At 43.7% G+C, this 71909-nt stretch overlaps 4 protein-coding genes across 4 annotated transcripts; 1 reads left to right on the forward strand and 3 right to left on the reverse strand.

The window, feature by feature from the left end:
• Positions 1–29997: 29997 nt before the first annotated feature.
• On the forward strand, positions 29998–31953 carry LOC133926545 (transcription factor TCP15-like). Its single transcript, XM_062372533.1, has one exon. The coding sequence runs from the start codon at positions 30476–30478 to the stop codon at positions 31637–31639; it is 1164 nt and encodes a 387-aa protein (XP_062228517.1). The 5' UTR covers positions 29998–30475; the 3' UTR covers positions 31640–31953.
• A 5738-nt stretch (positions 31954–37691) lies between these two features.
• LOC133926546 (sphinganine C4-monooxygenase 1-like) lies at positions 37692–39985 on the reverse strand. The gene is made up of 3 exons (XM_062372534.1): positions 39673–39985; positions 39130–39418; positions 37692–38430 (listed from the first exon to the last, which is right to left on the reverse strand). The coding sequence occupies exons 2-3, from the start codon at positions 39352–39354 to the stop codon at positions 37882–37884; spliced, it is 774 nt and encodes a 257-aa protein (XP_062228518.1). The 5' UTR covers positions 39355–39418; positions 39673–39985; the 3' UTR covers positions 37692–37881.
• A 7307-nt stretch (positions 39986–47292) lies between these two features.
• On the reverse strand, positions 47293–51700 carry LOC133926547 (uncharacterized). The gene is made up of 5 exons (XM_062372535.1): positions 51563–51700; positions 50642–51412; positions 48766–48882; positions 48159–48655; positions 47293–47918 (listed from the first exon to the last, which is right to left on the reverse strand). The coding sequence occupies exons 2-5, from the start codon at positions 51392–51394 to the stop codon at positions 47498–47500; spliced, it is 1788 nt and encodes a 595-aa protein (XP_062228519.1). The 5' UTR covers positions 51395–51412; positions 51563–51700; the 3' UTR covers positions 47293–47497.
• Positions 51701–66598: 14898 nt separating this feature from the next.
• Positions 66599–71469, reverse strand: LOC133926548 (uncharacterized). Its single transcript, XM_062372536.1, has 5 exons — positions 71389–71469; positions 70256–71017; positions 68054–68170; positions 67456–67943; positions 66599–67215 (listed from the first exon to the last, which is right to left on the reverse strand). The coding sequence occupies exons 2-5, from the start codon at positions 70997–70999 to the stop codon at positions 66789–66791; spliced, it is 1776 nt and encodes a 591-aa protein (XP_062228520.1). The 5' UTR covers positions 71000–71017; positions 71389–71469; the 3' UTR covers positions 66599–66788.
• Between the last annotated feature and the right edge of the window lie 440 nt (positions 71470–71909).

Here is a 71909-nt window from a genome sequence, read left to right on the forward strand (position 1 = left end):
GTTGCGGAGTATGCTCGCTGGCTTGGGCAATCCTTCATGACGTGGCCAATACCTTGGCAGCGACGGCACACAATGCCCGTTGTACGACCCGTGGTAGCTGCACCTGAAGAAGAGCTTGGCATTGGATCCTGCGAAACAGTAGATTTACTCACCTCACGTGATGGTTGTGGTGCTCCTGCTGAACGCGCCCGAGTGTTGGAGGAGGGGGCAGCAGATCGTGTAGATGTAGAAGGGAATGTTGTTGCTTGTCCCGGTGGTACTCGTGAAGTAGATGTACTCCCAAAATTGTTCCGCAATTTCTGCACCTGTTGTCGACCCTGCAGTTCTTTTTCTGCCAAGATAGCAAAATGGAACAACCTATTGGTAGTATTGTAATCTTTATAATCAACAAGGTCCTGAATTTCACGTCTCAACCCAGAGTAAAAATGAATCATGGTATCCTCATCATCCTCTTGTATACTACAACGAAGCATAGCAATTTGAAGCTCTTGATAGTAATCATGCACAGATTTAGAACCTTAATTTAAGCGCTGCAATATCTTTTTCAATTCACGTGTATAATCAGGAGGAATAAATCTATTACGCATGGCACCCTTTAGTCTAGGCCATGATTCAGGTTCTAAGCCACTAGAAACTAAACCATTCCACCAAATAATAGCATAATTCATGAACTCACAAGTGGCTAGTCTAACTCTATGCATTTCAGGAACCATATGAGAACTATACTTTTGATCAACCGTCATTTCCCAATTCAAATAAGCATCAGCATCATATGCACCATCAAAAGGAGGCATTGAAAACTTAATCTTAGAATAAGGATCATCGCGACCGTTGATTCAGGTTCTAAGCCACTAGAAACTAAACCATTCCACCAAATAATAGCATAATTCGTGAACTCACAAGTGGCTAGTCTAACTCTATGCATTTCAGGAACCATATGAGAACTATACTTTTGATCAACCGTCATTTCCCAATTCAAATAAGCATCAGCATCATATGCACCATCAAAAGGAGGCATTGAAAACTTAATCTTAGAATAAGGATCATCGCGACCGTTGCAATTAACATTATTATCTCCATTACCTTGACGACGTTGTTGTTGGTCACGACGTAATTGTTCAGCACGAGGACGTTGCTCAGCACGCGCATCTTGCCCAACAAAAACCTCACCATCTTCTTGGTCACCATTATTAGTATCATCATCATCATGTGAATGGTCATCATCCTGTGGTGGCTGTCGCAACTCAAGGTCGTTGACTCGCGTGACGAGGTTAGCAATGCTTGTTCTAATGTCTGTCAATAGCCTAGTATGATCCTGCAAGGCTTTGTTGAGTTCTTCCTTGGACACACAATCCTTAAAATCCGACGGAGAGCCATCACCTGACATGGTTAGTAGAAAACAAAGGACAACACAATATTATCCCTATCAACTACTAGGTTGTGGAAAGTGGAATCACATACACTCAAGCGTCTTACCACGCTCTTACAAATGTTCTTACCAACGCAGCAAGGAGGAACAACCGGTGACGAGTCTGGAAGCGTGGGATGATTGCAAGAGTGAACCTGTTCGGATCAAAGGAGGTGGAGCTTGGAAGGCACAATATGGTAGCAAGGATTAGCAATAAATGTAATCAGAAGAGCAAAGCTAAATAAGTGTCCAAAGTATGAATCACAGTTGCTGGTCTATCACGTGTCCCTAGTCCTAGCACAACAGCTGAAACAAAGCTAAAAAGGATGATCAGAGAAAGACACAGCAAATAGCACAATGATCTGGGTGTTCTCTATGTGCTCCTCTTTTTTGTCTTATAGCACTAGTAGGAATCACGAATTTTTTTTTGTATTTTTCTGATATTTTTTTTTCTGAACTAGGAGCACACAAGAAACAACCATAGGAATTTTCAGCTCAAACGGATGCAAGATGTGGCCTATAGAAAATCAAGCACATTCTCTGAAAAGCGTGCGGAAACTTCGCGGCTCGAATACTCAATCTTCCGAGCCGAATTTGGGAAAAAAATTTCGGTGGAACCCAGCAAGGCAGGGAGCAACGGATGTAACTTTTTCTGTAGATGTCCGTGAAAATTTTTTTTGCCTGATTCCGAGTCCGTATGAGAAAGTTATGGCCGTTTTACTGAACCCCTGTCGAGTTAGGGTTTTTTTCAAAGCACCTCTTGCAGAAATTGACCTCTTTAAGGTATTGCAAGCAATAGGATCGCGAGATGAACAAGGAGGGCAGCGGTGGCAGGGCAATTGATACAAGACGGCTTGCGACCTATCTAGGGTTGGCGTGGCGGAAAGAAACACAAGGCGGCTCGCGGTGGCAAATCGAGTAATGTGGTGGCTCGACTTGTTGGTGGGGATGGTGGCGATGGGATAGCGGCGTGATCAAAACAGCACGGAGCGTTGACTAAAAACCAAGAACACGACTCTAAAACCAGCAACAAGACTCGACCACGGACACAAACTCAACAACGCGCAACTGAAAACAAAAATTGCAAAGGCACAAAGGGTTCTAAGGCAGCGGAAATTGACAAAAAAAAATTGGCTTTTTCTGGACTCTAGGTAATGAAAAACAGACTAATCTAAAGGGGAAAACGAAATTACCTAACGGGCAACCTGAAAATCTGATACCAGTTGATGAGTAATGTTGGCCTGATCTTCCGATAGGTAGCGATAAGTCGGTGGGTGGAGAACTCGACGTTGATGATCCAAAGGCTTTGACCCGAATAGATCGTCTCCCTTGCAATCACTACACCACAGCTCCGTTGGTTATCAACCGTGTCGCGCGGTTGATCTCGCCAAGAAGGCTCAATCCCTGCAAGTGTATCGAGAAAACAAGCAAGAACGTAGAAGATGCAATCTGAAATATTGCGAATAGAATTGAAGCACTCGAAGTTGGGGTTCCACAAACACTTGCAGCGGCCTAGTCGGTCCGGAACAAGAGCGAAAATCTCACAATCTGTGTGTAGATCAATATCTAAGAAAAACCCAACCCTAATTAGGGCGGCGGCTACTGTATATAAAAGACTAGGGTCGGCCAAGGACCCCTGGATGCGTCCCTAATGGACTCCAACACGTTACACGGCCCAACGGCCCAAAAGATGGTGGCGCAGCACCCTGACAAATTCTGGACGTCCACTTGTTTCGATGATTCCTGTTGACTCAGAAAGAATTTGGACATGGGACCAGTCCCGTTGGAAAGCTTATCTCCTTAGATTTCCAACCATGTGTAGAACGTCGAAAATGGAGTCCGTATGCGTCCCGGGTGACGATTTTAGTGCAGACTGGACTCCAAAACGGACTCGAACTTGATTGGACCTCCACCTTGGCTTGGACGCCCTTGCTGTTCTTCTCCCGTGTTCCTAAGTAACAATACATCATAATTATTCAGTAGCATCCCATCCTCATCAAAATATAAAGGAACACTAAGGAACGAGCTCACCTCATGATTTAGTTGACGTGCACGAGCTCGTGTCAATGGACCTATTGTTGGAGGAATACTCGGTGTGTGTGTATCCGAAAGAGTGATGTCCTCATCACATGCCATTGTAGCCTCCTCCTCCTCTCCCTGGCCACTTACCTCTTCATCGTCGCCGCTCAAGTTGTCCTTGCTCACGCTGTCCTGTGACCGCAATGAAGAGGCTGACAACTTAGTAGAGGCTCTTTTCACCGAGCTCGGCTATATGGTAAGGAAGAGCCATCGTCGGCCAATGATGAGGAGACTAACTGAAAGGATTGAATGGAACAAAAGGGGGGGGGGTGAATTGGGCACTAATTAAAAATACTTCTACCAAAAATTAAAATAAGTAGCAACCTTATCCTAGATGAAATTTAATGCAACTACGTGAACAAGCAAGCAAAGACACTAAGCAAATTGCAGAATTAAAGCTTGCAAGAATGTAAATGCTCAAAGGAAATGCAGGAAAGTAGAAACATGGATAAGAGGACACCGATTTTTTTCTGAGGTGTATCTACCTTGGCACTCCCCTCTAGTCCTCGTTGGTGTATCCACCAAGGATATCACTCCCCTTTGAGTCACCAAGACTCAAGTGCTCCATCAAGATTACTAATTCTCCATCTCCGGATTGGCGAGCATCAAACCAGTACGTCACATTTCCCGGGGCTCCCACAAGAACTCCAAAATCTCACCGAAACAACTTCAATCACCTAAGGCCAGCTAGGTGTTTCCAACCACCAAGAGTAACATGTGTCTATGTATAGAATAGGGGGGGTCCCCTATTCTGAGGGCCCACACCAGCCAATACCAGTTGGTAGAATATTTTTTCCCAGACCAGGGTCCCACCATGCGACTAGTCTGCACCTTCGCGACCAGGATCCTTACCACATAAAGGAATCCTGTGACCATCCTTCACTGGTCATGGGACAGGCACTCCTCCCCAGCGAACAGGTCGTGGCTAGCGCAGGGGTGCCATGCCCCATCTCGTAGTTTTTTTAATATTACAGGACGGGCTCACTGGCGTGTCAGGTCACTTCACAGGTGCACATGAGAGACCGGTGATGGGACATGGCAAATCGGCTTACTGATGTGACGTAGGCGTGGAGGTGTCTAATGGACGGGATGGGCTCGGTAGCTTCATCAGAGCAAAAAGGGGCACGTGCGCCGCTCATTTTCATAACCTAAAGGTGAAAGGTTTAGCTAAGGTACGGGTCAGAGGAAAAGGGCCCACTTGTAAGATCTCCTTCTCTTGTATATAAAGAAGAGAATGGCTCTAGCATTAGGTGGACCGATGGATAACCAGTTCACAAATTCTAATAACAAAATACACAAGATATTTTGTTGTTATCCTTAGGGAGGTCTGAACCTAGATAACCCCTATGTTCTTGAGTTCATCACAAACACACGCACTCTGCAAGTGTTGTTCATGCGCCTATCGACTAATACACCCTGGAAGCATTGTCAGGAACTAACCATCGACAGTTGGTGCGCCAGGTAGGGAGCATGTTTCTGCGTTTCGGTAAGTGTTGGAGATTAGATTGGGCTACCCATGGCCGGATCCATGGCAACCATTGAGTCCCATTCCGAGGACCGATCATCACAAGGTGTTCATCATAGGATATGACCCAGATGAGCCCGGTGTGCTCCAGGTATGGAACATCGAATTGGAGTCCGAAGGCTCCAAGACTCAACGGGAAGTTTGCAGACAGTTCATGCAATGGGGGGCAGTAGAGGGTCCTGTGTTCCAGGTGCCAGCGTTGATCCCCAAGCCCTGCACCTAGAGGGGAACCATACCTGTGCTGGACACGGGGACGCTCTGACACAGCCCAAACCACCACTACATCGCCCAGAGGAGCTACCACAGATGATGCGGACTTTGGTGGCATCGTCACCAAAGCCGTCACGCCGCACGAATGTCGATGGCTCCCCATTCGTGACATGCCGCCACTCTGCGCTCGGTAGCCCGACTATAAGGCCATGATGCCTGCATAGAATCCGCGGACCATGCGAATATTTCCTAGCCATCCACCGGTAGAAGTACCAGAGGGTTTGCAGTTAGTGCCATGGTTGCGTGACCTCGCCCTCTTGGTTGAGGCCATCCGACGCCAAACTACGGTGGCAAGCACCACGTCCGTTGGTAGGACTGGTGATGGTCGCGATCACCAAGAATTGTGATAGGCCCCATGCCAGGAAAGATCTTGTCCTCCCTCGATAGCAGGGAGCACTTGGAGACCCCTGCTGTGTCGAGATAGCCAACCCTCTGACCCGCATGACTCTTTGTACCAACGCGATCTCTATAGCGTGATCCAGAGGCATCAGCTAGGCAAAATCCCCAAACAGGTAATAGGGTACGCTAAAACTTATATGGGTGGCCTTTTGGGCAGGGTCATCTTGAGGACAGGAAAAAGGATCTTCTGCTCTTCAAGTTTTTAATAGAAAGAACGACCACTTCGGTGGATACCAGGAACAGGGCAACCTTCCAGGATCTCAACAGGTAACTCTTTTTATCCTCTTGTTTTGACCACTCCTCGACCAAACGAGGAGTCGCCGCCCTATTTTGTAGCTACCCCCACAGGTCGCGGGAGCGGTACTAGTCATCGAGTGGTGAGGATTTTCTATGACCAGAGACGAACATGCACAAGACCACACATGTCGATAGGCCATCCACGTTGAATGCACTGGGGGCTGGAGTGATCTCAACCCCACAAGCCAGTGACACAGTTAGGTACACATTTCAGTTAAATTTTTAGGCAAACAAACAATGTTGCAGAGTATGAGGACCTCTTACTAGAATACGAGCAGCATCCGCACGAGGGAAAAATGCCTACTAGCGATGAGGGACTCACTACTGACCGTAACTTGGGTGCGAAGGGTTTCATGTGCTTGGACTAGACGATGGCAACATACCTCTGTGAAGTGAGAAAGCTAGAGCGATGCTCCTTCAGTTTTGAAGTCTAGCACGTCCCTCGCAAGGACAAATTCCTAGACGATGAGCTGGTCCATCTAGCCTCTTCTTGCGTACCTGTCTTGGTCAATGTCTTTAAAAAAATATTCACACGATCACCCACTGTGGTCTCAGGCCAACGTGGAAGGGACGCTCCACTTGGAAATGGATCACCAGTTGGAGGCAACGCCTCCTTCGGTGTCGTTAACCTCAAGTGGCCATCATACGGTCGCCCTACTTGATTCAGGTACGACCTGCATGGATCAGATCTTGGACTACCATCATAATCAAGAGCCCTGATGATGATGGGTCAGCAGAAAGGGTCACGTGACAGGACAACAAATACTCCTTGGTAGAGGGATGCCTCTACTGCCAAAGGAGCAACTACCTTTTACTAAAATACATCACTCAGGAAGGGAGAGCATAGTGTTCCCTAACATCCTGGGAGGCATATGTCATAGCCGTGCTTCATACCACTCTCTGATCGGGAAAGTATTCCGGTAAGGATTCTATTAGCCCACGACCCTCTAGGATGATTGCGAGCGGGTGAAACGGTGCGGGTCATGTCAGAACCATAGCCTACATGCTAAACTGTCAGCCCAAGCATAGTAAATCGTACCACTCTCTTGTCCTTTCACTATCTGGGGCTCATTATCATGGGACCGTTCCTTAAAAGCACTAGGTGGTATTGAATTCTTGTGCGTGGTACTCAAAAAATTCACTAAGAGGATCGAGGCCAAGCTTCTCAGGAAATTCTCCACCACAACAGCGATTAAGTTCACACTTGCAGTGATAGTGCAATTTGGTCATCCAAACTGCATAGTTACGAACAAACGGGACTCAATTTGCCAGTCGAAAAACACAGGTCGCCTCGTACGACCAACTACTCGTGCGATGACTAGAAGGCACACTGAGAGGACAATACAAACCTGAGCAAAGAGTGCCGCGAACGTGCTCAAAATTTGGGCAGCCCTATACCAACAGAGCCTCAGGAGCGATCGCAACAATAGGGTGCAGAAGCAAACACTAGTCTTAAGTGACCTTGACCTTAGATGAGTCCATGAATTGGGCAGGTCATAACAAGCTCTTCCCCAAGGGGGAGGGGTCCTACGAAGTGGTATGCTTTTCTAGACCAGGCCGTCCACAAATTACACAAACTCGTGGAACACAGTTTCTATGTGTAAGGCTGCTAAAAAATGAGCCTGTTTTTCTATTTTTCAAGATCTTCCAGACGTGCGTGGAACATGGCTTGTAAGTTTTTTCAAATTAAAAAACCGACTTTATTTTGTAGGATAACTTAGATATGATTGGTCTCACCAAATGGTAAGTTTTTTCTGATTCATAGGTAAAAGGATCGAATGGCCCAAGAGGGGGGTGAATTGGGCAATTAAAAAACTTATACCAAAAACTAGAAAAAAAAAGCAACCTAAGCAAGCAAAGACACTAGGAAAATGCTCAAATTAAATTCAGAATAGAGAAGAGATGGACAAGTGAACACCGGATTTTTTCCCGAGGTATCGAGAAGTTGGCACTCCCCTAATCCTCGTTGGAGCATCCAGCAAGGATATTGCTCCCCCTGAGTCATCAAGACTCAAGTGCTCCCTCATGATTGCCATTTCTCCATCTCCGGGTTGACGGGCATCAAACCAAGTACAAAGCTCTCCTTGGGGCTCCCACAAGAACTCGAAGAGCTCACCGAGAACACCACAAATCACCAAAACTGGTTAGGTGTTGTCAACCACCAAGAGTAACAAGACAATAGCTTCACTTGACCAAGATCAAGCCTAGACTATAGCTAGATGTACACTTACTACTCTCCAAGCACTAATAAAATCCTTAATCTTCAATTAGGGACTTGGAAATCAACTCTAGTGCTCTCTTTTTCTTCTTGATGACACACACAGTGTATGAGCTTCTCTGGGTCGCATACATGCGAAATGAAACCAAGTGGAGGGGTATTAATAGGCTAGAGATCCAAATTATAGCCGTTGCCTCACCACTAACTTTTTCTATTAACACCGAATGATCCGGTGATTACTATCTCACAAACACCGGATAATCCGGTGAGTACAGACTCTAAGCCACACTGTGCCAGCTGTCATTAGCCGTTGATCCTCCGGTGAACACTGAAGCCACGCCGGACAATCCAGTCGGAAGAACCAGGCCAAAACACCAGTTGCAAACCTCTCTACAAGAATTAGTCCGGTGATCCCTCTATGTATGCACCGAACTATCCGGTGAGTGAAGCCTCTTCTGAACATTGCTCCGGTGTATCTATCCGGTGAGAGCAACGTAAACATCAGACTATCTAGTGAGTAGAGCTTCATTTTTTGCACTTTGAATTTGCCTTTGCAAGAAATAGTCTGGTGATCCCCTCTTTCCATCACTAGATAATCTGGTGAGTTCAACTTGAATTTTCCTGGGAAATTTCTCTTTGGTTGAAAAAGCTCTAGTTCTCTCACCGATGTAACACCAGACTATCCGGTGAAGCACTTCTTAAAATTTAGGACACGTGTCACCAAGAAAATGCTCCGGTGCGAAGACCTTCTTTATCACCAGACCATTTCGTTAACTCATTGCCTTCCTGAGTTGAGAAATGAAATTTATCCGATGAGTTCACCTTTCACATGACCGAACTATCTGGTGAAGTAAACATTTTAGAGCTCATCCAATTCAAACTTCTTTAAGCTCTAACTTCTAGACATCTCTACCATGGGCTTCTCTGAGCTACCTAGTGCTAGAATTTCACAAGTGTGCATCAAACCAAGTCTACACTCAACTAGGTCAAGCTACTACTCTTAACCCCTCTTTATAATACGGTCAAAATACTAAGAAAGAAGACCTATACTACTCTAAGTATCCTTCATCTCCTTTGTGACACTTAGAACTGGAAGATCCTTAATCTTGATGCAGATCACCTTTGATCGTCCATATAATCAATCTTAGGGACTAAGAATACCCAATCATCATGTGAACTAAAATTTTTTATACCCTTCAAAACAAATTTGTTAGTCATAATGAAACGGTTGTCATTAATCACTGAAACACTTACCACTTACCTAGGGGCCTAGATGCTACAATAGGCTTAACCGCTGGGTGGGCAGTTTTTCGACCATGAGGCTACAAGTCATAGATCGGGTCGAGTGTTGGTCACTCCTGAAGGGCTAATCGTGCTAGAGGCCACCCTAAGTGCTAGGAACCTTGCTAGCAAGTACCCCGAACTTACTTGCAACTCGAACACAAGAAAAATTTACATGAACACAGTTTGATATTTACACCTCAGTGGCATCCTTATAGAAGATGGATCCCATGTAGTCCACTGCCCCTTGGCACTCCTCCTACAATCTCTCCCCGGCTATGGGCCTAGCTACCGCAACCCCCTCTCGAATGAGGTCGAGGTTGAAGTTGGGATCACGGCTATGGTAGCACCGGAGGACATACCTTGCCGCATCCCTCACCACCTGCGCGATATCCTTAGCACCCTTCACCGCCAAAATACCTGAGAGATCAGAAAACTTTTTTGAGAGAACCTTAGTGGCATAGGCCCAGGCTTGGACTATGTGCGGGTCCTTCAGCTCAATGATCTCCATCTTGAGGCTCCTCAGGGGCTCCTTGAATGCCTTAAAAAACATCTTGGAGAATGCTACGAGTGGTGCTCTCGTCCTCCCTAAGCTGGGTGTGTTCATCTGTGAGTGCAGCTTTTTCTCGTTGGAGCTCACCACACTTCTGTTGGAGCACGAGTCGCTCCTTCTTTTCTTTGGCTAGCTCCATGGTGAAGGTCAAGTAAATAGCTTGGCGCCGAAGGACCAAGGTTGACCCAGATACTTCGGGCCAGTACGAAAAGCTGTGTAACGGCTAGTTTTTGGGGGAAGGGTATAAATAACCCCTCACCCCCACCCTTGTTTGCTGCTGCTTGGGCACAAAAAAAATCTTCTAGAGCCAAAAGAACTCCCTCCCACTCCAATCTAGTGTGTGATTTGAAAAGAAAACTTGAGTTGGGTTGAGAGATTGGAAGTTTGAGTGCAAGTGAGTGTATCTCCCATCTTGAGCACTAGGGTTCATAGGCAAGAAGTTCATCATCATGTTTGTTACTCTTAGAGCTTTGAGCTCCTAGGTGGCTAGACATCGCCGGCGAGCACTCAAGGTTGTGGTGTGCCGCGGGAAGTTTGTGAAGGCTTCAATTTTGCCTTGGAAGGGAAGAAATCAAGAGTGGAAACCCAAGCTCAAGTGTGACCAAGATTGAAGAGGAAAAAGGGTTGAGAGAGATCTAGCTCAAGTGTGACCGAGCCCCTCAATAGAGACATAGGAACCTCTAGAGGAGATGTTCAAACTTCAGGAAACAAATCTTGTATCTCCTCTCTTGTATCCTTGTTCTTGAGTTCTTGCTCAACATTTATGCATATTGCTCGATCTACTTGCTCGTGTGAAATTGATTGTAGGTTCTCCGTGGATCTACTTAGAATTATCACTTAGAACACACGACTTCATATGGTTTGAGCTAGAACTCTTTATGCGTACTTTAATTTCAGTTTCAAGTTCATTCTCTGCTGAACCCAGAAGTTTCGGATTTAACCCGGATACTCCGGATACTGTATAGTGAGCTCTGAACCCGGAGGTTCCGAATTTAACCTGGAGTATCCGGTGAACAATGTTTTTAGGATTTTCAACTAGAGTTTTCTTGCACATCTTTTGCTGGTTTTGAATAATCTTTGCCACCCTAGGATTATAATTTTTACACTTATTTAGGGTGATTGTGCACTAGTTGAGCCTAGCATATTTAGGATTTTTACTTGTGAAAAATCCGTTAGTTTATTTTTCGCTGCAAGTTTAGACTAACAGTAAAAGGGGATGAATTTCTGTAAAAATGCCTATTCACCCTCCCTCTATGCGACATCATTGTCCTTTCAATTGGTATCTGAGCCAAGTATCTCTTTTTTGCTTTACCGTCTAGAGAGTAAAGATGTTGACTAGTGTATTAGTGCACATAGAACCACTCCTATTAGATGGGTCTAATTATATTGAGTGGAGTACTCGCATGCTTCATAATTCTAGGACTATGGGTTGTAAACTAGAGTGAGTTGTAGATGTGAGCATTTATCCTCATAGTGATAAACCCTTATCAGTTGAAGAGGAAGAGAAATACATACATCTCAATGCTTAAGCCACTAATACTTTATTTAATGCTTTGAGTATAGATGTGGTTGAATCTATCTTACCACTTGAAGACGCTCATCTCATTTGGACTACTCTTAAAGAAATATATGACAAACCTAAATGTGATGAAGAAGAACTTCTTCCAGAGACTTCATTTGAGAAATGCTCTACTTCATCTTCACATCATAAAGAGCACCAAATGACTTCCTCCATTGTCCAAGAGGATATCACTTTATCATCCACCTCACCAATTGACAAATTCGAGCAAGGTAATAATATGGTGAGTGTGATTAGTAAGTGCTCAATCCCTCATTTGGACTTTAACAACACTTGTAATAAAAATTCTATATCTACTTGTGTTGGTAACTCTTGCATATCATCTAGTGTAAAAATGGCTATTCATTATGATGATATGGTTACTTATTCTCATAGCAATGCATCTATTTCCACTAGTACTAATGAGACTAACTTTTTGAAGGAAATAGAAGTCTATGAGAGACAAAACCTAGGTGGAGAAGCATCCGCCTCTCCATGATGTTCATCTCCTCATTCCCACACCCACATGAGCCTTATGGCTAAAGGTAAAAAGAAACCGGTAAGTGAGCATGATAGTGATAGTACCATTGACGGACTTGAGTTTGATCATTTGAGCAAAAAGCATATGTCTAAAATAATCAAGCTCATGACCGCCATAGATGGCTTAGAGGATAGCCTTGAGAGGCAAGAGGAATTCCTCATTGGAAAAATTGAGAAACTCAAAGGCTTAAATGTAAAATATGAAAATCTTCAAGAATATCATAGTTCTTTATCTAATATTTATGGGGATCTTAAAGTTAAGTATATTTCTTTGTTTGATAAATTAGATTATATACCTCTAGTGGATTTAGAAAAGCCATGTCCTAATTGCAATGTTTTATCTAAGGACAAATCTACTATTTCTCATATTGATGATGCTTTTGCTACTAACTCTAATTCTTGTGTAGTGTCTTTGGAGAAAGAAAATGTTGAGCTAAGGGCTCAACTTAAAAGGCTTACTAGCAAGCATGTGAGCCTACAAGAAAATTATGACAAGCTTTTGTACACTCATGAAGATCTTGTAGATTATCATGCCATGCTAGAAATAGCTCATGGGGTAATGATCATCACGGTAAAATCCTATGAACCTCATGTGGACATTAGCATATTTTTTTGCCTAATGTAAATGTGACATGTGCTAGTTCTAGCAATTTATTTAATGTCAATTCCATATCCAATGATGAATTATCTATTATTCCTTGTTGCTCTAACATTAATATATCCTCTAGCTCCACTTGTGAGTTTAATCTTATAGAGGAAATAAAGGATCTCAAGGATCAAGTAAATTCTTTGAGGAAAGAATTAACTTGGTGCTTCAAAGGGAAGACCACTCTAGATGAGATGCTTAAAGACCGAAGACATCCAAAAGATGAAAGTAGGCTTGGATTAAATTCCAACAAGAACAAGTTCAACAATGCCAAAAATAAGGGTCAAGGTCAAAAGAAGACCACTGCACTCATGACTTGCTTCAAGTGCAAGAAAGGGGGTCATCATGTTCGGTATTTCCCTTTGAATAAGAAGAAGAGATCCTTGATCAAGAAACAACAAGACAAGAGTTCTATGAAGGAAGAGGCTCCATCATCAAGAGATCAAGGAAATTCTCATCATGATGATCAACATCAAAAGAAGAGGCCTCAAGCCATTGCAAGATCATAAAAGTGAAGGGGTCAAACAAATGGTCATCAAGGTGACAAGCCTCAAATGAAGAGGTTTGGCGGCAAAATTTGCTACACATGCCGTGAAAAGGGACATATTGATACAAATTGTCCTAAGGGTAACATTTCTAAGCCTAACTCTTTCAATAATGATCAATATTCTTTGGAAGGTTAAGAGTGGTACTTGTGTTGCAAAAGTGATTAGTTCATCTCATGCTAATGCAAGGGCCATTTGGGTGCCTAAGTTTCTCGTGACTAACCTTAAAGGATCCAACATGACTTGGGTACCACAAAGTGCTTAATTTGCTAAATATGTACTTGGAGATGCATTGAAGACTTGGCTCACTTGAAAAGAATTTTATTGCAAATCTCATATCAAGTTTCCTTTCAAATCGTATTTCTCATCATTTGTGGAAAGAGCGCCAAGTATGAAGATTATTAATCCAACATTAAAAACCAATGACATCTTGGTAACAAGTACCTACTTTGAAATATCTAGTCTTCTTAACCTTGTGCGGGTATGAGTCGTTCACAATCTTTTTGTGATTGTGAACACTCAAAGTTGGCTAGGTAGTTTTTTCTTAAATATCTACATTCTTACAAAGTGATGCGTTTAATAATACTCTCTAGAGCAAAGTCTTGTGAGTGCTGCAGACATTGAATACTTGGTGGTGGTCATCAAGAAAAGATCAAGACTCGTGAAAGCCCCAAGCATCTTAACTTTTTGGATATTCCGGATTGAATCTGTAGGCTTCAGTCTTTGTAAACCAGACATTATGGGCTAAATTCAAAAGTTCCAAAATTTGCAGAAAATTGGAGGTATATTGAGATGAAGAAAGGAATTAAAACTGAACCTCCACTACAGATGCCTCGTTCAATAGCTCATCAAGAATCCAAAAGATCATCCTATCAGTGATGTTCAAGGAGACATTTAAAAGAAGGATGGTAATTGTTAAAACCTATAGTTACAATTTCTTGTGAATTTTACCTTTTGTTTCTTTACGAGCTATATAAGGTAAAAGAAATACTAGAAGAATTAGACTTGGTGATGGTTATGGAAGATGAACTTAATCTATATGTTCTTATGGTTGTAAGTTCATTCTTGGCACAAGTATTTCCTTTGTAAATTTATTTTGTGCCTTAACTCAAAATATATTATAAACTCCTCTAGATTCTTGAATGAACTATGTGTATGTTACAAGTAATTTAAGTACTTGGATGTACATATTTAGAGGGAACTCATTCTATGTTTTGTTCTTTGAGACTAATATTTCTTCAAGTAAAATTTGCGTTTAGTCTCTTTGTGAAATGAATATCCTCAAGGATGTCAATGAGAATTGGGATTTGAGGCTTGGCTATTTATTTGAAGAGCTATCTAATTTTTTAAAGAGTTGAGTTATATGGAAATATATTTACTATCTATCCAATGTCATTCTATAAAGATAAACATTTCATCATAGTGTCTTAAATTCATATTCTTGTTCATTGTGTTAGATTTTTGTTCTACACAATTTTCTGGAAAGTTCTAGAACTCAGAGGTTTTTGGCTAGACCGAAGTACCTGAGTGCTCTAGAACTCGGAGATTCTGGGTCAGGCTAGAATATCTGAGTGCTCCAGAACTCGATAGTTTCAGATTGTATCTGGAAATTCCAGATTTTGAAACTTTTTAGCTCTTTGCATATGTAGGTTTTCTATCTATGCTTGTTTTAGAGTTTATGCTTATCCTAGCATGTGTAGATATGATTGCAATCTTGTCATGTCTATATTTTATATCCATAATGTCTTGATTACTTGCTAAATGTGCTAAAATTTGTTTATAGTGCTTCTAGCTTCTCTTACCGACTATTATGTGTAAGTCATATAACTAGGAAGTGTAGGATGCATTGCATACTAATTTGTTGATTATGTAGTTTTAGAACCTTATTTGATTTTATCTATCTTATTGAATTCTATTTTGGCTCTTTTGTAGATATTTATAGATTATGACATTACGGGGCAGTATAATATTTTTGTATCTTAAAAAACCATAAAGTGTGAATATTTGAGCAATACCACTTAGAATTGATATCATTTCTTATCTAGTATCTGTGTGGTATGTCAAGCTCATATAAAGCTCAATTTTGCAAAACTCCATTAATTAATTTATATTTAATCTCAAATTGAAACTTGAGATTCTTGGTACTTCTCTAGTGATCTTTTAATCTCAAGATATTAATTTGAATCTTTCTCACATTAGGATCAAATCAACTATGGTTTTTATGTGTTTATTTGTGTTAGTTGATTTGTGAAGAATGACTTTGAAGTATGGTTTTTTTTTTAAATCCTTCTTCACATGCTTCTATGAAAGAAAGTTGATCTATGCCTTGTTGCAATTATCATCTTGTGATATCTTCATATACCATTGTTTTCTTACAATTTAGTAGTAATACAAGTGGTAATCCTTGTTGATCATATTTGTTTGAATTTTTGCTTTCAAGTAATCCTTCTGTGTGAAAGAATTTATTTAACTCCCTTGATAGGAAAATTGGTTTCTTCAAGGAAACTTTTCTTTTGGAGTTTATGGAAACTTGCTATCTCAATGCATGTATCTTTCTCCATATATTTGCTTGAGAACAGTTTTTGAGCATGTTTAGAACTTCTTCATGTCTCTAAATGATCAATCTTCACTTAGTTCATTTGTTGAACTTTGTGAATGATCATTTGTTGATATTTTGGTCTTAGATGTAATAAGTATATCATTATTGGTATTTTGTCTTTCATTTGGTATCTTCAAGTCTTGTATGCTATTTTTGTCTAAATTATATCTTTATCGGATCTTGAAAGTGATGAGCATGCTTGTTTGACATCAATGTTAATATCTATAGCATGTTTGCCTTCTTTGATCCAACATATAAAGTAAGCCTCCCTCAAGTATTTTTAATGACTAAAAGGTGCATAGTATTTTTATTTGTTTTCAATTGGTATATATTTTCCAATTGGTATCTATTTCATATGCACCATCTATTGAAGAGTTTTCTCTATATGGTGAGTTTTGCTAACCTCTTTGGACACATAAGTTTGGGGATCAAATTGTACTTACATGAGTTTTATGTACAATAGAGATACATTGAAAGCTTTGATTAATCATAATGAAGATTCTTCCAAATAAAAGATCATTTCAATTGGAATTCATGAAGAATGTCTTTATCTTTCAATTGGTATTCAAAAGAAGATTGTCTCCTTCAACTTCAATTGGAATTATAAAGGACAATATCAAAGTAAAGCCAAGAAAAGGGTGAACAATGATCTACTACATCAATCCAATACCTTCTCATTGGTAACTTATTCTTAATTCATGCATTCAACATCATAGCATGAAAACGACTTGCGAAAATAAGTTTTTCTTGCAAGTGATTAAAAACCTATTTACTGCAAACATGAGCAATTTGAAGTAGTATATTTTTTCATTCAATTCTAAATATGCAAAAGAGTCCATATCGAATGCTTGAGTTGCTCCTATATGCAATATTGATGAAAATCACAAAATCTTTTGCTTAAGGTTTTTACTCCGGTTTGTTTGACCTTATTGAATATGTATTCTTATGAGATGTTGATACTTTGTGCTAAATAAGATATTCGTTATAATGTCAACTATTTTACTATATTCAATTTTGTGCCTAATCTCGGACTCATGCTTGACTCGTCTTTATATTGAATTTGTTTCAATTGGCATCTATCTCAATAGGTATTTCCTTCAATTGGTATCTTTTTGAAATCTCTTTTGGCATCTCTTTAAACTCTTTTGACCGATTGTATAGCTTATTCTCCTCACATAGTTCATAATTGGATAAGTGTATTTGGTTTAACTCAAATTATAAGAAATGCACATATTATGAGGAGTTTACATTATACATGGTATTGCACTAGCTTTCGATGATTCCTTTTGTGGGATAGAGCTAATGTGCTTCAGAGAGAATTTCCTTTTGATAATCGAAAGATTTTTAGGAAATTTCTCTTTTAGCAAGCCCTTCATGATTCTTGCCAATTTGACATCAATTGGGGGAGAATTCGTTTCGATGATTCCATTTTGGCATTTATATTAATTGTGGGGGAATTTAGACTATATGTTATATTTTGTAAGAGGGCTTTGCTTATGAGAGAGAATTATTGATCATGGAGAAGAATTTATAAAAGATATTTTGTTTGTAAAGAGAATGTCAATTGAGGGAGTTTTAAAAGCAAAACCATGCAACCTTTTATTTGGAGGTTGTTTTTCTTTGCATGGGCATATTCATTTTGATACATATCTTTGTCATGCTCGTTTCATATGTATAAAGGAAACTCCATCCAAAATTTGAGATAGATAATGTATGCAATGATATTCAAGATTCATTCACACATGCATAGATTGTGGGAGAGTTTGCTTTATACATGTTTAGTTCTACTAACATAAAAATATTTGTGGTGTTTGATGCTAGTAAAACTAGTTTTGGTAACTTCAAATATCTTTATGATGTTTGATGTTTCTAAAACTTATTCTTTGTATACATTCATCTTCGGATTATATGTATAATTAGAACTTTAAAATTTTCAAATATAATCATCTAATGATATTGTCATCAATTACCAAAATTGAGGAGATTAAAAGTGCATCTAACTCATATGTGTGGTTTTGGTAATTAATGATAATACCTATGGACTAACAATATTGTTGAGTTTGACAGTAAGTTGTTCCATAGGTGAGATGCATGGAGGAGACATGTGCATTAAGATGAATGAGCACTTAGTGATGCTCATAAGAGGAAAGAAAAACTCATAGAAGATTGGCGATAAGCGTGAATGCTAAGTTACTTGTGGAGATCAAGTAACAAAAGGTATGCCATTGTCAATAGAGTTTTATGAACTAACTCATGTGCTTTGCGCTTGAGAGTGAGTTGGGGTTAGGATCCATAAGAAGACATAAGTTGAATTGAAATCATATATGTCAATAGTGAAGAACAAGAGTGGACTCCATATATGATAAAGTGAATTCCATGAAGATGTCGAATACAAAGTGGTTTTTCTATGGCAAGACGAAGAAGGGAAAGTAAGACTCGGTTGTGATGGACCATCCGTGGTGAAGGGCAAGCAAATGGCTTGGCATCGAAGGACTAAGGCGGTGATGAAGAGCGAGTGAAGGCTTTGCGCCTATACCATGCGGGGTCATGTAAAGCTACCTATGATTCACATCAATCATGTGAAGAATCAAGAAGAGATGGAGTGACTACGATATACAAGTTGGCAACCCTCTAAGTTTGAAGGAAAGAAATGGTACTTGAAGGTATTCAAAGTCTCAATGTGATTTAAATGTGTTTTATCTTTGAAATTGAGTATAGGTATACCACACTATTAAGATGAATGCAACGTAAACTAATTGTCATGTCTCAGTGCTCAAGAGTTTCTAATCAACCCAAAGTGAAAGTTCGCTTTAGGAATCCGATCCGGAAAGTGTGGAAGTGTCCGAATTAGGTTTCGAAGTGTTCCTAATTTGATCGTATGTGTTTGAGATCATGAATTCAGTTGGGATGTGTAGCCCTCTAAATAAGCTTTTCGTGGAGTCCAAAATCATCGAAATCAGACATCATGATCAAAAGTTATCACCATTTTTAGAGGGTCAGTTGTGCTAAACTCAGACCACCTGGGCTGACCCGTATACTCCGAGTTAGCTGGAGTCTACGGGTTTAACTCCAAGTTGGGTGATCTATTAGGGCCTAAGTGTTTCACTCGGATACTCTGGGTTGACCCAGAGACTCCGGGTTCTCATAGTTGTCTAGATCCTACGAGTTGTACTCCGGCCATGACTCTCGATTATGCGTTTTAGTGCCAACCCAGAGACTCCGGGTTGACCCGGATACTCTGGGTCAATACAAAAAATTATGTAACGACTAGTTTTTGTTGGAATGGTATAAATAACTCATCACCCTCACCCTTGTTTGCTACTGGTTAGGCACAAAAGAAAAACCTTCTAGAGCCAAAAGAACTCCCTCACTCCAATCTAGTGTGTGATTTGAGAAGCAAAGTTAGTTGGGTTGAGATATTACAAGTTTTAGTGCAGGTGAGTGTATCTCCCATCTTGAGCACTCGGGTTCACCGGCAAGAAGTTTATCATCGCATTTGTTACTCTTGGAGCTTTGAGCTCTTAGACGGTGAGCACTCAAGGTTGTGGTGTGCCGCGGGAAGTTTGTAAAGGCTTCAATTTTGCCTCTGGAACGGAAGAAATCAAGAGTGGAAACCCTAGCTCAAGTGTGACCGAGCCCCTTAATAGAGACGTAGGAACCTCTAAAGAAGGTGTCCGAATTTTGGGAAATAAATCTTGTGTCTCCTCTCTTGTATCCTTGTTCTTAGTTCTTTCTCAAAATTTATGCATATTGCTTGATCTACTTGCTCATGTGAAATTGATTGTAGGTTCTCCGTAGATCTACTTGGAATCATCACTTGGAACACACGACTTCATTTGGTTTGCGCTAGAACTCTTTATGCGTACTTTAATTTCAATTTCAAGTTCATTCTCTGTTGAACTCGAAAGTTCCGGATTTAACAAGATACTCCGGATACTGTACAATCAGCTCTGAACCCAGAGGTTCCAAATTCAACCCAGAGTATCTGGTGAATAGTGTTTTCAACTAGAGTTTTCTTGCACATATTTTACTGGTTTTGAATAATCTTTGTCATCCTAGGATTGTAACTTCTACACTTATTTAGGATGATTGTGCACTAGTTGAGCCTAGCATATTTAGGATTTTCACTTGTGAATAATCCATTAGTTTATTTTTCACTATAATTTTAGGCTAACAGTAAAAGGAGATGAATTTTTATAAAAATGCCTATTCACCCCCTCTAGGCGAAATCATTGTCCTTTCACTTAACCATAGGCTTCTTTGAGTTATCTAGTGCTATAAATTCACAAGTATGCATCCAACCTTCTCTAGACTCAACTAGGTCAAGCTACAACTCTTAACCCCCTTTATAGTATGGTAGAAAAACTAAGAAAAAAGACATAAACTACTCTAAGTATCCTTCATCTCCTTGTGACACTTAGGACTAGAAGATCCTTAATCTTGATGTATATATTCTTTGATCGTCCATTATATCACTTTAGGGACTAAGAAACCCACTCATCATTGTGAACTAAAATTTTTATGCCCTTCAAAACAAACATGTTAGTCACTATGATATAGTTGTCATTAATCACTGAAACACTTACCACTTTCCTGGGGGCCTAGATGCTACACCGACGCTGAGGAGGAGCCCAAACCTGAGGAAGAAAAGGACTCAGAGATCAAGTCTGTGGAAGAGGAGTCAGAGCCCGAGCCTGAGGAAGATGACTCTTAAACAAGAATGCATGACAGATAATAGAGTTTCAAAACAGAGTTATCACAGATGGTTCTTAATTGGAAACTATTTGTGATAAAACATAACATAGATGGTGACTAGTAACAAACCATATGTGATTATTGTTTCTAGGATTTCATATTTGATTGAATTGTAACAGTTTCTTCTTCTGTTGAGTGCAATTACAAAGAAATTATAAGCAACCAGAACAGAGTTTGTTTACTAATTAGAGTGAAACAAAAGTTATTGATTCGGTTACAGTGTGAACATTTGAAGTGAGCTCTTTGTCTAGGATGTGATGGGAGAGTGGGAGATGAGTAAGTTCCTTGGTTTGGATGTGATGGGAGACTGGGAGGTGAGGGAAGAAGCGACTTACTTTACTAGTAGTAATTATTTTAATTTCGAATGCGATCATCGTAGCCGATTCTTAACTGGAAACCGTCTGTGATAAAATATAACATAGATGGTGTTTTGTAACAAAACAATTGTGATTAGTGAAACTAATATCGTAGTTAGTTTATAATTTTATGTGATTCTTATGATAAAGCCATCTCCAATATTTCTTGATATGTATATATATATATATATATATTTGCCTAGACATGAACAATTCGCCCCCTCGTCTTCCTCCGAACCACTTTGTCTTCCTCTGCATATCCTCCTCTTCATCCACACCATCTCCTCCTCTTCCTCTGCATCACCAGCATCCACCAGAGCCACCACCATGAAATGGCACCATGGCCATCATCGCAGGTGTTTGCTTTCTCCCCCTCACCGGATCCACACCACTCCCAGGTCCTTTGCCTCCCCAACATCCATCAGCGTTGTGTCGTCCTCCTCCCTAGATCGGTAGCACACCACCTCCGGGTCCTTCGCCTCCCTAACATCCATTGGAATTTCATCCTCCTTCTCCTCGGATCCACACCACACCGCCACGTTGACCTCATCCCCAAGCTGGCATCCTCCTCCTCCATTGAGCATCTCCATTGCGCCAACCAAGGTAGAGAAATTTTATGATTTTATATGGATTTTAGAGGGTTTTTTAGTTTGGATTTTAGATTTTCTAGAATTTTTATATGGAGATAAATTGAGTCCCTTTATATAAGTGATTTGCTATTTATCTGTTGACTAGTTTGTTGCAAATAATCTGGTTATATCATGTTGTCTTATTTTTCATTGAATTGTAGAGGAATTTTGCAGATTTTATATAAATTTTAGAGGTTTTTTTTAGTTGGCATGGCACTTTTTTCTGTTCTCAAGGTGTACCATCTTTTCTTGTTTTAATTTTACAGATTCCAAGACTAAGGAATAATATTAGAGTCAGTCGTGTAGTTGCTAGTTTTCTCGGTATCATTCTTGGTCCTTAGGAACGCCCCTTCTGCTTGCTACTGGACACCAGGGTCATCCAAATCGATTTTAACTATTGTTGCTATTCTGTAGTATGGCTTAGGTCATCACAACACTAAGATTGCATTTTATTGTCAAGACAACAAATGCTTTGTTCTTTGCCATTTAGTTTCGGATGCTAGCTGTTTGAATGCAAATATGTTTAATTGCGATGATGACACTATGATATTTGGCCTTGTTGTGGACTGCACCTTCTACATTGAGGATGATGATCATGTGTTCAAGAAGAAGCTTAAGAGGTACCATGAAGGGACCTAATGACCTCAGAGGTCGAGCCTTTAGCTGAGGATCCGTAGATCAAGGCTCCGGGGGGACCGGGATAGTAACCTTCAACCATTATCCTCAGGCTAGCTTATTTTCTCCCAAACAGTACCCCCTCATTCTTGGGCCCCGACGTTTCGGAGGGGGGAGAGGATGCAGAGGAAAAATCAACCCCAGCCTGGTGTCGTATCAACGATCAGTCCCCTGAAGCAACAAGCAAGGGCTTAGAATTCCTAATAGTGATTCTTTGCCTTTCGAAGTCGCTAGAGTTAGAGGTTTCATGTAGGTTTGAAGAATCTCGTACGTTCGCCTGGCGAGACAAGACGTGTCACTACTGCGTTCTGACTGGATAATGCGAGGAGTCGCTAGGGTCTTGTGCCCGTGATCCTGTCACGCACCGAAAGAGGTTTGGGTTATTGATGTAACGGGACGTCCATGCGAGAAACGAGGTATTTCGTCGTGGATTTCTACCACGTGTTGGAGGGAAACCGGATAGGGCCATGGCCCCCTCCCCTAGGAGTCTTAATGGGAGGACACGGTGACGTTCGTCCCGCTTCATCTTCCGGGCCTACGTGGCTGCGTGGCTTGGGTAAGCCGGGGTTACCTGGTTGGAGCTTCCACAGCCCATGAGTAAGCAGTTATCCTTTACTTGAGTATGGCATCGTCTTCCTCCTCATCCTCCTCGGAGGCATCAATGATCTCGACGGCTCCTTTGGGAGCTGGGCTGTTTCGATCGTCGGTAGAGGCATCGGAGGAGAAACAGCCTCCTCCCCTGCAGGGGAGGCGGTTGTCCGCTGCTCTAGCCTGACCTTTTGCCGGGAAGGGCGTGCCTGTCGAGACCATCGATATCTCCGATGACGACGAGGAGATCGACTGGGATCTCCTGTTAAGGGAGAGTGAGCTAGCGTCAATGGGGCCGGTGGTGAAGCAGGAAGAGGTCGGGAAGGCAAGGGAGAGGGCCTCGCCGGTGACCTCCTCGGACTCCTCGACGTCCTCTAGCAGCTCGGGAGCTGGCTACTGCATCAGGTTCCACAACGGCAGGCCGCAGATGAGGCGCATACGCTGTCTCATGCGTGGCCCCTGCCGGGACCCGTAGGAGGTGAAGGCGGTCACCGGGATGTCGTACTTGGTGACGCCATGATATATCCATGTCATGGCTGAGCTTAGTCACCTTGTATTCTTTCTCCCTTGTTTTGCTCCGCAGGGATCTATCTTCTTCGTGGCAACTTCTGTACGGTTGTTTTAGTTTGTATCCCTTGGATGTACCGGTTGTTTAATAATATAACATGGGTCTTCGGGAACGGTCGTGTCTTCCTCTGTATCGCAATGCGAGAGGACCTATCGAAGTGGTAGCCGCATGCGTGCGTGCTTTCGTGCCTCCCAATCGTACTTCTTCGTCCCTTTCGAAGGTGATGGCTAGTTTTTCTGACTACTGGTGGATACTTAGGCTAACTGAGGAGAACCAAGTGGAGTAGTGGCAATCTCATCGTCTCTGGTTACTGCGTACTTCTTCCTAATTTGTTCTAGATTTTCAACTCAGCGAAGTCCCTTTGGAACCTCTAGAGATGAGCTCCGGAGGCGGTCCTTGACCCTTCGGGTTCCTTAGCAACTACCTGGTAGAAGGCAACGATGTGTCAGAGGCACAGCCGAAGGCTTAGGCAAGAGAGGTGGTATTCTGTCCAGAGCCTGGCGACGGAGCGTCAGAGGCGAAGCCGAGGGCCGAGCGGAAGAGAGGGTCCGTGACCCCCTCAGCCCTTAGCCGCTGCCCAGCTCCAGAGGTATTCAGAGGCGAAGCCGAAGGCCGGACGGAAGAGAGGGTCCGTGACCCCCTCGGCCATTAGCCGCAGCCCGGCTCCGAAGGTATTCTGTCTGGAGCCTGGCGTCGGCGTGTCGGAGACGAAGCCGAAGGCTGGGCGGAAGAGAGGGTCCGCGACCCCCTTGGCCCTTAGCCGCTGCCCAGCTCCAGAGGTATTCTATCCGGAACCTGGCGACGGCGCGTCGGAGGCGAAGCCGAAGGCCGGCTGGAAGAGAGGGTCTGCAACCCCCTCGGCCCTTAGTCGCTGCCCGGCTTTGAAGGTATTCTGTCTGGAGCTTGGCGACGGCGCGTTAGAGGAGAAGCCAAAGGCTAGGTGGAAGAGAGGGTCCGCGACCCCCTCGGCCCTTAGCCGCTGCCCAGCTCTGGAGGTATTCTATCTGGAGCCTAGAGACGGCGCGTCGGAGGCAAAGCCGAAGGCTGGGCAGAAGAGAGGGTCCGCAACCCCCTCGGCCCTTAGCCGTTGCTTGGCTCTAGAGGCATTTTGTCCAGAGCCTGGCGATGGAGCATCGGAGGCAAAGCCGAAGGCTGGGCGGAAGAGTGGGTCCGCGACCCCCTCAGCCCTTAGCTGTTGCCCGACTCCAGAGGTATTCTGTCCGGAACCTAGTGACGGCACGTCAGAGGTGAAGCCGAAGGCTGCTCGAAAGAGAGGGTTTGCGACCCCCTCGGCCCTTAGCCACTGCCCGACCGGAGGTATTCTATCCGAAGCCTAGCGATAGCGCGTCGGAAGCAAAGCTGAAGGCCAGGCGGAAGAGAGGGTCCACAACCCCCTCGACCCTTAGCCGCTGCCCGGCCTTGCTGTCCCTGTAATGGATAGTCGAGGGTTCCACTATGTTTCTTGTGCCACGCAGCATGGGCTTTTATTGAATGTTAGTATAACAAAAGTGATGTATGAAATGTGCCTTTAAAGGAGATGGTAGGGTAATGATTTTATCTTTTACCATGCGTGTTTTGGAGTCACGCGGGTCATACCTTTCCCTGTATGGAGGGGGATTTTTCTACCCCTTTGATTGGCCTGATGTGCCTCTTAAGAGGCTAGTGGGTTATATACTCCTTTCGGCACGGAGGCATTAGCCTTCAAGATGCCGGGGTACCTTTCCCGCTAGGTCTTTTCCAAATCATTTGGCTCGGCGGAGTTTTCGAAGAAACATCTCCATCGCGGGGGGGTTTCGGAAGTCTCTCCGTGGTGCGTAGGTTTTTGTGAAGGCTCTCCGTTGTGCGGTGGTTTGGAAAAGGCCCTCAGTTTTTGCCGGAGGCCTGTGAAAGGTTCTCTGTTCTTACCAGAGGTTTTTTAAAGCTCTCCGTTTTTATGGGAGGTTTTGGTGAAAGTCTTCATTTTTACCAGAGGTTTTGGTAGAGTTCTCCGTTTTTACTAGAGGTTTTGGTAGAGTTTTCCATTTTTACCGGAGGTTTTGTAAAGCTCTCCGTTCTTACCGGAGGTTTTGGTAAGTTCTCCGTTCTTACCGGAGGTTTTGGTAAGTTCTCTGTTCTTACCGGAGGTTTTGTAAAACTTCTACGTTCTTACAAGAGGTTTTTTTTTTTGTGAAGCTCTCCATTTTTGCCGAAGGTTTTGTAAAGCTTCTCCGTCTTTACAGGAGGTTTTTGGTGAAGCTCTCCGTTTTTACCGAAGGTTCTTGGTGAAGCTCTCCATTTTTACAGAAGGTTTTTTGGTAAGGTTCCTCGGCATGTATTAATACCGAAGGCCCTACACACTATCGGAACTATGCAATACCTTCCAGGAAAACTAGGCAGTCTTGCCTTCCAAGTAATCTAGGCATGCTACGCCCACGGTGTGTAGGCTTAGTGTGCTCCCAAGGAAACGCCCGGGGTGCACCGCAACACTGTCCACCAAGGGTGTGCCCTGACGCGTGGCATTTATATGACTAAAGTTGTGCAATGCCTTCCAGGACACCCTGGGCATAATCTGCCTGCAGGTGACCTAGGAATAAGCGGCGCCTGAGGTATATAAGCATGTTGTGCAGAGAGGATTCCTTGCGACAGCATTCCTCAAAGCACCGCATCCTCACATCAGGGCAATCCCTTGATATGCGGCATCCACACACTATCGAGGCTACACAATACCTTCCAGGAAACCTAGGTAGTCTTGCCCCCCAGGTGACCTAGGCATGTTACGCCCACGGTGTGGGGCTCCACTTCCGACCAGGGCAAAGCCTGCCCTCCGGGAAACCTTTTCAGGTGACATTAGGTTTAGGCAAGCGATGCTTACTGGTGCGTGGGCTTGTCACGCCTTCGAAAAAATCCCCCGAGGGCGCCGCAACTACATTACCAAGGAAGTCCCTTGATAACCGGCATCTACACACTATCGAGGCTACAAAATACCTTCTAGAAAACCTAGGCAGTCTTGCCTTCCAGGTGACCTAGGAATGCTATGCCCACGGTGTGTAGGCTCCACTTCCCTCCAGGGCAAAGCCTACCCTCCGGGAAACCTTTTCAGGTGACGTTAGGTGTGGGCAAGTGATGCTTACTGGTGCGTGGGCTTGTCACGCCTCTGGAGAAATCCCCCGAGGGTGCCGCAACACGGTCTATTAAGGAAATCCCTTGATAACTGGCAACTACACTTTTGATGCCACACAGTGCCTTCCAGAAAACCTGGGAAGTCTCGCCCCTAGGCGACCTAGGCATGATACGCCCGCGGCAGTGCAGGAATTTTGCATGGTTATACTAGCTAAGTTTTGTGGTCTACTGTTAGTAACAAGAAGCTATTTGTAGTATGAAACATAGCTAGGTTAAACAACTGCTCATGCTAAATGAGAATGTAACTTAAGCTCTACTGCATCTACTTAGTAGCTATCTATTGCAAAAAGACTTCTAACAATATAGTTGGAGGCCCCCAACAGACTCTGACCTTGCCGCATGAAAGACGGATCACTAGGTAGACTACTGGGTAGTTAATAGTGGGTGTACCTTTGTAGGAATTAGGCCTCTATTGTGAGGCTTAGCGGCCTCAAAGCCCGTGGCTAGGCTGGGAGAGGTGGAGCTTGACCTCCTTCACCTTTAACCGTTGCCTGGCCCTGGAGGTGACTCGTCCGGAGCCTGGCGACAACGTGTCCCTGACTCAATTCTCGTTGCTAGGTATGGTACCGTTGATACTAGGTTTGGTGACGATGGTGCAAGGTTGAGGGGCTGAGGATTCGCCCAAGAGTTTGCCCCAGGCCCCCGAACTTTGCGTCGTCCTTCGCTGGCTCCTTCTGCGGCCAGGTTTTCAGCTTGCCTTCTGAGGTATTCCTCCCGGAAGATAATGAGGGTGCAACAGTCGTTGGTGTTGTGGCCGCGCCCGGGTCCGTGCAGGACGCACCCTTATGCCTCCGGGGGCACCGGAGCTTGGAGTTGTCATTGGGGTCGCTGTCAAAGGAGCTGTGCCCCAGAGCCGGTGGTTTTCCCAGGGTTTCCTTCCCCCTTGGGAGACCGTTGAGGCCGCCCGGTGAACCGGTTTTCAGAGCCGAAGTGATTCTGACTATGCCTCCTCGGATGAGGCGGGCTTGGGGTTCCCTACGCGCAGTTGGCGTTGCGAGGGCGGCATCGGAGGCGTTGGTGGGATCCGTGCCTCCCGGAGCCCTCCGTCTCCTTGGAACCCTTTCTTGCCTGAGGGGCCCAAGGAGGGCGCTGGGTGGACAGACTTTCTGAAGATGTTGGCTCGCTCGGGGTATTTCGGGTGTTGTCGAAGGGGATACCTGGGGACCAAGTCCAGTTGGGAGCATTCCTAGGCTGGACCGCCCAGAACCATTGGAAGGCGGCCTGCTTGGCTGTGGCTTCGGCCGCGTCCTCTCCTGAGGCGGTGAGATCTTCGTTGAGCAGGGGTTGGAAGGCCTCTGTGCCATCCGGAGTTCCTGTACCGACCCACGATTCTGGGTTGGCCAAGGTCATAGAAACGTCGTCCCACATAGTGGTGGGGCTGGAGCATGCGTACGATGCGTATGGCCGAGGCAGCCATGCATACGGTTGCATACTTGCAACGGTAGGTACGGCGGCTTTAGCCAATTTTCTGGTGGTTTCCCTGGTGTATTCCTATCTCTCTTAGCACTTCTGTGTTTGAGTCCCCACGGATGGCTCGCTGTTGGAGCAAGAGTTCGTCTTGCCCCAACAAATACGGCGAGAGTTTCTTCTAAAGAGGAGACACAAGCTTGGCGACAAAGTTTGAGAGGAAGGAACACCACGAGTATATTGATGGTAGGAAAATGGATCGATCTAGGGGGAGAATCACAGGTTTCCTGTGGTTCCTGCTCTGGTCCGTCTTTTCTCCGCCTGCCCCTTTTTCTCTGCCCTTCCCCCAGATGACCATAGCCCCCTATTTATAGGGCCATGTGTAGCTTGGCGTACAAGTTATCATAATATACAAATATCTGGGACCTGATCGAATTACTGGGTCTTATCCCGGATAACTACTTTCTATCCTATTAGGGACGTAAATATCCACCATGTTAACTATCGTGGTGCCTGCCACCTTGAGTGCGGCAAGCCGGTCGCCAATTACGGCCCGACGCCGCACTGTCAGGGGTGTCAAGATAGCCTCCATTACGCCAAGGTGTCAGAATGGTGCCCATCAGTCTAGGTCTTTAATGCCAGTCACTTCTTGGCAAGCAAAGCGCGACCGGCGCTCCCCTTTCTGTAGATCTTCCCAAGGACTGCTGAATCACCCTGCTGTCTTCAGGAAGGTGGCCCGATCATCCCGAGGCGGGGGCCCCGGGAGGTGAATGCTTCGGGGAGGTTGAGCCTTCGGGGGACTGAGGCTTCGGAAGGCTGAGCCGTTTAAGCCAAGGAAAAGCTTCGCAGGTACGAAGAGGTACCGTGAAGGGACCTGATGACCTCGGAGGTCGAGCCTTTAGCTGAGGATCCGTAGATTAAGGCTCCAGGGGGACCGGGATAGTAACCTTCAACCATTATCCTCAGATTGGCTTATTTTCCCCCAACACTACCTATGGTGATGTGGATGGTTATCATCGCAAATGGTTCATTTGTTTAGAACCATCTGTGATATTGGCTAATATAGACATTGTGGACGAACCGTTTGTCATTATTGGGGTCATCACAAACGCTTTACGACAGATGGAAAGAAAAAATGTCTGGAATGATAGTTTAGAGCGGTCTGGAATAACGAGGCATTCTATAGTAGTGAAATCACTACAGTGACAGGCCAATTAAAGGGTTATTAATGGCTCTAATCTAACAATTGTAAAGGGTAAGCAACATTTTGTCAGTCAAGAGTTGTTCTTTATCAGAGAATATCTAGGGTGGGTGCATTCACCAAGTTACACCATGTTTTCATTAGTTTTTGGGTTAAGAAAAATAATTTCAAACTTAGTCTGGAAAAAGAAGTCATATGATCTACTACGTGGGAACATAATCCACAACTATCTCATCGTAATATTCGACTGTTGAGTCGCACTTGCAGTGTTGCTCTTCCTACTAGCCTCTATATCCATACGAATTGTTGTACTTCTCAATGGGTTATGTGCCTGGATTTTCGCCATTTCCCACTCTAAGGATTGCCACTTTGATAATTTTTTCTTCCTTATCATTGACATGTGAAACCACCTATATTACTCACTCTTAAGGTCACGGTGGCAAAATCATCCAGCATCAACATATAAGGTGGCAAATCATCGATTCTTCCCCGGATAGATATAGCTGAAACCCTCAAAATCCTGAGTTTTTCCGGGTGTTAGTTACCATTAGTTTGGACTGAGAGTGACAATCAAACAAGAGAATTTTTCCGGGTGTGCCTGAAGGTAGCTCTGCTTTCCTTGACACTGTAACAAGAGACAACTAAGTGTGCTGTGTGCCTAATAATTTCGGTCCGGCCTTATCCTCATCTCTCTCTCTCCCTCTCTCTCTCTCCGCACACCTTTAATGCGTCGTGATCTCTCTCCTCCAATCCCGACAAAGTACACCATCGTCTTCTGCCTTGATGTTCTCCATTTTTCTCTCTCCTCTCCTATCATATGCTCCTCTCTTCTCCTCCTCCGGCCATCGTCCTCCCTGCAACGCACTAGAGGTCAACAAACCCAACCAAAACTCCATAAAATAGTGTGTAATCTCCACAGGCACCTCTCTCTCTCTCTCTCCAATTTTTTTTATTTTTATGCCGAACCCGAACCACGGTGTTTTCCCCTAGCACCTAGCCCTTGCCTGCTTGATCTCACTCTCTGTCTCTCGCTCTAACGCCGCCGCCGCCGCCGGTGGTGCCGTGCCTCCTCCGCCCCACATCATCACACCAAATCACCTCAGCAGCCCCACAAGAACAGTTCGTAGGTCGCCAAATCCATCCCTACCCATCCTTCTCCTCCTCCTGCCTGAACAAAAAACGTCATCTTGTGTATATATATACCATGTCCTAATCGGCCATGGATGTTACCGGAGATGCCAGCGGAGGTCGCCTCCCCAACTTGCCCTTGCAGCTGTTGGGGAAAAAGGAGGAACATCCTTGCTCCACGTCCCCGGCAGCTGGGACGGGCGCCGGCGCCGGGGCTAATGGATCGGCAGCGGCCGGAGAGTTGCAGGTGAGGAAGGTGGCGCCGCCGAAGCGCACGTCGACCAAGGACCGGCACACGAAGGTGGACGGGCGCGGGCGGCGCATCCGGATGCCGGCGATTTGTGCGGCGCGGGTGTTCCAGCTGACGAGGGAGCTGGGGCACAAGACGGACGGGGAGACCATCGAGTGGCTGCTGCAGCAGGCGGAGCCAGCGGTGATCGCTGCCACGGGCACCGGAACCATCCCGGCCAACTTCACCTCGCTCAACATCTCCCTACGCTCCTCTGGATCCTCCTTCTCCATCCCAGCACACCACCACGCCACCGGCCTTCCTGGCCCACGCTTCGGCGGCGCGCGGGGCGATGCGTGGGACCGCGTCGTCGGCCTCGGGTTTGGCGGCGCCGAGGACCCGGCATCCACTACCTCGTCGTCGTCCCCACTGCTGCTGAGCTTCCACTCCGGCAGCGTCGGTCTTGACGTGTCACCGTCGTCGTCGTCTGCCGCCGCCAACACGGACCTGTCCAGGAAACGGCGGTGGGAGCAAGAAATGGAGCAGCAGCAACATCAACGGCAGCAATACCAGCAGCAGATGGCCGGGTACACACAAAGCCAAATGCCGGGCACCGTGTGGGTGGTGCCTAGCAGCAACGCGGAGGCCAGAGCGGCAGCCGGCGGAGGCGGTGGCAGCGAGTCAACCTGGACGTTTCCGCAAGCAGGGAGCGGCGGCGGCCCGGCAACCGTATACCGCGGCGTGCCGAGCGGGCTACATTTCATGAACTTCTCCGCGCCGATGGCGCTGATCCCCGGCGGGCAGCAGCTGGGGCTGGGCGCCGTGGGCGGCAACGACAATGGCGGCACCAGCGCCGGAGGAGAGGGGCACATGGGGATCCTCGCAGCGCTCAATGCGTACCGGGCTGCACAGGCGGCTTCGGACGCTGCCGCGGGTCAAAACGGAGCGGAAGGGTCTAGTCAGCGACAGCACCAGCAGCACGGCGGCGGCGAGCGGCAGGAGAGCATGAGCGCCAGCGACTCGTAGGGCTTCGCGGGGGTGTGCACTAGTCTTCTGCAGCGTCTCTCTTCTTTTTCAATTTGTTCTTCTTGACTTTTTGTTCGTGTTTTTTTCCCCCTTTTGGTTTGCATTGTTATGGCTCGAGTTACTTCTTCAAAGTCGTGCAAGGATCATATAGTAGCATTCCATGGCATCTGGAGGTTTAACCAGTTTCCTTACTGTTCCTCCCACTAGGGATCACAACAAGAGAAGATGATCGGGGGGCCAGGTGAAACGTTTGTTAGGGTTTGGATGACATGCCTACATGACTCGAGGAGATCGAAGAGATATTGGCAATTCGGCAGCCGTGTAGACCATCATCTATTTTTTAAGAAATACTAGTACAACTCGTAGACGCACGTGCACATTCACACCATCATATGTACGTACTCACGTAACACTTGATAAAGACTAGAGATGCAAAACTTAGAGATTAATAAAATTACTATAAACATCTCGATGTCGATGAGAACATTATCTATCATTGAAAGAAAATCCCGCATTAATAGGATACACAAAAAGCAAACATAAAGTTTGATCTATAGTGAACAGAGAGTAAACCACATCCACTAACTACCTAAGCGTAGGCTTGATTCTCAGACCATTATCTATTTATCCTAGCTACTATGGTCCTTCTTCAGACTCCAGGTGATCTCTGATGCCAAATTGCCCCCTCCTTGCTCAAACAGATCCCAAGTTTCTCCGATAAAATTATACGCACATCCCTTTAATTAACTTGAAGTTCTAGGTAGGGTTTCAAATCCAACAATCCCCTCCCTCCCTTTCGATTTAAATTGCACATACCACACCAACAGAGGTAGAGCTATATCTGCCAAGTGATATGATTCTCCTTCCGTTTGAATCGTCGTAGCTAGGCTCCTACCACACCAAAGCTCCCCAGAAACGGAACATGTCAACAGTGCATCCAACAGTAGCAACACACACCATGTTGTCACATATTCTATTCGCCAAGCCAGAGTCGAACGCTGATCGCCGGCCAGCACCGGCGCCAACGATCCACCGGCCCCGCATCTCCCCGAGCGCGGCACCAACCGTGGTCCGTTCCACGAATTCCCAACCCGATGCGGGCGGGAGCCGGGTGAGAGGACCGACCGGCCCACGCGCGGGCGCTGGCTGTACGCGCTGGCTCCTGTAGTCCTCCTGCCGCCGCCCGTCCATATAAAGCGGGCCCTGTGCTCCAGGGTTGCCCTTATTGTCTCCCCCGGCCGGGGCCCCCGGCGGGCGTATCTGTCGTCCTGCGGAGCGGCCCTCGTCTTTGGCACGGCGTAATTGCCGCGCGGCTGCACGCTCCATTTCTGTCCGCCAGGCCAACATATATCCATGCCCTCGATCTGGCCTTGCGTTCGGACGCAAGTAGAGGCACTCGCTGTCGTGATCCACGCCGTAACTATACCACGCGCGTTCAACTATGGTGAGAGCGCCGGGAACGACGACAAGGGTGCGGATTTGCACGTACATAGAGTGTGGTAGCAGCACATAATGTAGCAGCTGGATCTTGCATGCGTCCAACAGTGACAAATCCAGAGGAAGAAGGGCTCTCCCTCTTTTTCTCTCAATCTTCCTCCTCGTCTTCTTCTCTTTTCTTCTTCTTCCGCCAAGTGGAGCATTGGCTGTGGTGGACTGGACTGAGATGGGGGCTGGCCTGGGACCGGATCGATCGGAGTGTCGAGTGCCTCTGTGGCTGACCCGCTGTGTGCCCCCATGTGTGCTCGGTTGCTGAAATACATTAATGGCGATGCAAATGCATACCGGCATGCATGACCACATAATTAGCCGCGATGTGGTGTGCACAGGCGGGCACAGTTGGGAAAAAAGAGGGCGCTCTGCTACCCGCTAGCTGAAGGATGAGGCCAATGAGTAGGACCATACCAAACCGATTCATGTCAGGGCTAAAATCCTTTCACAAATAATTTTAATTTTTTTCAGAGCTCTAACAACTTTTTTATAATTTTTATTATAATTTTTTTTTTTAAGATCATTCACTTCAGTACAGGATTCTCTTTTCTTTTTCTTCACAAATCTTTTTGAAAGAAAACTATTAGAGATAAAAGAAAATAAATAGAATAAAAATAGGGAAAGAAATCAAAAAAGAACAATATGAAAGGAATATAGTTGGTTGGTCTAACGTGCTGGACCTGTCGGTTGTTCTGAGCCGAATTGGAGCCGTCACATGTTGAGCTGATTGGCTGCATCCTCGCACCGCATCGAGTGGCCCAGTGGCGGCAGCGGCAGCTGCAGCCGTACGTTGCAGCTCCCTTAGTCCATGTATCAAACCCTCACCTGCCTACACGATGATTACACTCGGGCGTGCCCAGCTACACGTTGAACTTTGTACACGGTCTTCGCTTCGCTGTTCTTGCAGCAGAGATATGTCAAAATATATATTTTACCGACAATGTCGAAGTAGTATAGTGAATTAGTGATTATAGCTTTGGAAGTATAGTGAGTACTTCCTTAAAAAAAGGTATAGTAAGTACTGTCATTATCTTAGAGGCTGAGCGAGCTCTGAAATTTTTGAGTTTTGAGGTCGCTAGTTTATTAACTTTCGTCAGGACGGACTGATGCGCATTCCTCTTTCCAAAAGATAGAGGCATGCAGACGCAGCAGGCGCATGTGTGCGTCCCTAACGAGGCGGCGGCAACAAAATTGCAGGGGCGGGATCCTTTCATAATTCATAGGGATCATGAGTGTAAAGCAGCAACCATTAGCTCGTCACAGCCCCACACACACACACGACACAACAATGCGTCGCGTGACTCGCGTCCCTTTCCTCCCCCCTGCATCATTTGCTTTGCTCCTACAGAGACCGAGAGAAGGGAATCTGCAGTGCAGAGAGCGGCCACGGTTGCGAAGCGCAGACTCGCATTCAAATGCACAGGAACAGCAGCACGGTACACAGGACACGGCATCCCTCTCTTTGTCGCTTTTCTGGCTCGGGATGCGTCGCACACTGAAATGCATATTTGCATTTCGCATTCGCACTCTTTGGGGCCTCAAGGAACAGCAGCTTTATGCCGTCAGATTTATGTGCTTGGCGCAGGCAGCGACGCAGGCACAGTGCGTGTGTGTGCTGATGAGATGCGTATCACTCATTCACTCCTACTACTCAACTCCGCGCCTTTTCGCAGCGCGTGCGATAAATTATTTCCCTTCTTTTCTTTCCCTCCCTGTTTTTTTTTTTTCCTTTCTGCCTTAGTAGCTTTTTCAGAAAGGGCTTTGGGTTTAAGTTTTTATCCTCCCAGGCCCGTCTGTCGCTCTGAACTCTGAATCCTGCAGCTCGCCTACCCCCTTTCTGACCCGGTCGAATCCATGGCATGGCATGATTTGCGTTCGATGCGCTGATGATGGCCGCTTCTGTCGTCAAATGGAACTGGATTCTAGTAGCGACATTGTTCATGGATCAGTAAGACACCAACTCACCAAGGACCTATCGGGCTATACATCACTGACTGATTCACTCTAATCGATGCAAATCTCTGGTAGTGGTAGGCTGGTGGCTGGTGCGCTACTCCGACCTGCAAATTCTACTGCGAAAAAGTGCCCTGAATTTTAGTGCGTTTTTGGTTGTCTCCTGTCGCTAACAGAAAGGAAGGAATCGGAGCTATACAATTATTAACCAGGTAGTGCGTGTTGATTAGTCTAATGCTACTGTGGCCAATGGTAGGGTGTTGTGATGATATTCTTAGGCACTATAATCGGATTATAAGGCTCTAATTGTTTTTAAATTTGTTTCGGGTGGTCCTTGCCGGTTTGATGTTTAGTGCTGCTGACTGCTGCTGATGGATTATTGACGCCTAAATGACCTGGAGACAGTGACCTACGAGAGGGTTCAGATAAGATATCACTTTGCTTGCGCATGCATTCTCACGTGAACCGTTGGAGCGTATGTATGATTCAGGAACGAGGGCATGTTAACGAATAATGGAGGTTTTCGTTAAACATGGATGAAGATTTAGTAATACCTTTTGTCCTAGGTGATACCTCTAAACTATGTCTGTTTGATTAAAGGTTTATGTTAGCGCTGTGCCGTAACAGCCTAGTGCCGGAGTTGTGTAATACAGTTCGGCAGTGTGAATTTTCGGATGCAGATGGCTGGGATATTCTATTCTGTTGTATAAAAAGATGTTACTAAAAAAAGTTACCGATCATGTATTCCTGCTTAGATCATCAAGTAGTCGAGTCCTCCAAATCCGATCAGCAATACAGGAAACTTGCCGACGGAACATAATCAGTAGTACTGGTCTAACTACGTGCCGTGCTCGATCATACCATGCCGGACAGTCCTTTTCTTTTTCCAACCAATCACAGACGGTTTTGCCCCCGGGTTTGCTTCAGACACGGGTGGCTACCGAGAACCGTATGTGACAGTTTGAACAGGCTGCTGGGAAAAGCGGCCTTTGCCGTTTCGGGACACGCACGGGCACGGGCACGGGCACGGGCACGGACGTGCCTGTGTGTGTACGTGGATCCGCGTCGCGATCGATCGAGTCGGCTCGTCAGTCATGTCGGGAGCGCGGGACGACGCCCGTCGCCGGCCGGCATCATATCGATCGGCCACGAACAGCGACAGGACGGCTAGCTAGCTAGCCAGTTGGCCGCCGCGCCCTGTAGGTGTGTGTGCAGGCGAACAGCGCTGAGCAGCAGTGCTCATTGGGACGTGCAATTTGACGTGCGTGCTGGCGGTTCCCCGGGTAGAACCGGGACATGTGGTTCAACCTTTTTTTCTGGCGATTCCGTTGGCAATTCGTGCCCCGGTAGGACAAGCTTAGCTTCAGGCGGCAGCTGCGCACGGAGCATGAGTACATGACATCGTCTGACGAAACCCCCCGTTCTCGTCGGCTGCAAATTGACACCACACCAGCTTGTGCCTAAATTCGCCTACGGCCCATGGGCTCCAAGGCCACTATTTAGTGGCCACCATGGCAGCGATGCGATTACGCGACAGTGACCGGAGTTCGCAGCCACATAAGCTGACAGTTTTTTAATATATATTTTGATAAACTGGCAGATGTGCGGCTGGCACATTTCGGGTTCTCGAGACTCGAATAATCGTCGCACATCGACATTTTTCGCGAGCTTGTTTCGGCTCCGTATGTGACGACGACAGCCTTGTTCAATCGCCATCGGAGGAGATCGACCACCTGCTTCAAGCGTCACGGCCAACTGGACATGGCTACCGCCACGAGCATGCGCTAGCTAGGCGCACTATCACTCGAGCAGCTGTTCTGTGCGGCTCTGGCTTTTACCTGGCATCCTGCACTGAGTCGCTGAAACAAACCCGTTTTGTTTTTTTCCATGTTCCACCTGACCTCGCAACTTGGACGACAGAGGCCTGACGCAAGTAATGATAAATGAGCAGGTATGCTACTGCAAACAAAACCAGCTGGTCCTTCATAAAGTACCTCACTTTTTGGATAAGTCATGGGCTCAATAAGCAATTTCGACCATCAAATTCCACAACAATATGCTACTAAATAATAAATAATAAAACATGATGTTTTGAAGGCACCTCTCATAACAAATCTAATGGCACTATTCCCCTATAACTAATCTAAATAGTTTTGCATATAATAGCGGTCAAAGTTAAGATGTTTGCCCACTAAGATCCTAATACACCACATATTTCTGAATATGTTTATCTACTTTCTTCAGAAGGTGCATATCCATGTCAATATACAGATCCTTCAGATATAAACCTACACAGCTACAAATCATTCGGTGTGCTCTGAAGTCTGAAGGCTATTGGGCATTGCTGTTTGGAGCCCATCACTTCAGTTTATGGTTTCCAAATGCCGGGCAGGCAGAACCATGTTTTTTTCAGGCTGGCACGGTCCAGCCGACAGCCTGGGACATAAGCACAGCTCACTGCTCCCTTTAAAATTCTGAAACCGTCAAAGCATCAGCATTACTTACAGATACAATGTCCAGCACAGCATAGGAAGGCTTTAAGAATATGATGCCCAGCGCACTGTTGCATATAATGCTAATACCAGCTCTTTGTCACAGACACAATCAAGAGTAAACAAATCTGAGTGGATTTTCTTTAAGAAGATGTTTATTTGCTATTTCTTGGTACAAGGTGGCATCTGCCTAAAGGAATTTACTATATGAACAGGGAAAAGACTTCTACAACACAAATGTAGTTAGGAAAAAATCAGTGCAAGTGGTAGACAACAGGAAAACAACACTGCTTAATCAGTCTTGGACCACTAAGCTTGGTTGAGCTTAACCGGGCGAGCCTCGAACCCGCCTCCCTTGCGGGTCTCAAGAGTGTACGGCATGTATGTTCCGAGGATCTTGTCCCACATGACAAAGAACGGCTGTGAAAAGTTGTACTTGTTGCCGTAGAGCTGGTGGTGAATGTCATGGTAAGCGCTGTTGTTGCTGAAGAAGACATGGAGGATGTTCCCAGGAAGCCACAGGCCGCAGTGGTCATCGACAGTCTTGATGGTTGCGAATGAGAAGAAGAATATGCCCGTCCTTGGAGTCATGCCAGATATGAGGAACGAGAGCGCACCACCGATGGTGTCCAGAATGAGTCCCTCGAGGGGGTGGTTGTAAAGAGCTCCAAAGGCATAGGGGACAACAAGAGTGTGATGCTTGGAGTGGACGTGCTTGTACAAGAATTTGTTGATGTGCATGTATCTGTGCATGAAGTACTGCCATGTGTCCATAACAAACATTGCAATGATAAATTGCAACGCTATTACCAGAGCAGGAGGTTGCTTCCTCACAGTCCCACTTTCATCACCAAGGACCTGCAATTCCAGGAAATTTCAAGATTGTGAATACAGTGGTCACAAATGAAATTCAGAGTCAACTCCAGAAGGAGCATCTAGAGACAATGTTGGTCGAAAGCAGTCATATTGGTAAACCAAGTGTACTAATTCAAATTTTAATGGCTCCTAACTTTCTAGGTCTTCAATATTTAGTTTATTTTTGCAATAACTGGAAACAACAGTCCAGTTCCCATTGTAAAATTTCCTTAACATGTGAATAATAAAACTACTTCTGTAGTTCTGTTTACTTAACAAGTAAGCCTGATAGCTTGAGACCTGTTCAACAGACAAAATGAACAGTTAATTTACTCAGGTCCTTGTTAATCTCAGAGATTATGTTATCTTCATGTCAGTAGCACACAAACAGTTGATGTAATTGCTAGTGGCCTCCGACTTAATGTCTGAATTTACTGATTCCACCTCAATTATCAAAGCATCAATACAAAAACCCTCAAGTTTTCAAGGAATTGTGTTCCAGAGTTCCTCACAATGACATGCCGTCTAATGGAATCATACTGAAACAATCTCGAACAGAGGTTTACTTCTAGATACTACGAAGTACTTCTCTCTAGACAGCTGAATAACAAGGTAACAAAATACTACTAGATCACTCATTCCATGTGTTTGTATCGCATATTAAGTTTTTCATGGTAATAAGATGCTGCAAAGAGGGATTACCGTGAAGAGGAGAAGCGAGACGGCGATTTGGAACGCCTGCTGGACGAGGACGCCCCTGACGACCGTCCACTTGGACACAATGTTCTTGGCCTCCTCCCCCTTGGGGTGGAGCCTGTAGTCATCCATCCCCAGCCCATCCAGCACGACGTACAGCCCCGAGTAGAGCCAGTACACGGCAATCGGCACGAACGTGCCCAGCAGCTCGTCGGAGACCGCAAATGCCATCCTCCCTTCGCCCCCAACACCTCAAAGCGCAAATCTTTACTTCAGCAGCTTCCACCGCTCGACCCTGTTGACCGAGCAAGAACACAAACACTCTGAGATGACTGGGCTAAACGAAGGCTAAATCCCAAATCTTGAAACAGAATGACATGGCCGCAGTGAGAATTTCTTGGGCATTGTATCCTAATATCACCAATGGCGGCGCATCACCACGAGCCGCCGGCAAATGTGCAGTCCCGGAGGGGGTTCCCTAACCTAAGGCCCTCAAGAAAACATCTCCCAAAGAAGAACCTGACGAATCAGGGCGGATCTTGTTCTTACCAGCACAAAACAAGAGGACTCCAACGATTCCCCTCCTGTCTCCCAAGTCCGAACAGGGAAAGGAGCGCCTTTTCTTGGATCGCCTCTGCTTCCAGATGGATGGGATGGGTTGAGTTGCCGCCTTGTCCAGCGAGTACTTTATAGCTGCCTGGGCAATGCGGGTGGTCCGAGAAGGCCGGCGAGACCGGCGACTGGCCCTGAAGGAGAATTTTCCTTTTCTCCCCCTTCAGTCCAGTCAAGTCCAGGACTCCAGGCTCGAGAGAGCAGACTGGGGAGAGGGAGGGGAGGAGAAGGCGAGTCGCCCACTCCTCGGCGATGCTGTTTTGACTATTTTAGAGGCGTCTTTTCCACGGCCGGAGACGGCTTCCCTCCTCGTTTTTGTTACTCGGTGTCATCGGGTTCACGCTGTCAGCTGCCTAGTGTTTTTGTCCTGCTTCTGCTGGAGGTGAGATATATAATGGCTGGCGATTTCACATCCCGGAATTTTATGGAATTCTCGTATTGTAGAAGGAGCATCTCCATAATTATTATTTTTAGCACCGATGATCACATGCTATCAGGGATTGATGAGAGAAATTGCTCTTATTCGTTGCAATTTTGGGCCATAGTTCCTCTTTTACGGTGTGTATATAATGTGAAAATGCCCCCAAAAGGATGCGAACTATGAAAAAGAAAGGTATCGGTATTTGTTTAGAACTTTAATGCATAAGGTTGGAAAATACAGTTGTATTTGCTATGCAACCTATATAGCTCGAGCTTATAATTTCCTCACGATGAACTACAAATCTAAGCGGCTAAGCCACGTGATGTCAATTCAGTACTGTGAATAAAGGGTCAGCTTTTGTACAAGTCAGAAATAATTGAAATGATTACCAGCTCAAGAGCCCGAAAAATCACTGCTCGGTGTTCCGCACATGTCACAACAAAATTCAGATGGCTATTTGGTCACCTCTGGTTGAAGGAAGAGAGTCTTTAGTGGAGGTGGTTTATCTCTGCCCACTAAAGATTAAACTTTAAGTTTATTTTTTATGTGTCTTATTAAGATGGATTTTTTCAGGGATATATGACATTCCCATCGATATCGAAATGTATGTGATGACTTCGTTAATATTTGAACTCTCCATCTTCGGTCTTCAGTATGTGATGATGGTGTGAGTACGTGCGTGCATCTGTGAGTTGTACTGGTATTTTGTGAAAAGAAAAAAAGAAAATTTTAGATGGAGGAACGAAGAAAGGAAACAGAGGAAACGGTATACAATCAGATATATAGGTTGGTGACTAGGGATAAAAACGAAAGAAATGAAACAGAGGAAACAATATACAATCAGGTATATAGGTTGGTGATTAAGGATGAAAATGAAACGGGAGAATCCCATCTTGTCCCAGTATCGTTTTCTATATTTTCCCGATCGTTTTCATTTTCACGAGGCTTACACGGGAACGGGACGAAAATAGGACGAGGTAGCCAGGAAGCGGGAGTGAAAACGATTTTGGCCTCGTCCCGACTATTTTTGTTGTATCCCGTATTTAGACAGGATACTCCCGGTTTTGTCCCGTTTTTGGCCCCTAGGATCGAGGCCCAATAGCAATAGCCCATCCGCCGAAGTGTCAAACCTGGTTACCAAGGCCCAGCGCCTAGGCGAGGTCACGAGGAGCCAACCCAACCCTAGCTACCTGCCCACCTCTCCTATCAGTTGCCATCGCCACTCCTGCCAACTGCCATTGCCACTCGGCAAGTTGCCATCTCCTGCGCGACTGCACGACTCTCGCCGTCACCACTCGGCAAGTCACAAGCTTGCCACCGCCCGCTCCTGCGCGTCTATAGGAGTCTCTCAACACCATCACTCCTGCTGTCGCCAGCTCCCCGCCCTCCCGCTCCTGTGCGATTGCGCCACCGCATGCCCACGATGAGCTGCTGGTGGCACCCATCTGAGAAGCCCCTTCGGGCTCTAGGCCATCGGAAAAGTTTTTGGGCTTGGGCCACATGCTCATGTTGCAGCCGCCGCCGCCACTGCCACTACCTTTAGGTACATCTTTGACTCTTCGATTTGATTGTGTGCTCCTCGGCTCCTCATAGGTGGATTTTTTCGCATTTATCCTGGATCCGCACCCATGTATCCATAGAACCTGTGATTACTAATGAAGTGATGAACCCATGCGCCCATGTGTGTTCCTCGCAGGCCACCGGAGATTGTGGGAATTCTGTGATTAATGATGAATTTTTTTATTGGATTACTGATGAACTAATGATACATTGATACCCATGCTCTATTCTGCCATGTGAACCTGATGAAATAATTATTGGTCTTGATTTACATGTTCAAGTCATTTGTGTGTAGTTCCATGTAAAAATACATTGTTGATCGTGGTAATCCTCCTTGCAATGAACATATTTCCCTGTAGTTCTGTTACAGCTCTACATTCTTTCAATTCCATGTAAAAATGCATCGTTACAGCTCTACATTCTTTCATATTTGCCTACAATTAGAGATATATATTAGAAATTGAATCCATGTTACAGTAGCAATGGTTCTGAACATCTTTATATTGTTGCTTCTTGTCAGGATCCAAAAGGAAGGCAAGTGAAAGTGCTAGTCAAGGTGTACCTCTCAGTGTGTTAGTATCATCTTCAACACCTTCGGTTGAGCGTCCATCTGTGCCAAGCGAAGAATGCAGTGTCATTGGTGGTAGTGGCACTGGCACACAGACACAAGTGCATGAGCATGTAGCACCAAGTACAGATGTTGTTATTGATGATGATCCAGAACCTCAGGTGGTGGGAAAGAGGCACAAGAAGTTGACATCTTTGGTCTGGAACTACTTTATCAAGAAGACATTGATAGTAGAGGTGGATGAGAAGAAGTATGAGAAAGTGTGGGGGCATTGCAACTTTCAAAATTGTAAGACCAAATATAGAGCTGAGGGCAACCATGGTACAACCGGATTTAAGAACCATATGAGATCAGCACATAGTATAGTAAACGGGCAGCAACAACTCAAAGTAGAAAAGGATCATGTAAAAGACATCATTGTTGTTGAGTCTTACAGGTATGATCAGGAAGCTAGTGTCAAGAAATTGTATTTGGCAATAATCATGGATGAGTATCCTTTCAATATAGTTGAGCATGATTACTTAGTTGAGTTCCTTAAATTCTTTCACCCTAACTTTCCAATCAAGTCTCGTGTCATTGTTAGAAATAAAATAATGGACATATATTTGCAAGAAAAGGAGAAGTCGTATGCACATTTTAAAAATGTCCATTGCTGCTTTAGTGCAACTATGGATATGTGGAGATCATATCAGAACAAATCATGCATGTGTGTCACCTTTCATTGGATAGATGATGACTGACATATTCAGAAGAGAATTGCCGGTTTCTTTCATGTAGAAGGAAGACATACTGGTAGAAAGTTGGCACAGAACTTCTCTGAAGTTATGGTCAAGTAGTACATTGAGAAGAAATTATTTACCTTAATTTTGGACAATGCTAGTTCAAATGAAGTGACAGACAATGATATAATTACTTATCTCAAGGAGGTTCATACTTCTTTAGTTTTTGAGGGTATATTTTTTCATGTGAGATGTGTTTGTCATGTGCTGAATTTGGTTGCTAGAGATGGTTTGAGTGTAATTTCAAAAACAATTTCTAAGATTAAAACACTTGTACTAGCTGTAAAGGGCTCTCCATTGCAGTGGGAGGAACTCATAAAGTGTGCCACTGAGTATAGGTTGGGTACAACAAAGGGTCTCTCGCTTGATGTTTCAACTAGGTGGAATTCAACCTATCTAATGTCGAGGGATGTCTTGTACTTCAAGGATGCTTTTGTGAGGCTTATGTCATGGGATCGCCATAGGTATGAGAAAAATTCTCTATCTTCTGATGAATGGGACATGGCTTTAACACTTTTTGAGTTCTTGATGATATTCTATGATCTTACTGAACTTCTCTCTGGTGCTTCATATCCAACTGCAAACTTGTTTTATAAAGGTTTCTGTGACATAAAGGAATTGCTTGATATATGGAAAGTTAGTGGAGATGTCACTATTAGTACAATGGCAATTGCTATGAGTGTAAAGTTTGAGAAATATTGGAGCAAGTCCAATATTGCTCTTGTTGTGGTATGCTTTCTTAATCCTAGGTACAAGAAAAAGCTTATAGAATTCTACATGAGAAAGTTCTATGGTCATTTGTACCAAGTTCAGCTTGAAGAGTTTGTTAGTGTTATAAGAAAACTGTATCAATTTTATGCTAGTTCTGACCTACATCTATAAAGGCAAAGAGTAAGGTGAATGAACCAGCACATGTGTTCAGGGGAAATAAAAATGTAGACCTTGAAATGTTCTTATATGGTGATGTTGGTCCTGATGGAGATGTCTCAAATGAGTTGGAGAAGTACATGGCAGAACCACTTTTGAAGCAGAGTCAGTTTGATGTTTTAGGATGGTGGAAGAACAAAACAGACCTATTCTTTCACAAATTGCTCATGATGTGATGGCCATACAAGTGTCAACCGTTGCTTCAAAGTCTACTTTTAGTGTTGGTGGCCATGTCATTGATCCATATTGCAGTCTTCTAGATCTTAAGATGGTACAAGCATTGATTTGCACTAAAGATTGGATAGCTGCATCAAGAAAAAGTGATAATTTAAATAGTTTCTCAGTTACAATTGTGTAAGAATTGGTTATTTTCCTTTACTAATGTATGTGTGGTCTTTCTTTGATTTTGCAGATTCCAAGAATGTCTCATCTCATGGAAGTGCTCTCGAGGATCTAGATGCCATTTATAATGTATCGATGCATGAGGATGAGGTATGCATGTTCTGCAACTATGAAACTCAAATAATGCTATATGCCTTGCTATATACATATATGCTTGCTACTTGTAGAAAATAGCTTTCAATATGTATTAAACTAATACAACAGTACAAGTGTTTCTTCATGTACAACCATAAATTGTTATCGAAATTATTTCCTTTTCATGCATTGCAAAGTTGTAGGAGGAAGAAGAAGCAAGTGATCCAGACGTGATGCATGATGAGGATGAGCTTTAGGCCATAGTGAAGCTGTGAAGGAATAATGTTTGTCTTGTCATTTGTTGTCCTTGTGTTTTGTTGTCCTATAAATGTAATATGTCGTTGTCGTGGATCGATGGATACTTAAACACTTATGTGATGTTATAGACACTCATTTGAGTGAGAGTGTGAGACATTGTTTTTTGGTTTAGCCATTAATATTATACATGTCTGTAGTTGTTATAATCAACTATATATGATATATGCTTATGTGCTTGTATGATATATAGTGCGAAGTCATGGTTCTATATTCCCAAGATCAAAATCTCATGTTCTTGTTTTCTGCTAGAACATTGGACACGGTGTTTGATCTAGTCTCTCTTTCATGTGGTCACATATTTCACTACTTGTGCTGCTGTTCTGTTGCATCGCAGCGTCTGTGACGATTGTGATGGGCTGAAGTCTGTAGATCACAAATCAAAATGTCTTCTATGCTGACAAGTAAATGATTTATCATTTATATCAATGAGTAGACACTTGCAAAGTGCCCAGCTAATCATGCTATTTTCCCTTTCAGGAAGGGGTCTTTCCTGATGCTGTACACGGTATACCTTGATGAACTCAACATGCTGCTGACTGCTGAACCATAGGTAAGTGTAAGCCATTACAACTTTTTAGGATTAAAGAGGGATGTAAAATCTGCTCTTTTGTGTCTCATGGTTATGTATTACAAGTGTGTTGAATTATGATCTCTCAATAGTTGCAAAACCTACTCTTTTAGGTTTCGGTGTTCTCAATATAAATTATCAGTTTCCGACCATTACCAGTATATTTCCGTTTGGATTAGTTCGTTTTCGAATAACCGGAAGTGTCCCATTCGTTTTCGTTTCTGACTCTCGTTTTTGATTTCGTTCGGATAAGAAAATGTAAAAGTGAAAATGATTAAAGGGTTTTCCGATCATTCCTGTTTGTTTTCATCCCTGTGTTGATGACTACGTCAGCTGACTTGCAGAACCCAAATCCCCAAGAGCCGCCCATTATGGACCCGAACGGCAAAACGGAAAGCCACCCGCTTGACTGTTATTTTATCTCTTACGCTTTGTATGGTGTTGGCTCTCGTACGTGCGCGTCATCCTCCCTCGGTTTCACTGCTGGTCTATAATTTGACGATTTCCTTGTGTTGCTGCTACATGTTAATCAAATTAGACGTCTTGGGCTCTTGGCTTTTACCGTGGAAAATGCGTCCACAGCATCAGTTCTACCGGCCTGCCTGGGCAGTCGATGCGCGGAAGAAGAGCTGTGCCGTATTAGTCGTCCATCTGCAGTTGCCAAAAAGGAATTTACTGGGTGGTTTGAAGAGAAACAAGAATCCTTTCGAGCTAGAAGGTGGCTAATTACCCGTCATCACAACATTTATGCATGATTAAGCTAATTAATCTATGTTTCAGATTTAAGTACGTGTTTGATTTGAGGAATTGGTTGGTCTAATTAAGGACATATTCATTTGAACTGTTCCTCGATGAAAAATAATATAGATATTTAAATTCAACCTGAACACGGAGTCAGCGCTGTGGAAAGCCTAGAGCGTCAGTCAATTTGAAGACCACGAACCAGGTCAGGCAGGGCGGGCTAACTGAATGGCCACGTACTGTCGCTTAAGGCCGCATGGCTGAGGGCCTGAGGATGGCCAGAGTTACTGAAACAGACTATTCTTCAAGAGAGCCGTAGTGAAAGTGTGAAACCAGCAGCGAGGCAGAAAGCCGTTGCATTGTTCAGTGAAACTACCAACTCACCATTGTAATAAAACTAGCTATGTGCTATATTAGACGTAATAACAGTAAATACAAACCTAATATATAGAGATATAAATAAGCTATGAAAGCACTATTAGTTGGGACGATACCGTAATTAATTTCAGATGAGATCTGAAAAAAGAGTATAAAATTATCTGCTAATTTTTCTTTTAATTATTTTTATTAGTAAAATATGTTTTGTATCCGCAGCCAGTCACATAGTGAGAAAATTGGAGGACCAGCATGGATAACAAAAATATTAATAAATTATTCAATTTTTAAATATTTTTATTAGATAAAAAACCAAAAATATAACATGAAAACTAACCCGTGTTTTATACCGTATGGATTAGCAGAAAAGCATAGCAGCCTGACGAACGACGGAAGTCAAGCAGTGACAGCCAATACAGTACTCAGCACTCACTTATCGCGGTAGCACACAAAGTTTCTCTTACAAAAACCAGTTGCAATCTCCGGAACCGAAAATGACATCTGCAGAATATTCATGACCTACCCTCCTTACGGGGTAGCACATGAAATTCTCTATCAAAATACAATTGGAATCTCGGAAACCAAAAATGCCAGTATCTGCATCTCAAGTAATCATCTATTCATGTCTCAATATAATTCATGACCTACCTCAGAGACCTCCCTGAACACATCCTCAAAAGACCATGTATGCAGAACAGGAGACCGAGTTTTGACATATATGCAAAATCCTCAGCGATGAACCCTGCATAATTAGCCATACCTGAATCTAGTAGCCATCCTACAAGGTCACAAGGCCCATAGTACCAACACGGGCATCAATCCATCAACAGCAAGATAAAATAAGATTCACGCATGGCAGGAGAACATAGTTCAACAGCTTAGACGAACAAGTTTCGGTACTTTGTGCTATTCATCCACTGAAGGATGTTAAAGGAAATATAGAACAGAAGCTAAGCTAAACAACGGTTGCAATTATAGCGACGAACATCCTGATACTTATAAATTGGGTATCACTTGCTGAGCACTAATTACCGATATACCGGCCCACCAGAAAAGGAGTAGAGTGACGAAACTGGCACGCCAAGGGCATTAACCCTTGCAGAGATGGGCCTTTGGCTTGTTTCAGCATAAGCAGGGTTAGTCTCATAAGCAGCTGTACGATAGGTTGAATGACGCGGAAGGCCAGCAGTGCGGGCAACAAGTTGTTCAGAACGGTAGAGACCCTCCAAACGATTAGCTCGAGTGGCGATCCCCATGTGGTCAGCACGAGCAGCAAGCTCCCCTGGCCGGTAGATCTCCACATGAGCACCACGAGCAGCAATCCCCCAAGTCTGGTAGAGCTCTTCCAAACGGTCCATGCGAGCAGATATCTCACCTGGCAGCATTGTATGATCCCTTGGAATGATTGGATCCCTAGCAGTTATCTCAGCCACAGTCCTGTCAGCATAACTGAAATTTAAGAATTTCAATTAGTCAACAGCATAGCATATGGTTTTAGACTTCTAAGTAGACAGACGAAAGGTGTTGTGACAACCATAACAGTGTGTAACTCGATTTGAATTAGCACTCGCATCCAACACACCCACAGTACACGAATCATAATGAACCTGGATGATGCATTGACTAACTGATAGAACGATATGGTGACATGTAACTGAAACAATAAGAGCAGAATAGATCATAACTTACCGCTCAGGCACCAGATCCACTACAGACCGATAGTACGACTCATCAGATGGAGCCAAAGTGTGATAATATGCAGGTGGGACATGTCGAGGCTCTGGTGCAGAAGGCACATGGTGATGCCCTAGGGCCAGCGGAACATGGTGGGGCTCTAGAGAAAGTGGAATATGTCGAGGTTCAGGTGCAAGAGGTGCTGGTTCATAATATATGCGGTGATCATCCTGAACATTAGCCAAAGAATGGCCAAGTCGAGACTCAACAGGAAGGGGAGCAAAGCGTGGTGCCCTATATGGATCCTCAAGAGGAGGAACATGTATAACAGCAGGGCACCTTTCCTCATCAAACCATGGCTCACACACTTCTTCAATAGGCAATGAAGGACGCCTTTCTTCAAAATGATATGGCTGCCTTCGTTCTTCATAGTGGCGTCTTTCTTCAAGGTGGTTAGTTGGAGCTGACCGAGGTACATTGACAGGCTTAAATAGCGCAATTAGCCTATGCACCTGCAGAATATCACGTGCCCATAATATTAAGATACAAATTGGCAGTTATGTCTGAAATTTCCCAAACTACTTATTAAATACTATTTGTAGGAAGGTTCCAAGACACTCACTTGTCTTGAGTTGAGCTCTGGGTCGAATTTGCTCCCTGCACTGTAATTTTCTTTAATGGCATGCTTGAAACTACTCTCACGGAGAGGAAGACAATCTTTATCAATCTTAAACTTAACCTGCATTACGCACATAACATAGTATTTAATACAACAAGAATATGAAGTAGCTCCACATAAAAAAGTCAAAGTACGGCCAAATGGTAGGATTCTTCGCCAGCTTATGAGGAAGCAAAAACAAGATTGAGCTGACAAACACGAGCTGCCTCCCACCAGCTTCTCACATTAGCTGACTTTTACACAAGCTAAAGCTATGCCAAAGGGAGGAGTGTCGTGAGGAGGATGACAAAGGGTGGGAGCACGGAGTCCAACGTGGGCGGCAGCGAGAGAGATGGAGGGGCTCGGCAGCTTGACCTGCTCAACGTCAGGTCTTTCTCATCATTGCAACCTATACACCATCTCCGGTGTGCCTACATCTAATTCCTTTCCTTGTTTCTACACATTGTTAGCACTCCATGTCAAGCAGCTCAGGTATGCGCGACCTCCATGCCTTTTGAGTGCCAGCATGAGACAGGAGAGAAAGAGGGGAAGAGACACGTTCAGCTTGCCACACATGCAAGTAGTTGCTGACTTGGGAGTTTTGGAACTCGACTTAACAAGTTTCAGGAACTAGGTGACACAACAGGACTATTTTCCAGTCTGTCAATGTATTTTACTCTTGAAACCAATAAATTCATGTGTCATCAAATGACTTCACATGGATTAGCATGTTAGGACCCAAAAATGAGTGTACACAAGATACTTCTCCAAAAAGATCTCTCCCTTGAAACTTGCTGAAATGGGCATATGCCTTATATTAGACTAGGATTACACTCACAGGCCTAAACAAGCCTCCACAGCCTCCCGTAGCTCTTACCAGGTGGCCACAAAATCAGCATGAGACTATGAGGTAAACAAATGGCAAGCTCCAATCATATGGACAACCAATCACGAGCATAGCAAGTTCACAATCAAGATGTCACTACCTAGTAAAGTAGTCGACAACCCAAAAAAATGACTGTGGGCTTGTTTATCTTGAGTTCAAATATCCATAAAGCTGCAAACATTGCCCAAAGGTCGATAACCTTATGTTTTGGTACTATGAACAACAAAATGAGAAATTTTAGCAAAACCCCCTTCCACGAGCTTTGTAGCCAAGCAAACAAAAAAGTAACTAAAAAAATATATTGATGCACTACAGAACACTCAAGCATAAAAGATATGGAAATTCACACTTGAAAATAGCAAAGAAATAATAGGCCTTGTTCAGTTCTCAAGTCAAGAATCGGACAGCCTAGAATGATGTGCAAGGGATGCTAAGTTAAATGGGGGGTATTTTCATAAGCTACAGCCATATATTGAAATAAGATTGGCAAAACGAAGTTTCATTTGATGGTGGCCCACCTGAATCACGCTTAACCCCTATAACTACATACACCAAGCACCCAATGAATTTTCTCAACATAGAGCGCATACCAGTAATAACAAATACAGACAGTAAATATTCTGTTATTAGTCTATTACATCTAAAAACACACTCCTGTTTTTCTAATAAGGGCGCACACCTCACACCTCTCACTACCTCTATTTCTAAAGCTTACCAGCACAAGTTCAGAATTAAAATTACCACACTAACTTATAGATCTATAATCTCTCATAACTAGTATGACCCAGCAGGACACCATACTCATGTCGACTTTCTTTAGCATACCAAAACAATTGGTGAACCTCATTCTCGCACATCCTTTGGAACAATACATACACCGAGAAAAGCAAAACATATCACCTGACTACAACATTTCCCACAAGCGAGTTTAAACAATAGGAAGACCAGGAGTACCTGTGCAGGGAACTTCCCATGAAATGCTTCTCGCACAAGGTTCAGCCCCCCGTTTGATGCTGCCTTGTACACACCATACAGAAGCTTCAAGTCAAAATCATACAGGAATAGCTTTGCCCCTGGCCTGATCTTCTTAACCATTCCAATCTTCCCATTAGGCAGCCCAAACAAGCGGTTCTGGTAGCACTCCTGCTTAGTCTGTGCATTACACATAAATATAAACCCTGCACCCTTATTATCACCCCTTTCTTCCTTCGTAACCACAGTCTTCTTCCCCTTCCCATTTATAGCCCTCTCCTTAGCCCTCTCTTTTCTGCTCTTCATCCTGCCATCACCACCGCTATTGTCAGCACCCATCCCCTTGCCCTTGCTGGTAGCGGCAGCAGCAGCAGCCGGCTTTGGCCTAGCCGCTGATGCCGATGCATCAGCAGTGGCTGGCGTTGGTGCAGGCACCGATCCTTCAGCATCAATGGCTGGCTTCAGAATCGGTGTCAGAGGTGATGCCTCAGCAACAGTGGCCGGCTCCGGTACGGACGCCGATGCAGGTGCATCGCCACCAGCAGTGCCTGCGCCCACAGGGGGGACTACTTCGACGGCGAAAGCAGCAACCGCGGCCTTCTCACGGTTGGCCCCGGCCTTCCGCTTCTTAAACTTCGCGGTCTTGATCGAACCAGGGGAGGACACGTTCGCCTTGGATGGTCCGGCCGCCGCGCCGGCTCCGGCGCCAGCGATGCCGTTGGGCTTCATCACCATGGCCGCTGCTCGGAGCAGCTTTGGGGAACAAACGAGAAATATAACCACAAAAGCAGAATCGAATCCACCAAAATGGACAGATTATCTCCGAGAATAAGGTGCACGCCTACACGAGGACTTTACAGAAAAAACCTAATGGCGGCGGGGAGGGGGATTGCGGCGGCGCACCTTGAGGGACGGCGATGGCCGAGGGAGGCGACCGAAATAAATAGGAAGAAGATGGCTGGATTTTCTTCCGGTTACTCTTCGACGGCCCGGATGGAGCGAGCAGAGATACAATGTTGTTAGTTCTTGTTTTATCAAAGATTTTAGTCGCCAAAAGATAGCTGAATTTCAGTGATATGTTCTCTACAATGTGATCTAACACTACATAGTTGAACAACTGTGAGCCTGACGTGCTCGACGTCGAAAGGTTAGTGTAGACATCAAAGAATAGATAGATGGATACCGGCGGTGAAGTGACGGTGGTGTCACAAGTGTTACTAAAGATGGCCTCTCCGTTTAAGCAACACACTAAGGAGGAGCCAAAGAGCGGCGGCTCTAAGCGGATGGGTTGCCTATTTATCGCTCTAAGGTGAGCACCCAAAGTTTCTAAGGTGAGCATCCAATGTTACACACTATGAGTAGCCTTCACCTCTACTTCACGACCAAATCGACCTCGCTATCAACCAGATCGACCTCATCATCACTGCCCTTCTCTAAACTTAGCCCTAATCCCTCCTCATTAGGCTCTAAAACTATAAGTGGCAAAAGAGAGTAGCGATGGTGCGCAAACTAACATTGCTGGATGGAAGAAGATGCAAGAGTAAGGAGTAGCAGTGGTTGTGGAATAAATATAAAGAGAATTTCTAATACTAGGGTTAGGTTTCGTCACTAGTGGACCTTATGGACCAAGACAATTCTAAGCAAGCTAGGTAATCCCTATCTTTATTTTTTCCTATTCTCTCTTTCTCTTTCCTTTTTCCCTCTCCCTAATCCCTACACTCATGCACTATGGCCACCTAGGTGATGCCCTCGACTGTAGGCAACACTTTACCACCCCTCCTAGCACCTAGGGCAAATATTGGCATCATCAGCACTCGGCAGACTGGTTTGGAGGAGGCTGATGTGTGTGCGTGTTCAGAGGGGGAGACAAGGAGTGCAGCGTGAGATATATGTGGCAAATCCTATCGTGGGAGATGGTGATGATAGATCTTACAACAAGCCTTATGAGAAAGGGCGGAAGCAGACTAACACCGGAGAAGGACGGAACAAGGCAACACCAGCATCTAAGGATGGAAGCAGAGATGGTAATAAAAAGGTATTGGTAGTGGTGGGATGTGGCATTGTGGGGAATAGGAGGGGCGATAGTGGGAGGGGGTGGATGAGGAGTTAGGGTTTAGAGAGTGATGAGACTTATATAGAACAGTGATCGAGGAGAGAATATGGATGGTCGGATGCAAGATGAAGGGTTGAGAGATATGATTAAGAAATAGGAAAAAATTTTGCACTCGAGAAATAGATGGATGTATTGGATGTCTCCTTGTAATCAATTGGTAGGAGCTACACGATTTTGTTGCCGATCCAAATAGGAAAAAACCTACCGCAACGTGGCACCTTATTTGAGGCAACATATGTTAGAATATATGGATTTGGTCTATTGTGTTTGAGAAAATTTCTAATAAATCTTAGAGATCCAACATGTGGAGGGGGGATGTAGTTCTTTAGTCCCATCGTGCTAACAGAGGTGGTAGGAGACTAACTTAAAAAGAGTTGTGTTATCTACCTCAATAACTTACATGAATGGGAGGACTAGAAGAATATGCTTGCCTGTTCGCTTGCCTTGTTGGGCCGTGACTAGGATGAAGGGCGTGGGCGCACAACACATGCATGAATGGTCCACTAAAATTAGAATTTTTTTTATTCTTTTACTACGTGAAAAGTGGTCAACACAGTTATGAGATATGAAAATCGTGTCAGTTAATAGTTCAATAGTGATATATTTTCACAATGTGGTTTTCTCTATATATATACCTATCGTCATCTTCCTCTCTACTGTGCCGCCATAGGTAGACTACTCCATCTCGCTGCACCGTCGTGCACCAGCAATTGGGAGAGTTGGTCATTAGAACTCATCGCCTTGACATCTTGCATCGGGAGTGGACGAATAAGGTTTTTAGAAGCACTCAGCGCGACTGCTCATGATTTGCTTCCTCTATGTCTTCTTCGTCATCAAGTGTTGCATCGTCATCACCAGGCCTTTACATCTCTTGCTCCTAATCAATACATTCACTGTGATCATATCTCTTATTTTTCCCATGTATGACATGTTTATTTTGTTGTTTCTATCATTCAGTGTATTAGAGAGAGATATATGTAACCCTTTTATATACATATCTAGCATATACTCCTACTATATGATTATGCTAATTTATTAAGTCATATTTGTAATTTATTTATGGATTAAATTAAACCTAAAAATGCTCTTTAATCCAACAATGTGAATGGCCGAAACCTCCCTTCGTCCCTAGGCTTGAAGACTTAACTCCCTAAAAAAAAACCCGCTGCAAAAATCACATAAAAAGAATCTCATAACCTAAACAATCAAATTCCCCACCACCAAAAGAAAATCTCATCTGCCAAAACTTTTGCAACAAACCAAATCCACTTCTGCAACATCTAGAAAATGCTATTGCAAGCCCAGGAGATCGTTGAAGAGCTTAACTCCCTAAAAATCCAGTTGCAAAAACCACATGAAAAGGATCTCAGATCCTAAATAATCAAATTCCCTGCCACCAAAAGACAATCTCATTCACAAAAACTTTCGCAACAAATCAAATCCACTTCTACAACATGTAGAAAATATTGACCACAATCATTGAGCTAATACACCCAACCACAACAAGGTGGGATGCAGAGTTAGTGAAAGAAATATTTAATGAGGATGATGCTAAGGTAATCTTTTCAATTCCTCTTTGGGAAGACATGGAAGATTTTGTTTCATGCATTTCGATAAGAAGGGCATTTTCAGTGTTAAATCAGCATATAAGGTACAAATTGCTAGTGAAGCAGAACAATATGGCACCGATGTTGTTAGGATCTCGATACGTATCTAAGAATTTTACAAACCTACAATAACACAGAGCTGGCACAACACAAATCCCTCTGTTGATCTTAATTTCATAGAATCATGATCCTAGGTGTATGATGTATACGATTCAACAAGATCGGTAGGATCTTACATAAGATCCTAATCCTAATAATAAACTTTGCCAATATATAAAATTGGGTAATATCTATTAGTAACTAAATTTTATCAGCTTAATTTAATGTCTTTTTACTCTTTACATTTTGGGATCTGTTAAGTAATGTAATAATTAATGTATGGGACCTTTTAAATGAGGAGTTATGATTAAATGGTATTTAAAATTAAGTTGAATTTAAGTTGACGTGAATAAGTGCAATCAAGTTTACAAAATTTAATTAAATTTACTAAATCAATATTATTGAATTCCATGTTTAGAATATTTTCAATTCTTATATAAATATATGTATTTTTACAACCTCATAGAATGATGATTCTATGATCTGATTCTACCATTCGATGCTATCAAGCAAAAACAATTGTACCTAAGATCTGTCTCTTACACCCTTACATGGCACAGTACATGCGGTACTATGCATGTTCTGATAATGGGAACCTCATTCCCCTAGAGGAAAATATGGTCCTAGAATTTCCCGAAAGGCTAAAGATCTTTATATGGAGATTGGCTTACAACAGTTTGCCTATGAGATTGAAAATACAATCAAGAGGAATTGAACTTGACACAAGATGCCCGATGTATTACATAAATGATGAAGATGAGATCACCTGTTTTTCAAATGCAAATATGCAAGGAATATTTGGCGAGAGCTCCTTCTGGAAGATCAACGTACTGAATTGCCTGCACTACAATCTTCAAAAGTACTAGGTCACATATGGAGTTTTCTGATTGAAATGCAAATCAAGGTAGTCACAATCTGGATGCTTTGGACAGAGAGGAATGTCATTAATGCAGGATACACACCTAAAACACATGGGCATGTAAGCTTTCATATCCAGAAGCATGTAGCTAAATTCCTCAAGAACAGGGTATAGCCTCAAAGAAAAAATGGCAGAAACCATATGAAGCTTTTCTGAAGATAAATATAGATGGTGCTTTTCATGAGCAAACAACGTCTGGAGGATGGGGATTTATTATCCATGATTCGCAAGGGGATGTAGTGGCATCGGGGGTAGGTAATCTGCAACATCTGGGAGATGATCTTCAGGCAGAAACAGAAGCTTGCTTGCGAGCACTTTACTGTGTTGTCCATACAGTATCTCTTGGGTGGAACTGGAGACGGATGTTGTCAATTTGAAGACTGCTCTGATTAGCTAGACATTTGACTTAGCGCCCATTGGTGTCCTGGTTAGAGGTATCAAATATATCATGTTCTTCGATTTCGTTGAGGTCCGAGTTATGCACTCTCTGCGTTCTTATAATAGTGTACTCTTTCGGTCATCAATAGATGGCATTGGGGGCCTTTTGGAATAGTTCAATAATACTTGATGTTTTACATGTCCCATCTATTTTCTTTCACCTTCGCCCTTACTCCCGATGTTCCCGGTGATGGCGACGCCGGAGTTCACGGACCTCTCGACAGCGGCTCCGGTGGAGCTCCTGATGGCGGGCCACGAAGCTCTCAACATGTAGCTCTTGTGGAGCTACATATGGAGGCAGAGCCCCCATTGGTGGTGGGACTCGCAGATCTACCCAACGATGGCGTGCGGAGCTCCCAATGATGGCGGAGCTCGTGGATCTCTCGACAGTGGCTCTAGCGGAGCTCTTGATGACGAGTCATGGAGCTCGGGGATCTCCCAATGATGGCTCTAGTGGAGCTCCCTATGAAGGAAAAGCCTCCCAAGTGGTGGAGCTCATGGGTCTCCAAATGATTGCTCCGGTAGCGGTGGAGCTCACAGATCTACATTACAGTGGCTTGTGGAGCTCCCAATGATGGTGGAGCTTATGGATCTCGATGGCGAATTCGACGGAGCTCTCGACAATGGGTTGCAAAGCTCGAGGATCTCCCAACGAGCTTGGGATCTGTTCCGAGGAACCTCCTCCGGTGTCGGTGGCTTGGCATCATGTCGCAGCATGAGGTTCAGGTTCTCGATCATGTGAATCTGCCACGGTGAGGCTCCGATCGGGGGCTCCAGCGGCACACGGAAGATATCGGGCACACACTCGGACTCACGACTAGCGTAGAAGGGGTAGGGCGGCTTGGGGGCCTCGGCACCAGGGCTGGGGCTAGGGTTCATGGGTCTGTGGGACTTGAGGTTAGTGGGGACATCGCGAGCGCGCCGGGGAGAGGAGACTCACCGCCTGAACACCATGTCCCAGCACCATCCAAGGTTTTAGAAGCTTTCATGATCACTAAGCTTCCTAAGATGATGCTAAATCTCTAACTATTTTCCCTTCGTTTCATTCCTTTCCTGATTCTTTGTTCTGTTCTCATTTTCTTTATTTTTCTCATCTCCAACAGATTCCTTTCAAAGGGATTCACGAAGAGAAAGGAGAGAGAATCTCAGAGTGAAAGAAATGACTTTAGAAATTCCTTCATAAAGGGAACCGTGAAGAGAAACCATTAGAGCGCTGAAGAGAATGAAAATATTTTCATGAAAAAAATATGACTCATGAAAAGAATCCATTGAAGATGGTCTAATGACTGACGAGTGGAGAGCAAAAGAGTAAAAACACCCTTTCCTTAATTTATGGATTCCTATCGGAAACGACATTTATTGATGATCGGAGGGAGTCTCATCGATTGGCTAGTGTGTGAACTGGTCTCGATCAGGGGAGTGTCCTACTCTGGTCGGATTCTATCCCAAATGATGTAACTTCACTAGTGGCTGTTGATTGTAGGTCGGTGGGCATAGCGGAATCACATGCTATAGTGAATAGCAGTTACTACAGTGGAAGTTATTCTACATCGTGATCACATAGAAAAGTGTCAACTATAAAAAAAATATCGTGTAAAATACTACATTAGCTGTCAAAAACCTAGTTATCACTTAAACAATAATAAATATGTGCAAAAATACCACATTAGTTGTTGAAAACCTAGTTATCACTTAAGCAATAATAAACATGTCCACAAAACCGCAAACAATAGCGTTGTTCATGCAACCATGACAAGATATAAGGAATTTTGCTTTTATCTATGGTTTCTTCGTACTCACAAGCTGGATCTATTGGTTAGGTCGATGGCCTTGAAGTTGCAGTAGTTGTTGAGCCACATCAAAATAAAACAATTTGTTTTTGTAAAAGTTGATCTTTAGACTAGAAAGTTGTTAAAAAGCACAGTGCAAAGTCTTCATATTCCTGGCCTTTTCCATATCATCGTCCATAAATAGGAGAGTATTATCAACATATTGCAGTATGGATAAAACATCATCAACGAGGTGTGACACTAAACCACCAATTTTCCCTTCTCTTTTGGCACTTCTAATGAGTACTGCTAAAATGCTAGCAACAATGTTGAATAGAATCGAGTGGGCGGGTCCCCTTGGCGTAAGCCCTTCTTCGTTTGGAACTATGGGTTATTGTTGTCATTGACTTTGACAGTGACATAACCCCTAGAAATTAAGGTCTCCACCCACGAGCACCACTTAGGCAAGAAACCTTTCATTCAGAGGGTCTAAAGTAGGAAATGCCACTTAACTTTGTCATAAGCCTTTTGAAGTCAATTTGAAGTAAGGACACATTCATGTTTTTATGGTTAAGTTCATGTATGGTCTCTTGTCGGATGATAACCCCTTCTAGGATGTTTTTACCTCGCATAAAAGTTGGCTAAGTGTGTCGAATTAGCCAATTTGTTGCGCAATTTATGCTGTTGGTGGCTACTTTTATGAAGACCTTGAAGCTAACATTTAGCAGGTATATTGACCTATATTGCTGAATGTGACATGCTCTTTGATCTTAGGGAGTAGCATAATTACAAAAAATTTAAGCCTATGAAGCTGTAGGGTTCCAGAATGTTGTAGCGAAAATGACCCTATTAGGCTATGATTGTGATTTTGGTGATTAATGATAATATAGTCAATAAGACTAACATGTTTGTCAAGTATATATTTTAGTAGGTTTTATAAATGCAATACATAAATAAGCCACCGTAGTCGCGACAAAGTTTGATTGAATTGGAGAAGTCACATGAGATTTGTTCTCATCGGATGGTCCGATGTACAGAAGGTAGTACTCACTAGAGCATATTCAGCAAAGGAGAAAGATATCACCGGATAGTCTGGTGCTGAGGCTAGAGTACTCACCGGGGTGTTTCTGCTCAGCAGGTAAAATGGAAGAACCCACCGGATGGTCTGGTGGTCAGATAAGGATACACATCAGAGCATTTCTACCAGAGAAGGTTGCAGCCATTGAAGATTGAAGATCAACTCACCGAATAGTTCGGTGATCACAGAGATGGTTGCACCGGAGCATTTCCAGTGAAAAGAAGAGAATATTCAACTCACGGGATGGTACGGTGTGAATGAAATGAACACCGAATGCTTGCACCAGAGCATTTTACACAGAGAGGCTGCAAAGACGCGGATTGTCTCAGGATAACTCATCGGATAGTCCGGTGATGAAGATGAAGTAAACACCATAGTGTCTGGTGTTCACAATGACTTTGAGTGGGAGTACAACGACTAGTTTTTACTAGTGTACACATTGGATGGTCTGATATTTGTACCACTATTGTCATCGGATCATCCGGTGTTAACAGTAAAGTTGAGTCGTTAGGGTAACGACTAGTTAGCGGGTTTGCGGCTATAAATACTCCTCCACTCGGTCATTTGAAGATGTTGGAGTCTAGAGAAACACAGAGACACTTGAGAAGGTATCCAAGCCACCAAAGTGCTTAGTGATCATTCAAGGTAATTAAGCACATGTTTAGTGAGTGATTGGTGCTTATAGGCCTAAAGAGAGTGTTGCTAGGTGACTGCTATCTAGAGAGTGGATCAAGAAGTGATCCTAGCTTGTACCGGGTGTTACGTTGGTACCTTAGAGTTTTGGTGACTCGTCAGCACCTTGAGCAGAAGTTGCTCAAGCTTGTTGACACTCCGACTTGGTGTAGAACAATGGTAAGATGCTTGTACAGGGATGCGGAAAATCTTTCCTTGGTTGCTCAATCTCCGAAGTGACGACGGAGACAAGTGACCGGGAGAGAGGCTAGCGGTGATACCTTGCCTTTGTGGCTTGGTGACTCATCTAGGTTGATGCCTTGTCTTTGTGACTTGGTGACTCAAGAGCCATGACCGAAAGAGTCTTGGCGACCGGGAGCATATCCTTGGTGGAGCTCTAAGATGGACTAGGGGTGTCATTCATATTATTGATACTACGGGATAAAAATCCTTGTGTCGAGTTTGCTCTCTCTACCTTATTTACGTTTTCGTATTTACATACTTGCAATTTACCTTTCTAGATAGGTTACAAGCTCTTTTGATCAGTAGAGTAGACACACTAGATAAACATAGAGCATTTTTAGATAGTATTTCATATAGGTTTATCTTGTGTAGCTTTTGGAGTCGAATAGTTTTTAAGTGTCCTAATTCACCCTCTCTTAGGACGTCACCGATCCTTTCAAATGTAATTCATGGAATAGCATCATCAAATCTTCTTCGATAAAACTCTATTGGGAATCCATCTAAGCTAGGTGCTTTATTGTGCTCCATTTGAAACACTGCATCGCATTTCTTTTTCAGTGAAATGGGCCTTTAGGATATCATTTTTGACATCTATGAATGGACACTGATGTCGCCTAGAGGAAGGGGGTGAATAGATGCTTTTTCTGAAATCAAAAAGGGTTAGCAGTAGTAGGGGTCGGAAGTTTCTAGTTCAAGCCAGAACTTCCAGGTTCAATCCGGAACTTACTAATTCAGCTCAGAACTTTCGACTATACAAAGCAAAAATAAGATCTAGCTATGCCTAATGAGTTTTAGCTCAAACCAAAAGTTGTTGCAGGTTCCAAGAAGTATTTTCAAGCTATTCCATGGATCACCTGCAATCAAACAAGTACGAGCACATAGATCGGGTAAAAACAAGTATGAAGATCAATGAACTCAAGAACAAGCAAACCAAGAGAGGAGACGTGTCGATTTGATTCCCGAAGTTCATACCCCTCCACCGAGGTTTCTACGTCTGCATTAAGGAGATCCCAAAGGAGTCGGGTCTCTTTCAACCCAAATCCTCACTAAGGCAACATCAATGCGCCTCTTAGGTTTACTCTTGATTTCTTCCCTTGAGGAGGCGAAAACGGAACCTTCACAAACTTCCTGTGACACACCACAATCTTGGATGCTCGCAGGCTACTCTTAGCCATCTAGGAGACCTTGATCTCCAAGAGTAACAAACACAATCGAAGATTTGCTTGCTATGAACTCAAGTGCTCAAAGATGGAGTTTAACTCACTTGCACTCAATCTTTCAATCTCTCAACCCAACTCACTTCGCTTCTAAAAAATTGAGCTAATTTGGAGAGAGGAGAGAAAATATTAGCTGTGGGGATATTTTTCTCATGTGGAACAGCAACATCCTCCAAATAAAGGGGTGATGGGATATATATAGAAAATCCTCAAAAACTAACTGTTATGCCCAACAGTCAATACAATCTGGAACTTCCAGATTACTCGAGTTAGACCCATCTGAGGATTCCTGTCCGGATCAAGTTCGGAACCTCCGAACTGACCACAAAGAATCTGGAATTTCCAAATTCACCCAAAACTTCCAGGTTGAAGCATTAGTTCACCACAAAGGACCCCCGGCTGGATTTAATTCGAAACATCTGGCCAACCTAGAACTTCTGAGTTTGCTTAGTAAAATGACCATAACTTTTTACTCTGATGTTCGATTTCAATGATATTGGATTCTACGAAAAGCTTATTCAGAAGGCTACCCATCCCAACTGAAATTATGATTCAAACCCACCCAGTGCACGTGTTATGATCAGTTTCTCTCAAGTTAGCATTTGGATAGATCATGTTTGAGCACCGAGACATAAACAAAGCTATCAATGTTGCATCCCTTTTAATAGTACAATATTTCTATAGTAAAATTCAAATAAAAAATCTATACCAATATGAACACCCTCATGCCATCTTCTTCTTCACCTTGAGAGATGCCAACATCAAAGTCATTTCGTCATTGGGACTATTCACCTGATCAAGATTCATTGAGCACATTAGTTCCATAGCATTTATACCTTTGCCTTGAGCAATGTCCGCTTTGGATTTTGGCTTCATGTTCATCAACTCATGAAGTTTAACATCTTCTATATCTTCAAGCCACTTGATGTCCTTCAACATATGAAGTTCAATATTTGCTCTTCACTATATGTCTTCTTGCATTCTTCATATGATTGATGCGAATTACACATAGATTTCCATAGCCGCGCATGGTCCATTGGCACAAAACCTTCACTCGTTCTTCACCATCGCATTTTTCCTTTGGCACTAAGCCATTTGCTTGCCCTTCACCACAGATGGTCCATCGTAGCCGAGCATCGCTTGCCCTTCGACGTCTTGCCACAGATAGCCACTTTGTATCCTGCATCTTTAATCTCTTCATTTTATCATTTTGATCATCACTCGATCTCCGGAAGCTCAATAAAGCTCTCTTGATAGCTTCCCATGCACCAAGCATAAGAGTCTTCACTTTCCATGTCATCTTCATTTGGTTCACCATCAAAGCATGAACAACAAGTATATAAGTTGTCTACTAAGCTTATCTTGATTTCTCTCTTCTAACATGGCATATTGAATATCTCAGTCAACTCATGCCCTCTTATGAAACCTAACGTCAACTCACTCTCAAGCACAAAGTACATGGGTTAGTCCATAAAAACTTAATCAAAAATTTTATACCTTTAATCACTTAATTTTCACAAATGACTTAGCCTTCACGCTTAATGTCAATCTTCTTAAGGTTCACCTTTATCTCATGAGCATCACCTAGAACTTCAATGATTTTGATGTATTTATTTAATTTCATGGTATTTCTCAATGAATTCATGCTTTGTCACTTATACATCTCATATGGATCAACCTACTAATAGTTCTCAACATAATTGTTAGTCAATATGTACTATCATTAATTATCAAAATCGCACCTAGAGGCTAGATGCACTTTCAATCTGTCACATAAGTAATGTCCTCTCTTTGCAATTCAACCAAAGAAAAATGGTTGATCCTAGGTGGACCAAAAAGTTCTTTGTAGTAATGTGATGTAAGCCTTAATTTGTGGCTCCCCTTTATTTTTACCTTTGTCCTGTTCTAGGCAAAAAAAAAACGATTTTTTCTATACTTGTCGTTTGCAATCAAATGGAAATATATCGTATTATTGCCACCACAAAGGACATGACTGACTTAAGCTCTTTGGTACCATTTTATCTCCTCTTCATGGAGGAGTTTAACCAACTTTTCATTAGATTGGTTTTTATATTAATTTCAAGATCAATCAAATCTCGTCTCTTAGAGGTTTTATCAAGGTTGTCAATAATTTCTAAGAGTTCTTTCTTCTTTTGTTTGTACATTCTAGTGGTGTTCGTTGTCCAACCTATGAGATGATGTCTTTGTGAGCTCACTTTATTTTTCCACCTTTGCATGGGTGTCCTACTTGTAGACGGTTGATTCCACACATTTGAAACCCATTCTACAAATCCCTCATGATTTAGCTATCCCAATTCGAATTTGAATGGTTTGCGACCCATCCAAGTGACTGAGTCTCTGGTGTCAAGGAAAATGGGAGCATGATCCGACACCACCATCCATTTAAGGCCGCGAGCAATGACCAATGGGTATTTTCATTCCCATTATGTGGTCACAAGCATGTGATCAAGCTTCTCAAACGTGGGGGTTTGAAGATTATTGGCTCAGGTGTATTGGTCCCCTGATAAAGCGATTTTACTTAGGTCCAATCTGTCAATGACTGTATTAAACAGGAAAGGCCATTTGTTTTGGAACGTGTCATTATTTTTCTCCTGCCAATGTCTTAGGGTATTGAAATCCCCATCAATCAACATGGGATGTGGGTTATCACGATAGGCGTTGATAAGTTCTTCGAGAAAACTGGAGTAGAATTTAGCTTGAGCAGGTCCATACACTTCCATTAGACTCTATTAAGATGAATCGGTCTTATTTCAAAGATGGAATTTGACAAATAATTTTGAAGCTGCATCTGTGTGTGGTCTTATAGATAGAGATGAGGAGATATTTGGAGCGAAGGTGCGACTGCTACATCGACATGGTGGTGTGGAGCAGCCAGTGGCAAGGAGCGGTGGCATGTACCTATGGGTGGAGGTTCGCAGAAAACCAACCCGAATCATGAGCGCCTAATGGCAGCAGCGACACAGGATGGCAATGGGAGCAGCACACATCATTTTTTTCAAAACAGAGGAGGAATCAAGCAGCGTACAACATGGTAAAGGGATTAGTGCTGGTCATGATGAGGCGCTCATGGGGTCGTGGCGGGACAGGACAAATTTTGCCAGATTCAAGAATCACCATTTAGGAGGGCGTGCCGTTATGAAGAAAACGGTCTCTACCTCCGCGGTAGTGCGGTAGAGGCTGAGGTGGTCTGGCTGCTGATTGAGGCAGACGCGGACGTGACGGTAGCACTCATGGCATGTTTTAACACATTTGCAACAATGCTGGCATACACCTCCACGTTGGTGTGCTCCTCTAAGACGACAAAGGCCTTACTTTACTTGACAAGGAGAAGGATAATATGATGTCAATGGCTACCGCTCGATGAACGGCAAGTTGGCACCACTAATCATAGGAGGAGAATGAGAAGGTGTTGTTAACTAAATAGCCGGAGGAGTTCTTTTTTTAATCAAGGAGTTTTATTTACTAGTTTTCAGTAAGATTACAATCTGAAAGCAAATACTCTTTGTACTGGTAATGGTGCTAACGTAAGTCATTTATCATTAACCCTAATACATGATATGTGTCATGCCGGAGGAGTTGGAGGCACGTGTTATGCCGTCAACTAGCACCAGTGGGAGAACAACAACAAGTTGTTTATCTCATAAAAGAAGAGATTTCTAATTTCTTTCACGTCATGCGAGTTCGAGGCAAATAGAAAGGAAACTTGCTTTGCTAGAGATGCATTGTCCGATCACAAGAGCATAAATCATCCAAAGAAGTAATTTCATTATATGGATAAGAACACGAGACTGCTTAAAATTAGTTGGGCCCTCAATCTTTGACTGACAAGGAATTGGATTGGTGGTGTAAATTATGATGGAGGACTGGGTATGGCAAAGATTACTTAGAAATAAATATCTAGATAATAAGACAATTGCTAAGTAGAAAACAAATCAGGTGATTCACATTTCAAGATAGGTCTTATGAGTGTTAAATCACTTTTTTAAGTTTGGGGAACTACTACAAAGTGATACACAAATTAGATTATGAGAAGATAAATAGATGGGGTCAAGTACACTAAATGAGCAATATCACATCCTATATAATATTGTTTATAGGAAACATGCCACAGCATCAGAGGTGATCAACTTAGATCTACTAAATGTCTCCTCCTAGAGAGCTTTGGTTGGAAGTAAGCTAGAAGCCACGTATAATTTAGTAGCAAGAATTGCATGTGTTTAACTGAATAACCAGTCTAATAATTTTAGATGGTCATTACATTAAAACTGGAATTTTCTTCAAAACAGGCAATTTTCTGTCCAATCATTGTATAGGGTTGTGATAGATTCCAATATTATACACCATAACCGATATATGTGTAAACTAAAACTCTACCTAAAAATAAAGATATTCATATGAAATCTGTATAAAGGAGTAGTTCTTAGTAAAGATAACTTAGTTAAAAAAATTGGTAAGGTAATGAAAAATATTGCTTTTTTAGTCAAAATGAGACTATTCAACATATTATTGCAATTTTGCTAAGTTTATTTAGAGAGCTATACGATTTACTTTTGATTTACAACATCCTCTTAGAATATTCAATATGTTTGGATTATGGCTAAATGGATAGAATTGAAGCTAAAAAATAAATTTTGGTTGGGGCTAGCACTATTATTTGTTGGGCAGTTTGGTTTGATCGGAACGAAGTTGCGTTTGATAAAGCAAAGATTCACTCTTATATACGGTTAATTTTCAGGGAACACATTGGATATGGTTATGGGTTTGCTGCAAAAGGAGGAGCGGGGCATAATATACATCGCAGGCCACCTGTTAGAGACAAGTGTCATGGACAACTTCATCAAGAATGGTTGGAGTTTAGCAATAAAATTGGTGTTTGATGATGAATATTATTTATTTGTTAAATCTCTTTTGCTTAGCTGGTGAATTGTGGCTACATGGTAGATGAAGTTTACATCAGAACATGAACTTTGTACTCCCTCTGGTAAAAAAAAGTATTGTTTTGAATATCGATACGGTTACCAATACACTAGATTGACCACTAAATACTAGTATAATATGTATGCAAAATACATGAAAGCTGTGAAGGAGCAAAGTACCATTCCCCAACAGGTATGAGTCAAGAGAAGAGTTATAGCATGTCTAGTTACGCAATTAGCACGAGCCACTTGCTAATTTCCTTTATACAAAGGAATTGTCTTCGAAAGTACTATGGAATGCCGTGTTTCATAGTTAACTCTAATACGAGAATCAGCCAATGAGTAGAACAAAGGAGAAATAAATGAAGTAGGAATTGATCCTAGGGGGGAAAATCCCATGAACCCATTGGAACAAATAATGAACCTCTTCATATGGAATTGCCTATTCCATAGGAATTTTGGTGGGTTCCCAATGTGAGGTCCAACCTATTGAAAAAATTTCTCTATCATGACCTACCCTCCTTACGGTAGCACATAAAATCTCTATCAAAATACAATTGGAATCTCAAACAAAAAATGCCGTTATCTGCATCTCTTGTAATCATCTATCCATGTCTGAATATAATTCATGACCTATCTCAGAGACCTCCCTGAACACATCCTCAAAGACCATGTATATTATAGGATCATGCGGAATTTTCACATTTCCAAATGCAGAACAGGAGACCAAGTTTTGACATATATGCAAAATCCTCAGCGATGAACCCTGCATAATTAGCCATACTTGAATCTAATAGCCATCCTACAAGGTCACAAGGCCCATAATACCAACACGGGCATCAATCCATCAACAGCAAGATAAAATAAGATTCACGCATGGCAGGAGAACATAGTTCAACAGCTTAGACGAACAAGTTTAGGTACTGAATGCCATTCATCCAGTGAAGGATGTTAAAAGCTAAGGTAAACAACAGTTGCAAATATAGGGACGAACATCCTAACTTCTTATAATTAGGGTATCACTTGCTGAGCACTAATTACCGATATACTGGCCCTCCACCAGAAAAGGAGTAGAGTGACGAAACTGGCACACCAGGTGCATTAACCCTTGCAGAGACGGGCCTTTGGCTTGTTTCAGCATAAGCAGGGTTAGTCTCGTAAGCAGCTGTAAGATAGGTTGAATGACGCGGAAGGCCAGCAGCGCGGGTAACAAGTTGCTCAGAACGGTAGAGATTCTCCAAATGATCAGCTCGAGTGGCGATCCCCATGCGGTCAGCACGAGCAGCAAGCTCCCCTGTACGGTAGATCTCGTCCACATGAGCACCACGAGCAGCAATCCCCCCAGTCTGGTAGAGCTCTTCCAAACGGTCCATGCGAGCAGATATCTCACCTGGCAGCATTGTATGATCCCTTGGAATGATTGGATCCCTAGCAGTTATCTCAGCCACAGTCCTGTCAGCATAACTGAAATTTAAGAATTTCAATTAGTCAACAGCATAGCATATGGTTTTAGACTTCTAAGTAGACAGACGAAAGGTGTTGTGACAACCATAACAGTGTGTAACTCGATTTGAATTAGCACTCGCATCCAACACACCCACAGTACACGAATCATAATGAACCTGGATGATGCATTGACTAACTGATAGAACGATATGGTGACATGTAACTGAAACAATAAGAGCAGAATAGATCATAACTTACCGTTCAGGCACCAGATCCACTACAGACCGATAGTACGACTCATCAGATGGAGCCAAAGTGTGATAATATGCAGGTGGGACATGTCGAGGCTCTGGTGCAGAAGGCACATGGTGATGCCCTAGGGCCAGCGGAACATGGCGGGGCTCTAGAGAAAGTGGAATATGTCGAGGCTCAGGTGCAAGAGGTGCTGGTTCATAATATATGCGGTGATCATCCTGAACATTAGCCAAAGAATGGCCAAGTCGAGACTCAACAGGAAGGGGAGCAAAGCGTGGTGCCCTAAATGGATCCTCAAGAGGAGCATGTATAACAGCAGGGCGCCTTTCCTCATCAAACCATGGCTGATGCACTTCTTCAATAGAATGACACCTTTCTTCAAAATGATATGGCTGCCTTCGTTCTTCGTAGTGCCGTCTTTCTTCAAGGTGGTTATTTGGAGCCGACTGAGGTACATTGACAGGCTTAAATAGCGCAATTAGCCTATGCACCTGCATAATATCAGGTGCCCATAATATTAAGATATGAATTGGAAATTATGTCTGAAATTTCCCAAACTACTTATTAAATACTATTTGTAGGAAGGTTCCAAGACGCTCACTTGTCTTGAGTTGAGTTCCGGGTCGAATTTGCTCCTTGCACTGTAATTTTCTTTAATGGCGTGCTTGAAACTACTCTCACGGAGAGGAAGACAATCTTTATCAATCTTAAACTTAACCTGCATTACGCACATAACATAGTATTTAATACAACATGAATATCAAATAGGTCCACATTAAAAAGTTAAATTACAGCCGAATGGCAGGATTCTTTGCCGGCTTATGAGGAAGCAAAAGCAAGATTGAGCTAAGAAACACGAGCTGCCTCTCACCAGCTTCTCCCATTAGCTGACTTTTACACAAGCTAAAGCTATGCCAAAGGGGGCCAAAATTGCACTCATGGATTAGTATTTGAACACCAAAAGGGAAAAGTTTTAGATGCCACCACAAAGCCACAAAATTGTGTCACGAGGTTGATAGGGTAAAATATCTACCCAAGTGCTCATCTCAACTCTTCGAATCTACAGAAAAATACACTCTCAATTGCTAAACTTGTCTCATTGTGTCACCTAGGTTGGTAAACCCTGAAAAAGAATTTTCGAGCCCCTAACTTGTTAAGTGATTCACTTTAGGTCCAAAACTTCTATGCATCAACTAATCGCCTACGTGGCATGCTAACTCTCTCTCTCTCTCTCTCTCTCTCTCTCTCTCTCTCTCTCTCTCTCTCTCTCTCTCTCGTTGACAATGCAAGCCATGGTGGTCATGCGTGCTCAAGTCGCCTGACACGGAGTGAAGACCGAAGCCACGTGTGACTGACCAAGCCATCTGAGACGCATCCTCGCCGAGGGGTCCATGCCTCACACTCGTGCCAATACTAGCGCGCCAACAATTCCTTTCCTTAGGCCTGTGGCTAATGCCACAACAACCAAATCACTCATTTTCCTTTGCTATTAATAATCATGGCTGCTCAAGCTAAAACCCACTCCTATGCATACGCTTTCAGACACATGGAACCCCAATGAAACCTCCCATGACCCCTAAGCAACCCTTCCCTACACATACCTACCATTTGCTCAAACACGCACCGCAACAGAACAACAGGCATAGCAAGGCCGCCAACACAGAGGCTAAGTTGTCTTCTCAGCAATGCAGGCCCACACGAGCACACCGAGCGCCACAGGGGCCATGTTGGTGATGAGGAACACGTGGAGCACAAAGCGAGTGCATGGTACTTTGAGCTCATGCTTCCACTGCGAGATCTACCAATGGAACATTCAATGAGGTAATCAAATGGCATGCTCCAATCATATGGACGACCAATCACGAGCATAGCAATTTCACAATCAAGATGTCACTACCTAGTAACGTAGCACCCAAAAAAAATGATTGTGGGCTTGTTTATCTTGAGTTCAAATATCCATAAAGTTGCAAACATTGCCAAAAGGTCGATAACCTTATGTTTTGGTACTATGAACAACAAAATGAGAAATTTTAGTACAACCCACTTCCACAAGCTTTGTAGCCAAGCAAACAAAAAAGTAACTAAAAAATATATTGATGCACTACAGAACACTCAAGCATAAAAGAATGGAAATTCACCACTTGAAAACAGCAAAGAAATAATAGGCCTTGTTCAGTTCTCAAGTCAAGAATCAGACAGCCTAGAATGATGTGCAAGGGACACTAAGTTGAATGGGGGGTATTTTCATAAGCTACAGCCATATATTGAAATAATATTGGCAGAATGAAGTTTCATTTGATGATGGCCCAACTGAAACACACTTAACCCCCATAACTACATACACCAAGCACCCAACGAATCTTCTTGACATATGTGGACATGAGCGCATACCAGTAATAACAAATACAGACATTAAATATTCTGTTATTAGTCTATTACATCTAAAAACACACTCCTGTTTTTCTAATAAGGGCGCATACCTCTCACTACCTCTATTTCTAAAGCTTACCAGCACAAGTTCAGAATTAAAATTACCACACTAACTTATAGATCTATAATCCATACACGTTAATCTTAATGAAAGACCCTCCGAACCTACAGCAAAGCTTTAGTTCTCATAACTAGTATGACCCAGCAGGACACCATACTCATGTCGACTTTCTTTAGCATACCAAAACAATTGGTGAACCTCATTCTCGCACATCCTTTGGAACAATGTACACCCAGAAAAGCAAAACATATCACCTGACTACAACATTTCCCACAAGCGAGTCTAAACAATAGGAAGACCAGCAGTACCTACCTGTGCAGGGAACTTCCCATGAAACGCTTCTCGCACAAGGTTCATCCCCCCGTTTGATGCTGCCTTGTACACACCATACAGAAGTTTCAAGTCAAAATCATACAGGAATAGCTTTGCCCCTGGCCTGATCTTCTTGACCATTCCAATCTTCCCATTGGGCAGCCCAAACAAGCGCTTCTGGTAGCACTCCTGCTTAGTCTGTGCATTACACATAAAAATAAACCCTGCGCTCTTATTATCACCCCTTTCTTCCTTCTTGTCTACAGTCTTCTTCCCCTTCCCATTCATAGCCCTCTCCTTAGCCCTCTCTTTTCTGCTCTTCATCCTGCCATCACCACCGCTATTGTCAGCACCCACCCCCTTGCCCTTGCTGGTGGCGGTGGCAGCAGCCGGCTTTGGCTTTGGCTTAGCCGCTGATGCCGATGTTTCAGCAGTGGCTGGCGTTGGTGCATGCACCGATCCTTCAGCATCAATGGCTGGCTTCAAAATCGGTGTCAGAGGTGATGCCTTAGCAACAGTAGCCGGCTCCGGTACGGACTTCGATGCAGGTGCATCCCCACCAGCAGTGCCTGCGCCTACAGGAGGGACCACTTCGGCACCGCAAGCAGCAGCTGCGGCCTTTTCACGGTTAGCCGCGGCCCTCCGCTTCTTAAACTTCGCGGTCTTGATCGATCCAGGGGAGGACACGTTCGCCTTAGATGGCCCGGTCGCCGCGCCGGCAACGCCATTGGGCTTCATCACCATGGCCGCTGCTCGGAGCAGCTTTGGGGAACAAACGAGAAATATCACCACAAAAGCAGAATCGAATGCACCAAAATCGACAGATTATCTCCGAGAATAGGGTGCACGGGTGAATTAATCGTACGGCCTACACGAGAGATTTCGAGAAAAAATTCTACGGTTCTACCAGATTCGAGGAAAAAATGGGGGAAAATCAATCGTACGGGGGGGTATTCTACAATTCTATCAGATTCAAGAGCAAAATTTGGGGAGAATCAATCGAACGGCTTAAACGAGAAATTAGGGGAGGGGGGGGGGGATTCTACGTATCTACCAGATTCGAGAGAAAAAAATTGGGGAGGATTGAAGCAAAAACCCTAATCGCGGCGGGGAGGGGGATTGCGGCGGCGTACCTGGAGTGGCGGAAATGGTCGGCCGATGTGGGGAATTGGAACTTGCGAAGACGAGCCGGAGGCGACCGAAATAAATACGATAATAATGCTCTGCTCCAAACGTCCGGAGGCCAAAAAAAAAAAAAAACTCGGACCGACTGACGCCGGGTGTAATATAAAAAATAATTATGGTAATAAATTTTTATAATATATGAAATATTAAATTTAAACATCTGAAACATTAAAGATGCGAAAATATAGAAATTAACTTAAATGGATAATTTTTTCGGATCCGAATCAATCGGATGTTGGACTGATCGACGCCCGGTGCAACATACAAAATTAACTATGGCAACAAATTTTCATAATATCTGAAATATTAAATTTAAACATCTGAAATATTAGATATACGAAAATATAGGAATTAACTCAAATGGATAATTTTTTCGGGTCCAGATCTGTGTGCTATTTTGATAAATATCTTTTGATGTTGCAAACAGTCATTTTTGATGTTGCAGACGTAATTTTTTGATGTTGCAACG

This window comes from Phragmites australis, chromosome 8 (genome assembly GCF_958298935.1).
Source record: "Phragmites australis chromosome 8, lpPhrAust1.1, whole genome shotgun sequence".
NCBI classification, from domain to species: domain Eukaryota; kingdom Viridiplantae; phylum Streptophyta; class Magnoliopsida; order Poales; family Poaceae; genus Phragmites; species Phragmites australis.

Coding starts and splice junctions, on each gene's coding strand:
- LOC133926545 (XM_062372533.1), top strand. CDS start 30,476: ATGGATGTTACCGGAGATGCCAGCGGAGGTCGCCTCCCCAACTTGCCC.
- LOC133926546 (XM_062372534.1), bottom strand. CDS start 39,354: ATGGCATTTGCGGTCTCCGACGAGCTGCTGGGCACGTTCGTGCCGATT. Junction 38,431..39,129: donor TCTCGCTTCTCCTCTTCACG/GTAATCCCTCTT, acceptor CTGGAATTGCAG/GTCCTTGGTGATGAAAGTGG.
- LOC133926547 (XM_062372535.1), bottom strand. CDS start 51,394: ATGGTGATGAAGCCCAACGGCATCGCTGGCGCCGGAGCCGGCGCGGCG. Junction 48,883..50,641: donor ATGGGAAGTTCCCTGCACAG/GTACTCCTGGTC, acceptor TGCGTAATGCAG/GTTAAGTTTAAGATTGATAA. Junction 47,919..48,158: donor GTGGATCTGGTGCCTGAGCG/GTAAGTTATGAT, acceptor CTTAAATTTCAG/TTATGCTGACAGGACTGTGG.
- LOC133926548 (XM_062372536.1), bottom strand. CDS start 70,999: ATGGTGATGAAGCCCAATGGCGTTGCCGGCGCGGCGACCGGGCCATCT. Junction 68,171..70,255: donor ATGGGAAGTTCCCTGCACAG/GTAGGTACTGCT, acceptor TGCGTAATGCAG/GTTAAGTTTAAGATTGATAA. Junction 67,944..68,053: donor CGGAACTCAACTCAAGACAA/GTGAGCGTCTTG, acceptor GATATTATGCAG/GTGCATAGGCTAATTGCGCT.